The following is a 72,089-nucleotide window of genomic DNA, read 5'->3' as shown; positions in this document are numbered from 1 at the left end:
CCTGCATCAGAAGCGGATCATTCTTTCAGGATATCATGAAGAGACTATGTAATAGACTTGTACTAAGCTAATAAAGAAGCCAGCGTATCTACTCCTGCTGTCCAAGGTGTTTTGAATCGAATGTCTTTCACGAGCTTTTTCAATCAATGTGCCACTTATTATTGGTTCATAATTTCCTGCTAATACATGTTTATCAGTGTCACCACCAGACAGGTATCTAGAAACAATAGCCATTTGTTCGGCACTCCTACTAAGAAACCATGTCAGCTGACTTACAGATTTAAACAAATTCCGGATCTCAGCTAGCGCGTTACAAGTTGTTGCAACAACAAGATTCAAAACGTGGGCTCTGCCATGATGATAGATGATTGATTGATTGTTGCTTAACGTCCAGTGGCAAATATTTCATGCATATTCAGGACGAGAACAAATTAACAATAAATACAACAGGTAGGTTCTGTAATATATTAAGGGATTAAGGTCGGAGGAATTTAGACTGCCACTGGAAATGAGGGAATAGTGGATAGGGACAGAAATTTAGCCTTGCAACAGGTCACCTACGGACCCCTCAAAGAGCGTGGCACTCTCTATACACGAGGCATCGGATTTAACGTCCCCATTCTGACCGGACGTGGCTGCAAATTTGTACATCCCGCACAGCCAAACGGACGCCCCACTTTGACGAGGGTTTTACCGCCGGTCGGAGGAAGACCAATGGTGACCATACTTCTATTCCCCTGTCACCCTTGGGATAAGGAAAATAGATCATACTTTGCTAAACATTATTACTGTTTACAGTTTATCTCTAACTTTAAAAATATTTAAGATAATAATTAATCCAAAACTGCAAAATTTTCTTAAAATGACCAATTCAGGAGCAGCAACCCAACAACAGGTTGTCTGATTCGTCTAGAAGTCTCAGGACACACAGATCTTGACCTGATGAACATTTTAACCCCATGTCAGATTTGCTCTTAATGCTATAGTTTCAGAGATATAAGCCAAAAAACTGCATTTTACCCGTATGTTCTGTTTTTAGCCATGTCGGCCATGTTGGTTGGCAGGAAGGGTCATCAGACACTTGTTTTAAACTAGATACCCTAATGATGATTGTGGCAAAGTTTGGTAAAATTTGGCCCAGTAGTTTGAGAGGAGAAGATTTCTGTAAATTTTTAAAGTTAAGGACGATGACGGAAGCCAAGCGATGAGAAAATTGATACAAACATGTCTGAGGGGCTCCAAATCATGTTAAATACATCTCTATTGAGATCACAATGGTGCAAATGGCCCTTTTTCGGATTATGAATATAAAATCAGACGGGATAAGGAGTAATCATGAATTTTACCGAGATACGTCAGCTGTCAAAGATAAAAAAAATAAAATGGAATGCCGAACGACCGACCCTATTTTTTAAGGTGAGGTAGCAGGAATAACATATTTTTTGGACGATACAAAACCATATCAATTTTTAATGAAAACGTGTATGACATCCTATCATACAATACAATAGAAAACTATCATTATCATTGTTACTCGTCACTGCTTACTAATGATGCCACCAACTGAGCTTAAAACGATATCAATTCTTCCTGAAAACACGTATGGCATCCTACCATACATTGACCATACAACAGTAAACTATCATCATTGTTACATGTCACTGCTTACTAGTGATCCCACATTTGTAATGTCAGTTCTGCATATTGGGCAGGGCTGTCCTGTAGTCTTGACTCTTGAGGCACAAGGAAAACAAAATTTATGAGCACAAGGAACTAAAAATACATTTATGTCCATATCATAGCATATGCAACATTTATTCCTCGAATTTAAGCATACCTGAAAGTGGAAAAAAATATAGTGTCAATTTACAATATTTTTATTCTGTAAGTATCTATCATTTGTTTTAATGACATTTTATTCAGCACACAGAAATTTGGATGAGTTGTTTATATTTTCTGATTGTTGATTTTTTTTTTTGTGTAACAGTTGGATGTGAAAACCAACCTGGGTATGTTTCACTGGAAACTTGTTTGTACTTTTTTTGTGAATTATGTGTTTACATTAAGAAGTTGGGTGCTCATTGATATTGGCTTTGGTGCAGTTTCTATAGGACATCAAATTAGTACACACCCCTAGAGATATATTCTATTGATTTTTCAACAACCTTATACATTCTTCAATGCAAAGATAATATAATGGTCACTCAAGTAAATAAAAATAAGATGACAGAATAATAGATTTTTTTTGTCAGCATGCATATGTGGAAAAGGGGGGGGGGGGGGGAGAGGGGGTTAACCTAGTCATACTCTCAAAGTAAACTATCTAAATCTTAAATTAATAGCATGCATGGAACCTGACACTCTCCATACACTTTGCCCACTACACATATTTTTGAATATGAAACGAGTGACTGGTAAAAAATAATGTTTATCCAATTCTCAAACCAATGCATGTATATATCATAAACGTAGTCTTTTGTGCACTATTTTATCATTTCTTACGCAAAAAAATCGTATAATCTTCATTTTTTTTTGTCTCTGTCTGCTATGATTTAACAAATATGGCAGCTAATTAATTTCCGTGTGTTGAAGCCGTAGTTTACCGATTGTCACCTTATAGTAAACAATCAACAAAGAAGCATGGATATTGAGCATGTGTATAACATGTACAATCGGATAATAGTTTATTTCAATGACTGATCCATGCGTATTGCGATCACAAGTTTTTACGAGAAGGGTCACGCTTAGGTCACTTGCATACGGAAAATATTTCGGCGAATTGCTTCCTGGAAGCAAGCAATTAAAAAAAAGTAAACTTCTTCTAAATGTGGACAAATTTTTCTTTAAAAAAATTGTATGTACCATAAGTTTTATAATGAAAACTATCCATTTAGTTATAAAAAACATATGCATCATTTTTTTTTTTAATTTAAGGTTTCAAATGACTTTAAGTCATACATATATATAATAAATAGTTTCTCTGTATATTTTAATTACATACAAAATAATTTTCGTAACTTGCAGTAGCCTCAGCATGCTTAAAAACCTTCAAATTTCTTGCACATGAATGACGAAATAGGTGGAAATTAATGGTAAAAATAAGTCAAAATAAGCAGATGAATATACTGTTCCAAACAAATATTCGATTGATTTTTTTTATGTATGAATTTTCATTTTATTTAGGTTAAACTGTTATCAAAAACTGATTTATTTCGCATTGTATGCACATTTGGACTGATATTGTTCCACTCTTGAAATGTCTTTTATAATACTCACTTCTGGTGTTCCAGACTCATTCCAGCGAGATGTCCCTTGTCTACTTAAAACTGATGTGTTGCAAATTGTTGAAAGGGTGCACATGCTGTGCTGAACTGGAGGTGGCTGGGCAGTACTATTCAATGAGAAATTTGGGGTGCCCAAGGATTAACTAGCTCCATGCATTATCATAGCATTAGGTGAAGTATATTGAGGAGTATAACCCGTGGCAGATGTTGTCATTTTGTGGGTCCATCAATTCATCAGAGTCTGAAGAATAGACTGTCGTGTCTGGTATCTGCAAAAATAGCATGGATATATAACAAAACAGGCCTCAAAGTAGTATTTTCAAACCAGAGTTTTCTTGCTCCTACCCACAGAGAGTAATTTTTACAAACAGAGTTTAAGAGACTGGCCTGGATCAAAGAGTCTCCTTTTTATATATATACTTGGGTATCTAGTCTCTCAAACTCTGTAGGTTACAGGCCCATGTGCTCCTACCTTTAAAATTAAGGAACCAGTTCTCTAGACTCTTATAGTTGAGAAATCAATTAATTGCTACTGTGAATTCATTTATTTTCGTGGGCATCAATTTTCGTGGTTTGATGAAATTTTGTTAATTCGTGGATACAGGAACTCATGGTTTTGTGAATTATCACTTACAAAACTTTATAAATATATAAAATATATCTTTTTGTGTTGTATATATAAATTTGTGGTTTAGCTGCAAGCACGAAAACCACGAAAATTAGCATCCACTGATATATAACGAATTCACAATCATGACAATATTTCAAATCTGCGTGCATTTATCAAGCTTGAATCCATTGTCATAAGTTGTCTTTCAGAACTTTTTGTTCATTGTTTTTTTCAATGCTTTGCATAAGTAGCAGATGGTGATCGATGTATTGGTTTCACATACTTTTTACAAGAAATTTTCAAAGGCTATAATATATATAACATTGAGCAGTCCTATCTCTGTCATCCTAAAACCCATCATGAATGACCACCTTTTTATTAAGACTATTTTTTTTACTCAATCCATGACCTGAAAGGTATTACAGCCAAAATTGAACTATAACTTTATTTTAACTGAGGAAACAACATATATTTCATAAAACTAAAAATGACAAATTGACCAATTATCTCGTTATCAACTAAAACAAAAGGATGACCCCCTCTTGATCATTTTTTGCTCATTTTGCAGTTTTACATATAAGATAAGAAAAGATAACAAAAAGTATTACTGTATAATTTACATTGTCACAAACAAGATACTATAATTTGAAAATGATACCAGGACCCTTTTGTTACAATTCATAAATATCTAAGTTGGTCCTCTCCCTTACCACATGTTTTGTATTTGGTAATCATAAGTAAATTTAAATCTACTAACTTTTCTTTGGACAGAAGATAAATATGCGGCTTGCTCTGAGATAACACAAATGATATATCCCCGATCTCTATGCCTTTCACGTTGACGAATGCAGATTCCATATTTGATGCCATGCCTTTAACGCTTCTACCCCTCGTAAAAAAAGTCTTTCTCAGTAAGGTCATCAGTTGTTCCTCTTCAATGTTTCTACTGAGTACTACAGGACGGGGCCCTACATTCTTTTGCTTGTTGGTGTTCTTGACCATAACATACTTCCCATTCAAATAACAGTAATGCAACCACCTTATTTATGTGGTTACATTTTGACTGACAGTTCTCTGCAATGGAAAAAGATTTAATATGCAGTCATCAATAAATATATATTAAGGAATTAAAAGAAGAGGCTCCTAGGAGCTTGAAATTTTGAACTTAAATGCAATGTGGCTTAAAAAAGTATTGAAGAAGTTATGCTATTTTTCTTAGGATTGATTGATTGATTGTTGGTTGCTTAACGTCCAGTGGCAAATATTTCATGCATATTCAGGACGAGAACAAGTTCACAATAAATACAATAGGTAGGTTCTGTAATAGATTAAGGGGTTAAGGTCGGAGAAATTTAGACTGCCAGGGGAAATGAGGGTATATTGGATAGGGACAGAAATTTAGCCTTGCAACAGGTCACCTACGGACCCCTCAAAGAGTTGTTGCAAGGGTTCTTAACGTGCAAAGAGCGTGGCACTCTCTTTACACGAGGCATCGGATTTAACGTCCCCATTCTGACCGGACGTGGCTGCAAATTTGTACATCCCGCACAGCCAAACGGACGCCCCACTTTAGCACGGGTTTTACTGCCGGTCGGAGGAAGACCAATGGTGACCATACTTCTATTCCCCACTCACCCTTGGGGGTATTTTTCTTAGGAATAAATGGTCAAAAAGTCTTATGGAATAGATTAGGACGGACATATGAGAGTATCACATAATACCAGAATACCTCGCCACTTCGTATGTTGGGTAAAAAAAAGGATATGGTAGCAACCAGATCTTTGATGACAACAGGATAACCATTTGAAATATCATTAAAAGTGCAATAACTGCAAATCATTTATACAATGTAATTTGCACACGAGACTTGCACCTTTACATGTTTTAAGCTATTAACTCTAAGTATGATCTCTTATTTATTTTGGGATAAAAAAGATAAAATTGAATAAAAAAGACAATATATAAGATATCTTTAAGCCAAGGCTAACTTAAGTTTAGCCATCTCTTGTTTTCATGGTTTTTTAACAGAATTGTCTGAAGCGACAGACCTGAAATTTATAGACAACAAAAAATGTCAGTATGACAAAAAACAAAAAGAAATAGTATGCTTGTTTCGTAGATTTAAGAAAGGCATTATACTCTGTATGGAAAGATGCCCTTTTGTACAAACTTTACAATATAGGAGTAGGAAAGAAACTTTTTAACATAATAAAACATCAATATGATGACACTGGGACTTCAATTAAATACAAAAACTTTATTTAATATTTTCACTCATGATATAACAGAGGTCTTTTAAAAATGTATAACAGGTCTTTTAAAAATGACTTATGTAATCCTGTAAAAATCATAGACTCAAAACTAAGTTACCTGCTTGTGGCAGATGACTTATTAATATTATCAGAAACTAAAACAGGACTACAGAATGGTCTCAAAAATTTAGCTATATACTGTGATAAATGGAAGAAAGAATAAAATATTAAAATGACAAAATCCATGATATTTAATAGAACATGCTCTTAACTGGAACCCCCATTTATAAGTTTTAAAAACTTTTAGAAACAATTTACGTTTTCATTCAGGTGTTACTATAGGATATCTGATGTAGGAAATGTAGGCGAGAAAACGAATTAGGATAATTTTGTATATGCCATAATATAAGTGACATGATGTAAATATTTGAGAACTTTTGTGTCAGTCAATTTGATTCCGCGTTTTTGGATACGCATTTTGTCAAACATGGATGTAAAAGTTTCTGCACTTTAGAAAACATTGAATAAAAGCCAGAGCTGTAGCACGTGAAAATCTTCCAGAACACAAAACCGAGATGTTGAGAAAAGCTAATAGAAACCGTGGAAATTCAAACTTAAGAGTTGGTTATATTGTTTATTTATGTAAACACCAGCAGACACTATATCTGATGAAGTCCAACCGAATCTTTTCCAATCACAGGACAATGCTACACAAAATGACAAAAGCCACAATACTGTATTTTCCGTCGAAAAAATATTGCAAAAGATGAATCAAGGGTGAATGGAAAGACCGTGTGATTTGGGTTGGTTTTGAATCAAAGGACAGTTCGTGGATACATTTTGAAGATTTGAATTTAGAATGACAAAAGTACGTTACAGACATGCACAATACGATTCCATCTGTCAGACGCTAAATTCCGTAAATTGTACATTTTTTTCTTGTTTGTATCACTTTATATAGCATGTATTCAGTTTTATTTTTTTATGATAATTGTATTTCTTAACACATATTTCTGATTATAAAAAAGCTCCTATATCAATTTACTGTTTTTCCTATAGAGACAATGTTTACGGAGGTCAAAACAAGAGTTCAATGATTGAACTATTTTTAATAGTGCGCAGGTGTTGATAACAAAATGTTATACTGCATAGATCATGATAGATGTTGTGAAGGAATTTTGTTTGGCAAAGTGTATTATCTGGACTGGACTCAAGTTTATATTTTGATGACATGCAGAATGAAAACATACGATGCAATCTTTGATAACGCTACAATATTTGATGTTTAGTTAGTACTGGTTTAAAAGCAATTAAATGTGCCATGAAGACAATGTGTAATGTTTATTACAAATCATTTGCTATCAGAAGAATGACACCCAGTTTCAGAGGCTTGCTTTTATTTCCTGCTCATGTTTCAAAACGAAAAAGAATGATTTTGCGGACAACCAAAACATAGTGAAAGCAAAGCAATATATTTTCCTCTGGTATAAAATATCTGTATTTGGCAAAACTGTTCTGAATACAATGTGTGTTTTTTCTTCTTCTTCAGTTTTTGACATTTGAATTAAAAAGACAAGTTAGAAGGGCCATTCATACAACCTCCCCTTCCCCCTTTACAAAGCAGTGATTTTGTATCAATTTGACGGCAGAAAAAATGTGAACAACTAAGCATTCATTCGGAAACCATACCTATATTACACATCAATTTAAAGTGTAACAGCATGTACTAAAAGGTGGAGTGGAGTGGAGTGTAGCACTAGTACGTGTTGGAGTGCTGGAGTGTTGGAGTGGAGTCATGGAGTGAAAACATGGAGTTCAGTTGGTATACAGATGTAAGTCATGTACATTGTGAAATTTATAAATATTTGATTTCATGGTATTGATGAATGATGTATTTCAAGTTTGGTCATCTCAAGAATGCAAAAGAACTCCTCAGATCAGTCACTCCATCCTGCAGGTGTCTCAGAAACAGAATGACTTCATAATCGGTCAGGATCTTGACTGTGATGAATTTTTATGGAAATCTACTTCCAATTTTCCTCACTTGAGTTTCAAGTGGGTGTGCCTAGCATTTTACACATATTTTTTACGTTTAGGCAACATCAAGAAAAAAAAAAAGACAGATGTATGTGACATGATATCAAGTTCAAGTTTTCTTTGAAAAGAGGAATACTTATATACTTGGAAAATAACTACTGGTATTGACTCAAATATGTTATGAATGATTGTTGTTTTGATAGGAACTCTAATTCTTTGTATTATTTCATCTTTCAGATCGCTTTGGTTGAATGGAATAACGGAAACATATATTTGGGACAATTAGAAGATAAAAAGCTGATATTCACAAATATTGATTGATTGATTGTTGGTTGCTTAACGTCCAGTGGCAAATATTTCATGCATATTCAGGACGAGAACAAATTTACAATAAATACAATAGGTAGGTTCTGTAATAGAGGCGATTGGGGTCGGAGAAATTTAGAATGCCACGGGGAAATGAGGGTATATTGGATAGGGTCAGAAATTTCCAGCTATATTATAAAACAGATAAGATATCCAAACGATTGATACCAGATACATTATAGCGAAGTTTGTCTCTTGTGTAAAAAAAACCAAAATTTATTTTTACAGATGACCATAGAAAAAACATTGAACAAAATGTTCAGGGTTATGTTAGCAAACAAAATGACTTTTCTTGTTATTTTTAACTGGTTTTTTTTGCCATCATATATAATATTATAGACGTTTGTTTGCTCTCCTTGAATCTGGACTGAACTGTCTAAACATACATAACAACGGCATTGTGCAGCAGCTGAACACTGAAGAACTTATTGTCAATTATCATTCTATATCAACTGTTTTCTCTGTAACTGGACAAAGTGGTATAACTAAAAGTTTAAAGTCGGTATCAGGGTGGCTTCAATCTTTTGCTGATGTAGATAAAGGATAATATGAAACATTCCTTCAGAAATACCCTTTACAGTATACCACCATAAATGATGAACTTTCAGGAAGAAAAGTTTGCATGAGAGACTGTCATGCCATTTTATACTTGGACAACCTAGTTAGATTAAGTGTACATGCTGATCCAGACCCTGGCAAGAATCGAACAAGTCAAATTTGCTGATCACTATAAAAGGGCTACCTAAGGATTCCTGGGTTGTAGATACATGGCACAAGACTGCACAGGAGGTAATGACTGTCAATGTTTTGAAAGAAAACAACTAGAAAAAGACGACCACAACCTTCTTATCAACTGCACCAAAGATGAGCAGATTGCTTTGTACAGATTAAAATTTTGGTCCTGCCATGCAAATTTCAAACTTAAAGAAACTGACAGAAGACTTCTCACAATATTTGGACATCAGTTTACACAGTGCAGACAGAGAATCCCGTGACACAACTATTGATGATTCAAACAAATCCTTGCAGGCAATTTGCTGATGAAAGTGGAGATTAAGATAATGCTATGGAAAAAATGATGCATGATTTAGATATACAAGACCATTAAGAGCAGGTGGAGGATTTATGCCAAGAGTGTCAGATAATTATGAGTCTGACAACAAAAAAGATGAATATTTAGCAGAACTTTTACCAGAAGATGAATATTTGGGTGAACTTTTACGTGAAGATGAATTAATGGATGGCATCAAGCCGTTAAGACATTTCATTTGAGGAACGTGATATTTCCACAATCTCAAAACACCACTGAATGTAACAGAAATGGAAACTGCCCAGTCACCGTCAGTTGAAAAGAAACCAACAGATCAAAATAACATTTCAGCACTTTCAGATGAAACAAACTTGAAACTTAATGAACTTGATGAAATAAACTTGAAAATGAAAATTCATGGTCCCACCTCTCCTCTGAAAGCATACTACACCAGAAAAAGGACGAAATGACGATATAGCCCCAAAGAAATCCTTCTTGATATTTTGGTTAAACTGGGGTGAACTTTCTTCAAAGAAAGAGTACTTTTTGAATCTGACACAAAATTGCAAAGACCCTAATGACTGTTGAATAAAGTGTTTCGGCAATTCTTACCAGAGTTCCCAGTTCTCCATTAAAATAAGTTTAAAATCACTAATTTGTTCTCTGGATACATATATGCAGAAATACTTAACCTCGTGACATACATGAAAGATAGAGATAAAGAAGCTGTCTAGGTAGATTTGTTATCATCAAATATTGAAACAGCAGCCCGATATATAATCGACTAGCACTTGCGATACAGCTAGCATTTTCCTGAAATTTGTGTCCATATTCAAAAAGCAAAAAGTCAACAAATTAATACAAGACATCAAATCAACTGATCTAAATAACCTGTGTATGTGTTAACTATAGAATCAGTCATACCATTGATTGTTGGTTGCTTAACGTCCAGTGGCAAATGTTTCATGCATATTCAGGACGAGAACAAAATAACAATAAATACAATAGGTAGGTCCGATAATTGAGGTCAACTGGGTTACAGGTCGGGAAAATTTAGACTGCCACGGGAAATGAGGGTATATTTGATAGGGACAGACATTTTGCCTTGCAACAGGTCACCTACGGACCCCTCAAAGAGTTGTTGCAAGGGTTCTTAACGTGCAATGAGCGTGACATTCTCTTTACACGAGGCATCGGATTTAACGTCCCCATTCTGACCAGACGTGGCAGCAAATTTGAACATCCCGCACAGCCAAACGGACGCCCCACTTTAGCAAGGGGTTTACTGCCGGTCGGAGGAAGACCAATGGTGACCATACTACTATTCCCCAGTCACCCTTGGGGGATCAGTCATACCAAGAATGGCTATAGTGAATAATAATTTTCTAAAGAAAGAGCATATATGGTCGGTGGCTTCAGAAATGTTTTATGAATCCTTCCAGACTTATCTAAAACTACACCTTTTTTAAGATATAATTTGATTTTAGGTTAAGGATATACAGCGCCATGGTCCACCACAGTCTTTTCAAGAAGACGTTTTTGAAGAAAAAAACCATGGTTTAATTCGAAGTATGATATTTTTGCAGAACCAGAAAGCAATTCAAGAGACGACAGACTTAAATTTGCAAAACACTATGTTGCTAACCATATTATGACTGGAGGATTCTTTGAGGACTATGAGACTTGGTGAGTAATAAAATTTAAGGTAGAGGTAATTTAAGGAAGATGAAAGTCAAATTATTTATTAGTCCCCTACTGCTAAATTAAGAACTCAAATTCAAAACTAACTTGCAATTGATCTCTCTGAAAGGTGTCACGGTAAAAAATGTAAAGGGTTTGCAAAATATGGGAATAATATAGGATAAAGATATAATTGAATAATGCACAAAATGTTGGGACACTCTTGATTGATTGTTGCTTAACGTCCAGTGGCAAATATTTCATGCATGTTCAGGACCAGAACCAGTTAACAATAAATACAATAGGTTGGTCTTGTTATAGAGGCCATCCGACATGATGGTCGGGGAAATTTAGACTGCCACTGGAAAATGAGGGTATATCGGATAGGGACAGAAATTTTGCCTTGCAACAGGCCACCTACGGGCCCCTCACAGAGTTGTTGCAAGGGTTCTCAACGTACAAAGAGCGTGGCACTCTCTTTACAGGACGCATCGGATTTAAGGTCCCCATTCTGACCGGACGTGGCTGCAAACTTGATACATTCTGCACAGCCAAACGGACGCCCCACTTCGGCAAGCGTTTTACTGCAGGTCGGAAGAAGACCAAGTGACCATATTTCTATTCCCCAGTCACCCTTGGGGAGGGATACTCTTGAGATAGAAGATTTCACATCATAAATTTTGAATATTTTAAAAACCTCACAAAGAAATTCTGACAGAGGTAAAATTATCCAAGGTGAAAATCTGCATTCTGGCTAAATCAACCAAATTGTCATAATTGCCCTGAAATGACATTAAATACAGATTATGGGGAAATGGCATGCAAATCATTTTCAGTTTGAACCGTTCTTCTCAATTTGCGATGGTTTGGACACATTACTTTCGAACATTGTATCTCCTTCAATTGGTATATTACAGTTTTCTTACATATCACTGGGGTAAAGCTGATGACCGTAGTTCGATTCACGGTCATCCCAAGATGGCGGATGAAAAATTAGGTCAGTATCTGTATTGTCTGTTAAAGTGTTTCTATATTATTTTGTTTACAAAGCATACATTGGTATGATCTAAATTTATAAAAGATTCACACGGAAATCACAAATTACTACCGAGAAATGTGTGAGAAACAGGAAATTCGATTTGAAAATATCGCTTAGATGACCGTAAATCACACATCTAAGCGATGACCGTAAATCACAATCGAGATGACCATAACAGTACCAGCGATTCATATCAAGGGTGACCGTAATTTGTAAAGGATGACCGTAATTTATAAAAGATTACCGTAACTTTTAAAGGATAATCGTCAATTCTAAGAAATATCCGTGTTTGTATTAATACCTTTTTTGTATCAAATAATTAATCATGTTGGTATAAAACGTATTTATAAGAGAGTATTATCCTATAGGTAGATTGATTGATTGATTGATTGTTGGTTGCTTAACGTCCAGTGGCAAATATTTCATGCATATTCAGGACGAGAACAAATTAACAATAAATACAATAGGTAGGTTCTGTAATAGAGGCGTCCGGGATTAAGGTCGGAGAAATTTGGACTGCCACGGGAAATGAGGTATATTGGCAAAACACCGACCCAAGCCGCACAGCAATGCAAATTCACATTTAGTATTTATATCTGGAATTTGAGTATGATGGTATTGAAAGGCAATTTTATAATTATTTGGACAATAAACAATACGACATTTCACATTATTCAACCGGAACCATAACAAAAACACAAAAAAAAATACATGAATGTTGGATGTACAAAATACCGAGACACAAAAACACTTCATACAAGTAGAAAACACCAAGTTGAAAGGGTGGCATTTTTCTGTCTTTTAAAAACATTAACAGAATAGGCTGCGGTTATTTGTACCTGTTGTTGATAGTATTTCGATTTGGTACAGTCCCCATGTGTTCGGATCTGGAAATGTCCCATTCTCTGCTTTAAAGAAGGATTCTAGTTTGGGCCAGTAGGAAAACAAAGCCTGAAATAGATTACGAATCATTAAAGAATGTGAATAAACATGTATTGCAGTTGCAACTTCTGAATCATTGGTATTTTAACATGGTTTTGTAGTTTGCATTTGGTATATGAAGAAACGAAATAGATCGATCTGGCTATAACATCAATCCACTACATGAATAAACGCCAGGTCAGCAATTAAGCATAAAAAATAACCCAAAATTATATTTTTTAGGGCTTTGTGATACTCGTTTTTGTATGTACTTTTTATTTTATGTTTGCTTCTGATTGTGCGTCCTTTGTCTTTTGTCATTTTGATGTTCCCAGTTTTTTCTTCATTCACGGATTCCAACATTTTGGAATTCTTACTGTTTCTAATTCGAAAACAAAAATATAACATTAAATTTATTTGAATCTTACATTTCGTGTACTTTTTGACCAGTTTTTATGGACGGTGTCTACAGTTGTGTCCTCGGAGTCCAAAAACTCTACGACAGAAAATTCCATCACCATCTGAAGAAAAATCGTCTAATTAACATAACAACAAATCATTTCTATTTTCTTTTATCTATGGTATTCGTTTATTTAAACAACATGTAAATTAAAAAAGGAACAAACCGAGAAATATTTTAATTCCATTGCCCTTTTCAATTATGATTGCTTTCTGTCTCAAAATTCCTGGGGATACTATCTTTTGGATATTTGTCATCAAGTTTATTTTGGAAGAAGTTGGTGGATCTGTATACCCCTTGGCAAAAAAACCCGTCCTATTGACATTCATTCGTCAGCCTGCCACCTCGAGAACACCTGAAAAATTAATCGAGAATGTGGATTAATACACGGCAAAATGAACTTTGAATTGTCAGGAAGTTAAATGGTCGTTCCCTTAACCTATCTATTTATTATTTGGACAAATTTTTTTAAGGTAAATTTTACTGATCAATTTACTTTTGACTGATTTAATCCCACTCTTTCTGCTTTTTATTGTTGTCAATAGTGGAACAAAAGAATAGAACGTTATACGATTGTTCCACCTCGTCAATCAAAATTACTATTTCCTCATGTGTAAAGTTAGGCTGTCTCTCTTTTTTAATCTTCTCCATTTCTCCAACTTATTCTAATGAATACTTACACGCGCAGATGATAGTCTGCAATTCCTGTCACTGTGAAAGAAGAGTGCGCCATATTCCGGTGTAAACAAACTACGATTCACACCTCCTGTTTAGAGAGTTCCGTTTTACGATACACTTACGATGATACACAGTGCGTAACTTGCGATCAACTTAGTAGACCTTTCCGATGCCTTTGTGTCTAACCTGGTTTCCTATTTGTTGTAGTTTCAGCAATTATCCGTAAGCTTCCAATTGATCTTTCTTCTTGTTCACATAAAATTAATTTTGTATATACAATCCTGTAGACTTCTGGTAGATGAACAACTAAACTGTGGAAATGGCAACCATACAGTTTTCTAGTGGTTATTTTCACTGGTGTTCTTATAACAAATTTTGTTAATACTGATGGTGATGATGTCCGTATTGAATCATGTGACTGTAAGTTAATCCCACCCATCTCTATCTTGGTGTAAGTATTGATGGTCTTGTGGTATGTTCTAAGTGTGGAACTGGCATTGTTGATGTGAAGTGTCTCGCAACGAGGTTAATGCACATTGAAGGAAAATCAATTAATTGTGGCCATAATTTGTATCTGCCAAAAAACGCGCTTCTTGTCACCTATAACTTTTGCTAAAAGTATATGCCAATGTTTTTATTGTCAACAAACATACGTGTAAACAGTTTTATTGCATTGTCAAGTTTTGCAGGACGGTGAAAGTAGTCACGTGACCACTAATTTAAAAGAACATGAGCGATCACAAAAATGAAAAGTACAGGTTGAAGATAACACGTTCAAAAGCCACCCAAGGACTTCTAGACACTGCTAGGTTCACTTTAAAAGAAAACCGCTGTTACAAGTTCAATATTTACCTTTTTAATGGAAATCGTTTGATTTTTCCGAGTAACATGGCATAAAAAGGCACAAAAATACCCTCCCGAAGGCGCTAGTAAAATGATCCACAAATATTTTGATTTGAAACAGCACTTTTTATAAACTACAATATCTGCTGAATCTATACATGTCTGAAATTAAGTACTCATTGATCTTTTTAACCTGCACTTTTCGTATAAAAAGTAGTTGTTGCATTATTTTTATTTTCAGAGATAAAATACAAACGCACGAAAGACGAAGAAAAGCAAAGACGGAATTAACAGGTCAACAACTCAGAAACAGGGAATCGGGAGGCCGCAAACTTCAATTGTTATTATATTTTTATAATTATTATTACCTTCGATTTTTGTGTCAAAGTCATGTCTATATTCTTTCTTCCAAATTGGATTTTTTCTGAATAAACATGCTTTTAATATCAGATAATTCAGAAGTTTTAAGACCAATAGAGCCTGTAACAGGACAATCGTCCCAAAGTACAGTCATGTCAGTAAAGGTTAACCATTGGAACATAGCGGCTACTCTATTTATGATTGGCCTCCACAGAAAACATCAAACCCGGTTTGAAAAACCTTCTGAGAAAAAGAAGGATGCATGGCTTAAAATAAGTAAAGCTATGGCAGAGGAGAATTATATGTTTAATCCAGCACAATGTGAACAAAAATGGAAAAACCTTACAAAGGTATATAGAGACACAGTCAATCACAACAGAAAAACAGGAAATGAACGTAAGGAATGTGCGTTTTTTAAGAACTTGAAGAAAGGGTACCGTCCAAATGTAACACCCCTCTACACAATAGGGTCAAATGTAGAATTGTCCTCATCCAGTCAAGCAGACATAGAAATGAACCAAAAACAAAAAGAAGACAGTGCTGCAGATTTAGAAGTACCAGTTCCCAAAAATAAACTCCACTAACGAAGATGTGATGAAAATGGTATCCACAATTACGGATGGCCAACATGAATTAATGGATGTAATAAAGAAACAGCACGATGACAAGATGAAGCCATAGGGGGGAAAACTTGATTTACTAGAGAAAATGATGAATGCATTTGCAAACACAAACAGTTGAGTTTATTTCCTTTTGAGAAAAACTATATCTTGCCTCTACATGTGAACATAATTTCTAGTTTGCTGAATTATGTTTGTTATGCCAACAAGGCATAATTTCTAGTTACCCCCAAGGGTGACTGGGGAATAGAAGTATGGTCACCATTGGTCTTCCTCCGACCGGCAGTAAAACCCTTGCTAAAGTGGGGCGTCCATTTGGCTGTGCGGGATGTACAAATTTGCAGCCACGTCCGGTCAGAATGGGGACGTTAAATCCGATGCCTCGTGTAAAGAGAGTGCCAAGCTCTTTGCACGTTAAGAACCCTTGCAACAACTCTTGAGGGGTCCGTAGGTGACCTGTTGCAAGTCTAAATTCCTGTCCCTATCCAATATACGCTCATTTCCCGTGGCAGTCTAAATTTCTCCGACCTTAATCCCGGACGCCTCTATTATAGAACCTACCTTTTGTATTTATTGTTAATTTGTTCTCGTCCTGAATATCCATGAAATATTTGCCACTGGACGTTAAGCAACCAACAATCAATCAATCAATCATAATTTCTAGTTTGATGAATTGTGTTTTATTTATTTTAAATGTATAAAAGTTACTTTAATAAGAAACATGTAGTTTGTCCGTCCGTCCGTCATTCAGAAACATTTCTTGTGGACACTCTAGAATCAATATTAATCAATGTATTTTGACCAAACTTGATGTAGGGTTATTATTAATCAATATCTGAATTGCTATTGATTTTCAAGGTCGAAGGGTCACCCGTTTGAACTTTCAATTCAAAATCATCTTATATTTCTTTAGAACGCTCTAGAATCAACATTTATCAATGAATTTCGATCAAACTTAAAATATAGTTAGTCTTCATCAATATCTAGAACCCTATTGTTTTCCTAGGTCACAGGTTAAGGTCATCTGGTTAAATTTTCACTCTAATATCACATTACCATTTCTTGTGAACGCTCTAGAATCAACATATATCAATGAATTTTGTTCAAACTTCATTTACTCTTAGTCTTTATCAATCCGGAACTCTATTGAATTTTAAGGTCAAGGTCACCTGGTTAAGTAAAATTCAATTCAAAATTCAAGCTCACGGTTCAAGTTCAAACGAAGGTCATCATCAATGGTCTCGAAGTTATCTACCCACATTCCAAATACCAGGAGCCTATCGCAAGACGAGTTGCCAAATTTGTTGAGCATTATCTAACACCGAAAATGAATTTACAGAATGATAAATGAACCTTTTCAAAATGGTCTATAAAGCATAATGGATCAACAAATTTGTAAATATAGTTTGCACGAGCTTTTGCTGTTATGGATGGTAGGTATGAGTCTTTCATGCATACTGTTGTGTAATATAGTATAATGGACGTGACATTACTATGTAGACAGTACGGTAGTTAGATATACCGCGTAGCCCGGTTCCCGGAATGATCCATTGTAAACTACCTAACTCAGGATAAGATTTCAGATAGTTACCAGATAACGAGAGTTGGCGTATTGGCGGGAATAAGGACGCAACGAATAATATATTACCAGAGAGTATCATAGGATATTTGGTAAGTTAGTACAATTAGAGGCGTTGAATTGTATTAGTAGTATTAGTATTGAGTGATAATACTCGGAAATCACATCACTGGCGCTTGGCGAGCAGGGTTTCCTGTGTTAAAAAGACGAATTAATCGAGAAACAGAAGTGAGTACGTCACGTGTAATTGCGAAGTTCATATTGCTATATTTGGTATATTATGAAGTGTTTGAACACGGAGATAATATAAGCATAAAAACTTGCGTTAATTACAGTGTTTTCAAAATTTATTTTCGAAAATTGTTTCACGTTTTGCTAAAATTAGCCGTTTTGTGTAGAAATTAGTCAAATTAGCCGTTATCAGAGCAATTTGGATAAAATTAGCCATTTTCGGAAAAATTAGCCGTTTTTTGTGTGGTTAGCCACATAGCACATACACATTAATTTTTTTTTCTGGTTCAGCAACCAGTGATTAAATTGAATTGTATTTGTGTTATAATAATGACATAATGGCAGACTTAGCTTTTCAGAAGGAGCGTACAAAGATTAATAGCTGTACTTATGAAGAATTATTATTGTTACCTGGTGTTGGAAATGTCACAGCTGACAAGATTATCTCTTTGAGAGAGACATATGGTAATATTCAGTTTGAGCATCTTTCTGAAATACTAAGACTACGACTTACTGAAAGTTTGATGGATTTGATAGATTTTTCACCAGTTACACAGCTACAAGAATACAAATTACGGACTCAGTCAAGTTATGATTTACAAGACTATGTTGATTATGGTGAATTTAAAACATCTGGATTTCATTCGGAATATGCAAGACGAGAAGCAGAAATCAATGACTTTTCAGATTCTGACACACCTTCTGATGAATGTTTGCTTAAACCTGAGCCTGAGGAAGTCAAACGTGAGTTATCACGTCCCAGTTCAGCGATGAGCAAGCCTTTAAATTACACTTTGCAGTATGGGGACCACCAGTATTCAACAAAATTGTCAAGACCTGATGAAAGAAAACCATTACTACAAACCAAGTATGATGACCAGGATAAAGTTCAAGATTTTTCAATTGATCGACAGTTTAAGCCAGACAAAATTCATAGAACAGATGAATTAGGGTACACGAAACCAAGTATCAGATTAAATGTTGAGGAAAACATTGAAAAACGTGATTATTCACGTAACCAAAATACACAGCAGCAGACATCACAATTGGGATGGCAGCAAGGTCCCAATGAGCACATTGAAAAACGTGATTATTCACGTAACCAACATACACAACAGCAGACATCAAAATTGGGATGGCAGCAAGGACCCAACGAGCATGAACCTAGATCAGAAAGGCCAGTTCCAGTCCCAAGACGTCGTCAACAGGTAAAATCACATATACCTTCACCAGAAATCCGTCGCAGAATACCTTCACCAGAAATATTTAGGGAACCAGTATATTCCTTGAGAACACCAAATCCAACATACTCTTCTACAATAAACAGAAATATGTACCCTCCAAGACCATATTTAAGTTATGGGGAGTCGCCGCAATTAATGCCTCCAGCAAAGCCAAAATCAAAGAACCTAGAAATACCTAAAGGACTGAAGTATGATGGTTCCTCAAGTTGGAAAACTTTTTACACCAAGTTTCATAGGTATGCTGATCGTTTATCGTGGACTACCACGGAACGAAAAGACCAACTGTGTTGGTGTTTACATAATAAAGCAGGTGATTACTATGCAAATTTACTGGATAGAGACCAAGGTGTGGATTACTTTGAATTAATTCACAAATTAGAGAAAAGGTTCAATTTTCAAGACTTACCAGAGACGTTGCAAGTTCAGTTCATGAGTGCACGACAAAATACAAATGAGAAATTGGAAGATTGGGCAGACCGAGTTCTCTCGTTAGCCTGTAAAGCCTTTAGAAATCTTCCCGACAGTTATATGTATACACAAGCTATCTGGAAAATATGCCAGGGAAGCTCAGATAAAGAAGCTGGTCAACATGGAGCCACCGCCAGACCAACATCTGTTGAAGCAGCAATTGACCAGATAAAATGGTTCCAACATAACCACACAGCTATATTTGGTAAACCAACCGGTAGACGTGACCCAACACCAAATCAGGATGAACCAAGTGATTATGATAGCGACCTAGCTGTTCACGCCATTGGTAAGACAGACACAAAGTCTGAACTGTCTAAACAAATGGACACACTGCTAGAAAAGATGACTGCTATGGAAGCATTTCATAAGCAGGAAATTGGAGACATTAAACAGCAGCTTCAAAAACAACAGCAGGCAAAACAGTTTCCTGCTCAAAATAAAGTCCAGCCAGCAACAAAACCATTCAGCCAACAAAATCAAGGTTATCGCCAACAATGGCGTAACAGGGATAATAGGCAAGATAATCAGCGACAATCACCATTTAAAAGGCGCTGGGGACCTATACCACCTGAAAAATTAGCAAATATGGCTTGCTATTTCTGTCACCAGTTTGGACATATACAACGGGACTGTCCTGACTTACATTCATCAACAGGAAAAAATTACACAGACCATTTAAACCAGAAAGAGTCGGGCTAAAGGGCGGAACCCTGAGTCAGACCACACCTAACCGCCTAACGTTGAACACTATTTCAAACGAAAGAAACAAGACACCTGTTTCGGGGATTACCCCGTTGAAAACATGTGATATGTCAACATCCACAGATACTCTGTCTAATTCATCATTGCACACAACGGAGCCTGATAATGATTTACAGAAAGTAATTGACCTTCAGTTGCAAGATCCCGTACACTTAGGAGGAACTATTTGCCAGTTAGGCTCAGCATCTCTGCTTCGATTCACTTTAAAAGTGCATGGACAGCCTGTAATTTCGGTAGTAGATACCGCAGCAGAAGTTACAATAATTTCTGACAAAGTTTATGAATCTCTTAGCAAAAAACCACCCATGAAAAGAAAAGCAACAATGCATGCAGCAGGGCGTGGTATGCACATGGATGCGTTTGTAGTGGGACCAGTTGAATTACAAATTGGTGAAAGAACATATAGGACAGATATTTTTGTTGCGCCTATTGATAATGACATGCTATTAGGACTTGATTTTCTAGTCAAAGCAAAAGTAATTATAGACTGCAGAAAATTAATGTTTTTCATCAATGGAGAAGCACTACCTATGGTACATGGACATGTTGGACTGGTACCGCCTGTGAACATGATAGCAAGAGTAGCTAAAATTACCGTTCCACATAGAACAGTCATATCTCCTAATTCAGTCGTACAATTAGAGTCTGATTTGTCGGCGGAATTAACTGATTTTATAGTTGAACCTAATAAAGAGATAGATTTGTTGATCCCACGTGGTTATTACAACGCTAGTACTTTGCCATGTGTCAGTTTACTTAATGTAACGAACAACAAGATAGTTTTGCAAAAGGGAACTCTATTAGGCGAAGCAATTGAAGCTGACGTTGTTGAAACGGGGCCAGCCCCGTCAGTAGCAACAACTGGAATAGCCAGAGATAACAATACACTACCGGAACAGTTGCAGAACATATTGGATAAATCCAGTACACTTGCTGAAGACCAAAAGTCCAAAGTTGCAAATTTACTTCATGAATTTGCTGATGTTTTTGCACTAGATGATTTTGACTTGGGAACATTTAACCACATTGAACACGAGATTGATACAGGTGATGCGCGCCCTATCAAACAACGAATAAGACGAACACCCATGTGTTTTGCACACGAAGAAGAAAACCATTTAAAGAAAATGTTAGATGCAGGTATCATAGAACCATCTATGTCAGAATGGGCATCTGCCCCAGTACTTGTGCGCAAGCGCGATGGCAACGTGCGCTGGTGCATTGATTACCGGAAGTTGAATTCCGTGACGAAAAAAGATGTCTATCCGCTTCCCTTGATAGACGAATGTTTGGACACGTTAGCGGAAAACGAATGGTTTTCAAAATTGGACGCTAATAGTGCATATTATCAGATTAAAGTGAAAGAATCAGACAAGGAAAAGACCGCCTCCATCACTAAATATGGATTATTCCACTTTGTCCGAATGAGTTTTGGCCTTTGCAATGCCCCTGGAACATATTCACGAGTAATGAATCTCGTTCTCAGAGGTTTAACATGGAATGTTGTACTCGCCTTCCTGGACGATATTCTAGTAATGGGAAAGACATTTGAAGACCATTTACAGAATTTGAGATCAGTTTTTGAACGTTTCAGAGAGTATGGGCTAAAGTTGAAACCTAGGAAATGTGACTTCTTTAAAAAGGAAATTGACTTTTTAGGCAGAACAATCGATAGAGATGGTATGGCAATTGGCAGTGAATATGTTGAAGTTGTTAAAAACTGGAAAGAACCTACAACAACAAGAGAGGTTGAACAATTTCTTGGCTTTGCTAGTTATCATAGAACTTTCATCAAGAATTTTGCAGATTTATCCTACCCTTTGTATCAATTGACCGGTAAGAAACCGTACAAATGGGGGAGATTCAGAGCAAGAGGCTTTTGACAAACTTGTAGAGGCATTGACAACAACTCCGTTATTGGCATTACCCAACAGTAAAGATCCGTTTATTTTGGACACAGATGCTTCCAATTTCGCAATTGGCGCAGAATTAATACAAGTACAAGATGGTGTAGAGCGTCCCGTTGCCTACGGAAGTTTTTCATTAACCAAAGAGCAAAAACGATACTGCACGACACGGAAAGAATTGCTTGCAGTAGTGAAATTCACCAGACATTATAGACATTACCTTTTAGGAAGAGAGTTAATAGTCCGTACAGACCATAGTAGTTTAACGTGGTTATTGCACTTTTAAAGAGCCACAAGGACAACTAGCTCGATGGTTAGAGGAGCTAAGCCAGTATCACATGACAGTAAAGCACAGGCCAGGTAAAAGACACCAAAATGCGGACGCATTATCACGTCTGTCAGATTTAGCTTGTTCACAGAATAGATTAGCAGCTGGGAACGTGCTAAAACACAATCTACCCTGTGGAGCTTGCGATTATTGTACTCGTGCTCACCAAAGTTGGCTTGGTTTTCAAGAAGACGTAGATAACGTTATTCCCTTAGCTTCGCATCAGGACTGTAAAAGTTATGATCAAACACACAATACAGGACCACTTACAGTACTACCGAGTTCTTTGATTACTGAGAACAATTTACTGAAACAGGACATTGCACAACATACAAATGTAATTATAAAGGACAATGCTAGACCAGATAGTTCAATATCACAAGACGGGGACCAGAACGTGACAAGTCACGTGAATGAGAATTTAGGTACATCTCCGGTCCAGCCACAAGTATTTGGCAGTACCAATCAAGATAAAGTAAGCCAGAACCAAAATGTTTGTCACAGTTCAGTTGAAATAGTCACTACACCACTTGGTATGTCAGTTTACGCGACATATTTGGACCTTCCAAATGTAAATGCCATTACTGAGACAGGTATAGAAGCTAGTACTTATTCATCAGAGCAATTACGAGATTATCAGTCTAAAGACCCAGACTTGGAATTAATATTGGTATGGTTCAGGGACAAAACAGAACCATCAGAGGCTACAATATTCAGATGCAGTCCAATAGCCAAGAAATATTGGATAAACAAAGATATGTTCTATCTAGATGATAATGGAATATTGAGAAATTTGGACGAGAAAGACAGAACACCAAGACTTGTGGTACCAAGAGATCTTGTTGAACAAGTGATATCATTATGTCATGATATTCCTGCTGCAGGTCACCAAGGTATGAATAGAACCACATTGAGAATCAAGGCGAAATATCAATGGTATGGTATGACACAACGAATAAGAGACTTTGTCAAAACATGCAGTACATGCAATTTACACAAGAAGCCAAACAGGAAGGCTAAATGTCCGCTTACCCAGTTTCATGCAGGTGCACCAATGGAGCGTGTCCACTTAGATTTTCTAGGACCACTGCCAGAGACGAAATTTGGGAATGCCCATGTACTAGTTATGGTTGATCAGTTTTCCAAATGGATGGAATGTATTCCGTTACCAGCACAAACTGCAGAACATACGGCAAGATCTGCTGTGAACGAGTTTTTCTCTCGTTTTGGATTCCCATTTCAGGTTTTTACAGACCAAGGACGCAATTTTGAAAGCAAGCTTTTCAAATCCATCTGTGAAATCTTGCAAATGCACAAAGCAAGAACTACTCCGTACAGACCATCCTCAAACGGACAAGCAGAACGTTGCAACAGAACCTTAATGGACGCCGTCCGTTGCTTCGTTTCTAAACAACAGAACAATTGGGATGAACACTTGGCACAGTTGGCAGGAGCTGTTCGATCGTCAGTTAACAGAAGTACTGGTTTTACGCCAAACATGCTGATGCTTGGGAGAGAGGTTAACCAGCCTGTTGATTTATTGTACAGTGTACCTGGTGCTAAAACAGACGAGTCACAAGATGAGTATGTGATAAGACTCAGAGATGCCATAACATCTGCACATGAAATAGCGCGCAACACGCTAAAAACTACACAGAATACCATGAAACGTGATTATGATGTACGTATTCTAGAGAGAGAATACAAAATAGGAGATTTAGTTTATGTTTTAGACACTGCAAAAATTAAAGGTAGAGCGAAGAAATTGGACCCACCTTGGAAAGGTCCAGGACTTGTGTGTGCCAAATTATCTTCGTATGTGTACAAGATAAAATTACAAAAAACTGTACTGACAATAAATCATGACCGTTTAAAGCCATGTAAAGACAGAGAAGTACCACCCTGGTTAAAACAGTGCCAGCATCGGTTACAGGACGGTGAAGATGTGACCAAGGCGACTAACCCAGACTTACACTGTTTGTGCAGAAAACCAGATGATGGACTGTTTATGATACAGTGTGATTTTTGCGATGAGTGGTACCATGGAGCTTGTATAGATTTGACACCAGCACTGGCAGACACTATGGTAAAGTTTAGATGTCTACGGTGCCAGGACTCTGATACCGCAAGGTAACTTTATATATAAGACAGGATACTATGATGTACATATAGAGCAGATTCGTGTGTACATAGAGGATAAAGCAAATCAGTTGAAAATTTTGATTGGACATTACAGTGAAGATTGTGTGTAATATATATATCAAGGAATGATAGGCTAGTTATAAATTAACTCCGCAGAGCGACAACGGAGCAATATTGGAATTTTGATATATGTATGTTGTTAATATGTCAACATTGGAAAATATATATAACTATATTTTGGAGATTTATTTGTATCCCCGTGGTGCGACCAGACGGGGTGGACTAAAGGAAGATAGTGAATATTCGAATAGGAAGTAAACTCACTCCTTTCAAAGTGGGGGGGGGAGTGTTGTGTAATATAGTATAATGGACGTGACATTACTATGTAGACAGTACGGTAGTTAGATATACCGCGTAGCCCGGTTCCCGGAATGATCCATTGTAAACTACCTAACTCAGGATAAGATTTCAGATAGTTACCAGATAACGACAGTTGGCGTATTGGCGGGAATAAGGACGCAACGAATAATATATTACCAGAGAGTATCATAGGATATTTGGTAAGTTAGTACAATTAGAGGCGTTGAATTGTATTAGTAGTATTAGTATTGAGTGATAATACTCGGAAATCACATCAATACTTCAACGTTATAAGTTAATACAAATCTGACTAATGAATCAAATAAGCTTTAATGAAATTATTACAACTTTAAAATCCTCTTAAGATTAGTCTTTTAGTCTATAAGAGCTCGTCAGTCCGCCAGTCAGACGACGACATTGGTTTTTTTTCTCTAAAATTAAGACCTTTAAAGATGGAACGTATCTTGCTGACCGAACCTTAGCGAAGTGCTAACCACTAGGTGTCCTAGGAGGCATATGATATAGCAGTTTTAGTTTGTCGTTGACCTACTCCTGCTACATTAGCAACAGCAAAATTAATTACTTTCGTACTAGCAACGACCAAATAATTTACTAGAAGAAAACTATTTACTTTAGTACGAAAATTTGCCTGTGTGGCACTGTATGCCGACCATTCTCGTGGTCGTGAATCACGTGAGGTACTACGTTTGAAATTAACAAGCTATCGAAATTAAAACCTATGCATGAATCACTCGCACATTCACTTTAAAAATTATATAAACTAGTTTTTATTTAGGGGGACCCAATAATATTGCCGATGACGAGGTGTTACTATAGTTAGCACGAGCGTTTGCTCTTGTGGATGGTAGGTGTGAATCCATCCTACATTCTTCAACGTTTCAAGTTTAAACAGGTCTGACTATTTTTCAATATTTTTGACAATGATACACATGTACACATCATTCTGATAATAAAACTATATTGCTATATTATTAGGGAGCTACCATTTGATTTTTATGGGGGGGGGGTAGGGCTAGGATGAAATTTGAAAAAAAATAGGCAGGACAGGAGTTTTGAGTAAAAGAAGGCAGGATGAGCAACTTGGTAAAAAAAAGGCAGGATGACAATTTGTGTAAAAAAATTCAGGATAAACTAGTAATAAAAAAGGCAGGACCGAATAGAGAAAAAATAAAAAGGCAGGACAGAGATTACAACTAAAAAAAAAAAGCAGGACAAACTTTTTCATCCTAGCCCCCCCATTAAAAATCAAATGGTAGCTCCCTTATCATGCATATTCATGAGTAACCACCTCCAAATGGTTTTACAGAAATAATGTGGGTATACTCTTCACAATATACATATCTCTGCTTGAAGTAATGTGGCGGTGCAGTTAAATTATCGCCAGAGGTTTAACCTTGAAATTAAGAAGTGTTACAGCTTTGGGTACTAATAACGACCAAATTATTTTTTTATTTACCTGTGTCTTAAGACACGAAAACGTAACCCATCTAGATGAGTTACAAATCTTTCCCATTACTCAGAAAGAAGTATTTTATACCAATTAAAGGGCTCATGATGAGCAAAATTAATTATTTACAATGATGTTAATAATTGTAATAAAGTCACAAATAAGTTTGTCAACTCTAGTTGTGGTAACGTGACGCCTCCTATTCCAAGGATACACTTACCACATGTAGCTGTTTTACACAACATTGTGGTTTCGAAGCGGAGAAAAACAACCGACAAAATTAAATATAGTAAATATAGTATAAAATCTTCTTGAGAATTGATAATATCAAGTATTTCCCCCAACACATAGTGTGGTCAATGCCCACCAGAACAGGGAACATATCTTATGATTGAAAGGCCGGTTGGACAGTGGCGTACGCCCGAACCTCGGCGAGGGGTTTGCGGGTCCCCAGCGGGTACAGGGCAAGGGACCTCCCAGCAGGGGTCCGACGGAAGCTAACGATTTATTGAGAAAGAGATACTATTTCTGTCATTAAAACTCATCAATAGCAACATACTAGTACTTTAAAGTCTATTTTCTTGATTTTTTCATGTATAATTTATTCAGTGTGTTGATTTGGAATCTAATGGCCAATAGTGGTTACTATGAAATATGTTTAAAAGGAGATGTGGGGTAAAACAATCAATCGACCAAAGATCCAAACCTTTCGAAATATAAAAAAAGCAAGTCTACATTTTCAATGGTGTCGTTCTTTTGATTATTATGACTTAATCTAGTTTTCTCCCCTTTTATGCGCAAATTTCGTTTATGGACAAGTACATACAATAATAAATCTTCATAGATGGGCATGTGTGATATAAACATACTCAAAGGGTTCCGTGGAATCATGTGTTTCGCCTGGGATTGCTGCTGTCGGTTAAACTATAAAAAGTGAATCCATTTATCAGTCAAATACAGGATTTAAAAGAAATCAAACTTTTATTTAAATGTTTTTCTTGATCTTGGAAGATAAGCTTCTGTCCAAGTTTCATAACAATCTATGAAGGTTTACAAATGTAGCAGGTGAAAAATATTTAATTCAAGACCGTCTGCTAATTGCCCCAAAAAATGGTAAAATACTGAAATTTGCTGACTGTTGTAAAAGTTTTGAAATCATTTAAAAATAAAGGAATATATCTCCCCCATGCAAAGCTTTGATTCTTTGTCCGGAATTAGCTATACTTTATGTACGTTTTATTTTGATCAGCTCTTCCAATGTTTTTATTAGGTTTTGGATTTTCAAATATTTCGGCCTCGAGCATCACTGATGAGACATTAATTGTCGAAATGGGCATCTGGTGCAAAAAAAAAAAATCGTACAGTTGGTGTTACCATTTTCACATAAAATTCGATGAAGTTTTGACAAAGTAATTGATGCGTAACAAACAGTATCTACTTGTTAACTAATAATAACAATGTTCTTTTCAGTAAAATGCGGAAAAATTAAAAGTAAATTTTCATTATTATGCTCTGGATACTCTTTTGATCATAAAAAAAGTTTCTGCCTATATTCTGTAAAATTTCATAAAGGTTTTACAAATTCATTGATGCTTTAAAAAGATTTAACCACGGGCTGAACATAAATATTGACGACACCAACGCCGATTACGGAATGTCTAGCAGGCTCGACAAAACTGCATATCGTATCTCAGCAGATAATGAATTGCTTTAAACTATAGGAAAGGGAGGATAATTCACAGTAGATTCAGATTTTGACAGAAAACGAACAAATAAATAATGTGATACCATTTGATTAAAAATATTTTTTCTCCAATTAAAATTCATGTGCAAGACCGGGCGTTTTGACGTAAACGTAGCTACGCGCCTGTTGGAGGAAGGAGTTGGTTAGAGTAGGTGTAGTAACGGTGTTTCCTACCATTACTAAGAAGCAGGGTGTTGCTCCTATAAGAATGCGTTAGATACGGGGGAAAAGTCTGTTCATCTGCGAGCTGCAATTCTGCTGTTTTAGTCGTTCTTCTAGCAATGTAATCTTCAACAGTAGATTACCCCCAAGGGTGGCTGGGGAATAGAAGTATGGTCACCATTGGTCTTCCTCCGACCGGCGGTAAAACTCTCGCCAAAGTGGGGCGTCCGTTTGGCTGTGCGGGACGTACAAATTTGCAGCCACGTCCGGTCAGATTGGGGACGTTAAATCCGATGCCTCGTGTAAATAGAGTGCCACGCTCTTTGCACGCTAAGAACCCTTGCAACAACTCTTTGAGAGGCCCGTAGGTGACCTGTTACAAGGCTAAATTTCTGTCCCTATCCAATATACCCTCATTTCCCGTGGCAGTCTAAATTTCTCCGATCTCAATCCCAGACGCATCTACTACAGAACCAACCTATTTATTGTTAATTTGATCTCGTCCTGAATATGCATGAAATATTTGCCATACGCAATCAATCAATCAATCAACAGTAGATTGGTTCTGAGTTACTGTATACAGCTCAGCAGTCTTTTGCCATTTAGTTCTGGGATCTGGTTGGAATCTTGCTTGAAATGATTCTTTCAATAGATCATAATCTCCTTTAATATCATCATCCAAACTAATGTACCACCTCATTGCACTGTCCTCTAGATATAACGGTAAAGTAGTTCTGGCCTTTGCTTCATTCAGTCGTTTACGAAAAAGGGGCTAAAAATAAGCATTTTTCTAGTTTCCAGACAATAACTTGTGTTCAAGTGTATGGATCTCTCTGAAATTGTACTGCAAGGTACCATACCACAAAAGGAAGGCTGGGATTGATTTTGGGGTTAATTGCCTCAAAATATTAGGAATTAGGGGCCAAAAAGGGGCAAAAAACAAGCATTTTTCTTGTTTCAGGACAGTGTATGGATCTTTATGAAATTGTACTAAAAGGTTCCATGTCTCAAAGGTAAAGCTGGGTTTGAGTTTGGGGGTAATTGCCCTAAACGTTTAGGAATTTGGGGTCAAAAAGGGGCAAAAAAACAAGCATTTTTACAGTTTCCAGACAATAACTTGTGTTCAGGTGTATGGATCTCTCTGAAATTGTACTGCAAGGTACCATACCACAAAGGGAAGGCTGGGATGAGTATGGGGGTGATGAATCATAAGGGGGTTCAAAAAATTAGGGGGGGGGAGATTTTTTTTTCTTTTTTTTTTTTTTTTTTCCTTTTTCCCTCTTTTATTTTCCTTTTTAAGTTGGTTATTTTTTATTTATATATAAAAGCTAATAATAATGATATGGTTTGATTCTTGGGGTTATTTGATATGGTGAATCTAACCGTGTATGTATTTAGATTTTGGATATTGGAACATAATAGGTAAATTAAAATTTTTTAAGTTCTTAGACAACATTCATTCTGTGTCAGAAACCTATGCTGTGTCAAATATTTAATCACAATCCAAATTCAGAGCTGTATCAAGCTTGAATGTTGTGTCCATACTTGCCCCAACTGTTCAGGGTTGGACCTCTGCAGTCGTATCAAGCTGCGCCCAGCGGAGCATTTTATTTAATGAAGTTGAAGTCCGATCAACTTGAAACTTAGTACACATGTTCCTTGTTATATGATATTACTACTTTAAATTATTTATATGTTCTGTACTTTCTAAAAGCTAAAGCGTTTAGTAAATGATTTTCTTCTATTCCTGTCAGCAGGTCAATAATGGTATAGGTTAGTGTTACCAACATAAATGCTCAAAGGGTATTGTACACATAAGGGTATTGTACAGATGTATTTTATAAAATGACTGTCGGGTGTGTACCCTTATTATTCATTGTAAGGTACTCTATCAGGCAATTACCCTTACTTATTAGTGTCAAACTACATTAGAGTTGTAAATCACTCTTGATAATTTTTAACCTAATTAGTAAGTACACCAAATGTTCGGTCATTTTTGTTACTATTCATCTACCAAATTTAACAGAAGTGTGTATACCTGTGACAAATATCTTACTGTTACTGGTATTTTTTTTCAGTATCAGAATATATTCTTTAAATAAAATGTCAATTAAGTAAGACACTTGCTTCTCATTTTTATCTGCAACAATTTCGGTATCTGCCAAAATATTTAACTGAAATTTTAGAATCCACCAAAATAAAAACCACCAAAAATTTTCTTATACTTTGTTGCCACTTTATCGAGAAATTTTACACCCGTGAAAATAACCTGCTATTCTTACTAATTATTTTTTTTGAGAGCTGTTCCAAATTTCACTGTGTGGTAAAAAAAAAAATTAAAATGCATTTCATATAATTTTTTGTTATTATGGGTGGTTTGGATCTGAACAATTTACCCTAGAATGTTTAATTCTGGAATTGCCCTGAGCAAAAATAGTATGACAGAAAAATATATTCATGTAGCATTTTCTAATTTAACACTTTTTTACCCCAAAAAGATTCAGAGTTACATTTTAATGTATATTTACTTGAGTTTTGGTTGGTTTATAACAAAATAATAGAATATTACCCAACATCACCAAATGGTGCTGTTTCTGGTATATAGTCATTCAAACCATTGTCATTGGTTTCATTAACATGCAGTTCTCTGAAATAGAAAAAAAATATGTAATATGGAGCATAGTTTCCTATATGAAGATTGGAGAATTTATGTCTCAAGTTTGTTGACAAATGAACCTCAAGCACATTCTTTTCTCTACGAAAACCAACTTATATAAATGTATGTTCAACATGTGAATCTGTGAGCTGCTGCTCACTTGTGACTGCTCACTTGTGATACCACAACTAAAAGTAAACATTAAACAGAATGAGTAGGTGTCAGATAACACTGAAATCATACAACACAGTATATCTCACTCATTGTAATAATCCTTAATATCAAATTTCAAAAAGCTTTGTAAAGTAGCTCATGAGAAAAATTTTCACAATATTTTTTAACTTGGCTATTATGTGTATCACACTGTTTATCAATCTCTATATTTTTTTAATGATGATATTAAATGTTTTACAACCTTTTTTTATAAACTCAAAACAATAAAGTTCAAAAGTATGGAAACAAGGGAAAAGCATTAATTAATTCAACATTTCATCGTATTCAGAGAATAAATATTCTTTGGCAGTGACGCTCTAAATTGCTTAAGTCAAAGTTATATACATTTCATGTTGTTATTTTACACTACTGTCTCAGATTGGGGTGAAGGTTGGTGTGCCTGTGGAAATAGTTAGGAGCCTTTTGTTCAGTGGTTGTTGTTTGCTGATGTGGTTCATAGTTGTTTTTGTTTCTTGTTTTGTATATAGATTAGGTTTTCCTGTTTGAATTGTTTTACACTGATTATTAAGGGGCCTTTAAAGCTTGCTATTCAGGTAAGCCAAGACTCCATGTTGAGGGCCATACTGACCTGGCTAGAATAGCTGAGTTAGTTACGATTGCTTAATGGTAATGATGTAATCTTACAGAAATAGGAAATATTTAGTTTAAATATCATTACAATCAACATGAACAAGGAATTGTAAACAACTCTTGACAAGAATTTTTCATACTTGATATGAACCTATTTGACACCAAAATAAAAGAAGAATTTGTCCATAGGACACATATGATGGCATGCTTTCATAATATTTAAAAGAACATAAATCAAGAAATTTACATATACAGTATTAATTATGACTGTAAGAACATACCTTGTTATGTCAATGATTTGTTGAGACCTGTTTGTTTGATTTGGAATTGATATGGAATGGGTATTCATCTGATCTACCATTAGTGGTGCTGATGTTCTAAATAAAACTGTTGCGATATCCTGCTGCAACCACTTCCTATTACAAATTGAGAAATTACAAGAAACCAATAACAAACTTTTTTTAAAACAGCATACTATTGGGTTGTTTTTTTTTGCCTGTATAGGTATCAACTACAAAATTGTTTTACTAGTGTGACAATCTAAATGTCATACTCTCAAACTAGGCAGTTGACTTAGTACCTGGAATAATATTCAAAATTATCATTCAATTTATTGTTATTAATTTCATATATGAATTATCTAAAGTATATCTCCCTCATCCTAAAATTTGTTATATATGTGGCAAAAGATTTGTCCCTATGTTCTATTTTAGCCATGTCAGCCATGTTGGTTGGTAGGTGGGGTCATCAGACATATTTTTTTCAAACTTAATACCCAAAAGATGATTGTGGCCAAGATTGGTTTAATTTGTCTCAGTTATTTCAGAGAAGATTTTGTAAAAGTTTACAAAATAATGTTAAAAATCGACTATAAAGGCAACAAATCCCTAAGGGGTCAATTGACTATTTTGGTCTTGTTGACTTATTTGTAGATCTTACTTTGCTGAACATTATTTTGTTGAAAGTTTATCCCTATCCATAATAATATTCAAGATAACAACCAAAAGCTGCAAAATTTTCTTAAAATTACCAATTCAGGGGCAGCAACCCAACAATGGGTTGTCTGAATCATTTGAAAATTTGAGGGCAGATAGATCTGACCTGATGAATATTACTACCACATGTTAGATATGCTCAAAAACTGCATTTATTAAGAAGAAAAGATTTACCTGTAAAATATGACCTAATAATAATCTTGCTAAATTAACACTTACCGGGGTGTTTCATCTGTTACATCAATGATGCTTGATTGATTTAACTCAGCATTATTTTCCTGCTCCTACAAAATTAGAATTACTCGTGTAGTGTAAATCAAAGTAAACACTATTTTAACCACCAAGGGTGACTTATTCAAAAATTTGTTGATATATTTCTTTTAAATCAATGTTTATCAATTTTGGTTAAAATAAATAAAAATAGTTCTGTATTTTTTTTTATTCCTTTGCTTGTCAATAAAGGCTTTAAAATTCAAACCTACCATATACATGATATATATCAAAACTATAAAGTGTTTGTGATGACTGTCAATAACTTTCCGTTTTTTCTGCCAATGAGCAAAGATTGAAATACAGCAGCCAACAGGTCAACCCATCCTTTGGGTCAAGAAAGCCAAAAACATACCAGTGTACTTAATAAGTTATAATTTTCATTTGACCAGTAAACTGCAGAAAGCCATTCCTTTTACTTTCCGAATTGTTTGGAATCTGCTATTGATTGACTTTATCATGTTGATACCTGTGTTCCACTCCTGATAGCTGTACTTCTTCTAGGCCTTCTTGGTGTTGACAGTCTTCTCCTTCTTGGTGTTGATAATGTACTTCTTGTACCTGCTGAGTTATTTTGGGATACCTAAAAGAGATTCATCATTCAATCACCAATATACTAGCAATTTTTTTTTACAAGGTTCTATAAGTTAACTTTGCGAAAAATGCTAAATATACCTGTCCCTAGTATTAGGAGCTTGTAATTTTAGTGATTGTTACAAGTTTTTTATAGTATTAATAAAAAATAAACCAAATTTAACAGTGTAAGTCATTTATTAAGAAGAAAAGATTTACCTGTAAAATATGAACTCATAATAATCTTGCTAAATTAACACTTACCGGGGGTGTTTCTTCTGTTTCATCAATGATGCTTGATTGATTTAACTCAGCATTATTTTCCTGCTCCTACAAAAGTAGAATTACTTGTGTAGTGTAAATCAAAAGTAAACACTATTTGTCTGACTACTTTAACCACCCAAGGCGACTTATTCCAAAATTTGGTGGTATATTATAATGCTGCCTCCCTGGTGTTAAGAGTTGGCCACCAGAGATCCCAGATTACATAGAAAAGGGATTTCTTAACTGGTATTATTTATTTCTGTAGCATGTCAGGCCTGATGTCTAATTAGAATACCGTCGAACCAATACACTTTAAAGCTTCATTTAACCTATGTTCTACAGGTCTATCTATTTTATATATGATTGAGAAATAAAAGTCATAGCATATAACAGTTTTGATTATTTATTTGACAATTAAAACCGCTGAGAGAATAGCTGTACAGGCTCTGTCACTGGTCTGGTTGGGTCCACGGCATATTTGGTCTATCTTATTTAATCTTTATATTAATCATATATATAACTATCCAGTCACCTCTCTGTTAACTTTGACTAGTTTAGAAACTACAGGTAGCGTATAGCTTGAACAGGCTTACAAATATGCATTAAAAGGCCACATATAAAAGCATGTAGCCTTAATTTAACAACATCTATTTCAAATAACTATCAGTATAAAACTACTTGCTATTATGGTCACAAAGACAACTATTCCATTAATACTTAAAATATTGGTACAATTTACATCCTAAATTGTCACCAAGTATTTACACCCAAATTAGTCACGGACTATTTACACCTTGAAAAGTCACCAACTATTTACACCTAGCAAAGTCACAGACTACTTACAATGATACAAATCACCAACTATTTACACTTAAAATTCTCACCCAACCATTAAATGTCACCAACTTGCATCTATAATAAATCATTGTTAATATAGGTGCAATTTCCTTACTTTTCCTATCATATTTAAATTCTAAGACATTTTAAATATTGCACTCTGTAACTTCCAAACAACAAATAATCACTGCCCTCCGTAGTTGATCTTTTTAGATTTATTCCACAAACAGCCAATCACAGATGCTTTTACATATGTTGAACCAATCAGCAGCCTTCTTTCTGTTAAGGGAAATTCCCGAAATGTTAACTCAAAATGTAAACACTGGAAGTTTTGTGTAAATAAAGATGTTTTCCAGCTTAATTTCAATAAGAAACAACATATTTATTCACCCTGACGGTTTTTACACAGTCATACAGAATAACTTAAGAATACATTTAAAAGGTTAATATTTCAAATAAACAACAGAACTAAAGGTAAAAGTACTCCGTGGACAAACTTGCAAATTTGTCACCGTGAATAAATTCCAGTCATAACATTGATCACTTGAAACACGATAGAATTCAATCATGACAATTAATATTAGCACAATCAGCATATCAAATAGACTCATTTTCATAGCATATAATCTCACAGACCTATCGGTATTATCATTTATACTTCATAACAACACAGCAAGATGTGTTCAAAAAGGGGGGTTCATGGCATAACACCATTTCTTTTAAATCAATTTTTATTAATCATCGTCAAGATAAATAAACTAGAGGCTCTCAAGAGCCTGTGTCGCTCACCTTGGTCTATATGCATATTCAACAGGGACACTCTCCAACATTGTAGACGAGAATAGAATAAATGACAAAAATCTCTGTTTTTTTTTGTATCTTATATTGCTGATCACTGAAGTCTGTTTAGTTTCTCTCTATCTTCATGATCTTATTTAGCTTTTGCTCTATACACAAAAGAGGGTAAAAAAACTCCTATAAAGAGTAACAGTCTACTTATTATATCAGCAAAATTTGACTTGTTAGTAGGTCTCGTCTTGCTTATCATTTTTGATTATTTAAGTTTCTATCTATCTATTATAATTAATATCATACAAGGAAAAACGCCAGAAAAATGGTAAAAATCATAACTAAAGGGCAATAACTCCAATAAGGAGTCGTTGGACAATTTCTGCAATTTGTCTTCATTGTAGATTTTGTCTTGCTGATCATTTTTGTATATTTAAGTTTCTTTCTATCTATTATAAGTTTTAAGATATAAGACAAAAACGAAAAAAAAAATTGTACAAATCGGCATCAAAGGGAAATAACTCTAATAAGGACAACTGATGATTTCAACCATAAGACTTATTTGAAGAACTTGTCCTTCTGATCATTTTTGCAATTTAAAGTTTCTCCCTATCTTTTATAGTTTTCAAGATATGATAATAGGTATAACTTGAAAAAAGTGGTAAAATTTGTCATTGAAGGGCAATAACTCCTACAAGAAATTGTCTAACAGTTTTGACGTATATGGATAATTGGTAGAGCTCAACATTCTGAACAATTTTACTCTCTTCAGATTTCGTCTTTTTATAACGGTTATCAGAGTAATAGACAAAACTTGCATTTTACCCCATATGTTCTATTTTTTGCCATGTCGGCCATCTTTGTTGGCAGGCAGGGTCATCGGACACAGTTTTTTAAACTGAATACCCTAATGATGATTGTGGCTAAGTTTGATTCTATTTGGCCCAGTAGTTTCAGAGAAGATTTTTGTAAAAGATTACAAAAATTTACGAAAATTGTAAAAAATTGACTATAAAGGGCAATAACTCCTTTAGGGGTCAATTGACAATTTTGGTCATGTTGACTTATTTGTAGATCTTACTTTGCTGTACATTATTCCTGTTTACAGTTTATCTCTATCTATAATAATATTCAAGATAATAGCTAAAAGCTGCAAAATTTTCTTAAAATTACCAATTCAGGGGCAGCAACCCAACAACGTGTTGCCTGATTGCTCTGAAAATTTCAAGGCAGATAGTTCTTGACCTAATGAACAATTTTTATCCCGTCAAATTTGCTCTAAATGCTTTGGTTTCAGAGATATGAGCCATAAACTGCATTTTACCCTATGTACTATTTTTTAGGCATGTCGGCCATCTTGGTTCGCGGGCAGGGGCATCTGACACATTTTTTAAACAAGATACCCTAATGATGATTGTGGACAAGTTTGGTTAAATTTGTCCTAGTAGTTTCAGAGGAGAAGATTTTTGTAAAAGATTACAAAAATTTACGAAAAATGGTTTAAAATTTACTATAAAGGGCAATAACTCCTTAAAGGGTCAACTGACCATTTTGGTCAAGTTGACTTATTTGTAGATATTACTTCGCTGAACATTATTCCTGTTTACAGTTTATCTCTATCTATAATAATATTCAAGATAATAACCAAAAACGGCAAAATTCCTTAAAATTACCAATTCAGGGGCAGCAACCCAACAACGGGTTGTCCCATTCATCTGAAAATTTCAGGGCAGATAGATCTTGACCTGATAAACAATTTTACCCCAGTCGGATTTGCTCTAAATGCTTTGGTTTCAGAGATATAAGCCAACATCTACATTTTACCCCTATGTTCTATTTTTAGCCATGGCGGCCATCTTGGTTAGTTGGCCTGGTCACCGGACACATTTTTTTAAACTAGATACCCCAATGATGATTGTGGCCAAGTAGTTTCAGAGGAGAAGATTTTTGTAAAAGTTAACGGACGACGGACGCCAAGTGATGAGAAAAGCTCACTTGGCCCTTTGGGCCAGGTGAGCTAAAAATTGTTCTGTTAAAAAATTGTCAATAAAGGCTTTACTTTTATAATTTGTGACTTGGATGGAGAGTTGTCTCTTTGGCCCTCATACAACATCTTCTGAGTATCTATTAACAATTCTAACCTGCCATATATATAAAAAAATATAAAGTGTGTTTGTGATGACTGTCAATAACTTTCCGCTTTTTCTGCCAATGAGCAGATAGCATGCTCTGCTGGGCGCAGCTTGATACGACCGCAGAGGTAGAACCCTGAACAGTTGGGGCAAGTATGGACACAACAATCAAGCTTGATACAGCACTGAATTTGGATAGTGATTAAATATTTGACACAGCATAGGTTTCTGACACAGAATGAATGTGGTCTAAGAACATAAATTTTTTTAATTTACCTATTCAAACCATATCATTATTATTTGCTTTTATATATAAATCAGAAATAAACAATTTAAAATGGAAAATTTTCAAGAAAAAAAAATGAAAAAAAAATCCCTCGCCCATTTTTTTTTAACCCCTTATGATTCATCACCCCCAAACTCAATCCCAGCCTTCCCTTTGTGGTATGGTACCTTGCAGTACAATTTCAGAGAGATCCATACACTTGAACACAAGTTATTGTCTGGAAACTAGAAAAATGACTGTTTTTTGGCCCCTTTTTGGCCCCAAATTCCTAAACATATAGGGCAATTACCCCCAAGCTCAATCCCAGCTTTCCCTTTGTGATATGGAACCTTGTAGTACAATTTCATAAAGATCCATACACTTACGCACAAGTTATTGTCCTGAAACTAGAAAAATGCTTGTTTTTTGCCCCTTTTTGGCCCCTAATTCCTAAAAGTTTGAGGCAATTACCCCCAAAATCAATCCAAGCCTTCCCTTTGTGGTATGGTACCTTGCAGTACAATTTCAGAGAGATCAATACTCTTGAACACAATTAATTGTCTGGAAACTAGAAAAGTGCTTATTTTTGGCCCCTTTTTGGCCACTTATTCCTAAACGTTTTGGGCGATTACCCCCAAACTCAATTCCAGCTTTCCCTTTGTGATATGGAACCTTGTAGTACAATTTCAGAAAGCTCCATACACTTACACACAAGTTATTGTCATGAAACTAGAAAAATGCTTGTTTTTTGCCCCTTTTTTGGCTCCTAATTCCTAAAATTTTGAGGCAATTACCCCCAAAATCAACCCCAGCATTCCCTTTATGATATGGAACCTTGTGGTACAATGTCAGAGAGATCCATACACTTACACACAAGTTATTGTCATGAAACTAGAAAAATGCTTGTTTTTTGCCCCTAATTCCTAAAATTTTGAGGCAATTACCCCCAAAATCAACCCCAGCATTCCCTTTATGATATGGAACCTTGTGGTACAATGTCAGAGAGATCCATACACTAACACACAAGTTATGTCTGGAAGTTACAAAAATGCTTATTTTTTGCCCCTAATTCCTTACCTGTTGGTACCTTAACCCCCAAAATCAATCCCAACCTTCCTTATGTGGTATTGAACCTTATGGTAAAATTTCATATAGATCCATTAACTTAAACTAAAGTTAGAGTGCGAAAACCAATGTGTCTTCGGACGACGACGACAACGTCATACCAATATACGACCACAAAATTTGTTTGCGATCGTATAAAAATAGGGATTGAAATACAACAGCCAACAGGTCAACCCATCATTCATGTCCTTTGGGTCAAGAAAGCCAAAAACATACCAGAGTACTTAAGAAGTTATAATTTTCATTTGACCAGTAAACTGCAGAAAGACATTCCTTTTACTTTCCAAATTGTTTGGAATCTGCTATTGAATGACTTCATCATGTTTATACCTGTGTTCCACTCCTGATTGCTGTACTTCTTCTAGGCCTTCTTGGTGTTGACAGTCTTCTCCTTCTTGATGTTGATAGTGTGCTTCTTGTACCTGCTGTGTTATTTTGGGATACCTAAAAGAGATTTACAATTCAATTACCAGTATACTAGTCAGTATACTAGTCATTCAAAGTTATTCTTGTAACAATGTTCTTTAAGAAAACTTTTCAAAAAGAAATGAATTGAAAACCAGAAATATATTCCCATACAAAAGTATTATTTTGATGGTCTATTCACTTTAACACTGTTTAATGCGAATATATCCTGTCTCTGCATTCACATACCTGTGGTGAATCTTGGTTATTCACAGCATTTGGTGCTCCAGCCACAGTACTCAAATCCTAGAAAAAAATTATAAAAAAAATTGAACAAGGCCTGTCAGAAGGCATTTATCAGTTTTTTGTTAACATTTATCAGGATAATGATCAAAATTGACAACACTTTAAGGCAGGGGACACATGTAGACCATACTTAACAAAATTTTAAGTGCCACTGTGGTGTTGTCAATTTTTGTTTATAATTTAAGTTTTGCATTCATTTGTATTATTTGACAACCAAACATACCAAGGTACCCACTGCATGGACTCTACCGAAAGGATTCACACAGGCCTAATCCGCATTGGCTGACCAGAAAGAGTTTAATTCATTTGGATAGTGCAATATTTCAAGAACTATAACTCAGTGGAACAGTAAAAGTGAAAAAAAACTTATTCCCTATTTTGTCCCAAGTAACAACATTTATAAGCATTATGTATTTAACTTTGAAAACAAATTTGTTGAATGGTTCCTAAGTTATCTTATAGATAGTCAGCTTCAGCCTACCATACAGCACCACATTTATTACATGTCAATTGAATGTAACCTCAAAGTTGCATCAAACTTGATGTCAAGAAATACAAACTGGTGATACACCTGCCATGCTTAAGAGAAGCTGCACCTAGAGCAAATGATACACCTGTATTGATCATATATCAATTGCTGCTGATAAATAAAATTGGAAAAGAAGGCATTAAAATTTGTCTTTAATTCAAAATAGTAAAATCCTGTAACTCCAGAATAACAAATAAATAAAAAAGGAGCTTCTTTATAACAATCCTGACAATAATGTAAAGTTTCAAGGAAATCAATCTATGAATACCTGAATACTGTACTAAATTTAATGTGCAAAATGTGAAAAATTGCCTTTTTTCAAATAATTAAAGTCCCATAACTCTGAAATGATATAACTAAATAGAAAGACACTTTTCTTCAGCCAATCCTATTGCTGTTTTAATATAACATAAGAAATAATACATCCCCTCTCAGACGGTCATATAAAAACTCTAGTTTCTTGATATTTTCACGTTTTCTCTGCATTATTTAGATGGTCAGATAGTGTATTGCAATTTTTTTCTCTTTATATTCCAGCAATAAAATGTTTGAATATACATTACCAGCCTCTGTCTTACTGGTACAGTAATTGGTGAAAGCATATCTTCATCAGTCAAATCCTAAAAAATATAGTCATGCATATGATCATGATGATTCATATTTTATATTCTAGGGAAAATATAAAAAAAATATAAAGTGGTAAAATATAAAAAAAATATAAATTACTTATCTTGAAAGGATTGTTACCAACAATTATACTATTTTACACATTTACCTTATCTTAATTCAAGTTCCAGTTTATTAAAAAAAATTAATATAAAGAAGTTTCATTTACACATGTATACCATGAATAAAACAATTTTATCCTTTAATACTTTTCATATTTTTATTTCTTATGCTTAATCCTGTCAATAACAAACAAACAAACAAAAACTAGTCATTACTGGCATTAGAACTCTGTTATTGGTATATTGGATAATATTTGGAAACACTGAAGTTTCTTCTGTTTTGGTATTATTTATAAATACTTATAACCAATTATAAGAAATATCAAACAAGGAATACATCATGCATACCAAGCTGACAAAAATAAGTAAAACCAAAAATAACATATACATGTATACTAAAAGAAAGAAAAAGTGTGGTGAATGTGAGAGGAAAATATTTCAGATGGATTTGATACAATAAAAGACATTCAGTTTGTCTTGTAGACCTTTCACTTCTCAATATTTATTCAAAATTACTATAAATAACAACAACAGAACATTTTATAATTGAGTTTGCTTCATCTCTCTTAATACTTGCTATATAATCAATGTAGTCATATCTTTTGGTTTGGCAGAGATTAACAAAATCATTTATATTTATAATGATGCACATATCCATACGTTTTGTTGGTTATTAAAGAAATGATATCAATCACTGACCACATGACAAATACTTTTTACTTTTTAAAAGTCATAGAATTGGATATAAATGTCATTTTATACATTGAATGAAGCACAGAAGCATGGGTGCATGGTTCAGAAGATGTACAGAAAACTGGTTACCTTTTGTTGATTGCTTCAGTATACCCACCGACAATTTTTCAAGTTGATTGCTGTGTTTGAATCAGTGAAAAACTCTTAAACTATAATATGGATACCAGATAATGGTAAAAGCTACATTTTGTATCTAAATATTTGCAGGTGAAAAAGGGTGCATTATATAGAACAAAGAAAACATTCAATAGCTACAATGTATTAATAAAACAACTCTTAATCCAAAGGAGAAGACACTTTTTCTTCAACTGGCTAAGTACAGTACCACATCTATTACATTTCAAGTGTCTTCACCTGTGGGTCAAAAGTGTTCCAGCAGGATGACAATAAGCATTTATATTTTTTCTGTTTTTCTGCTTCTACATGTTCTATCTAGAATTTTGTTGTATAATAATCTAGTAATTAAAACTATTTAAATGTTTTGATATTAACTTTATGTTAGAACATAAAACAAGAAAATATAAGTATATTCCACACCACCATGACCACCCTTCACCTTTGGGAAATTGTAGCCAGAACACTTGACATTTAAAAAAATAAATAGCGCTTATATTCCATTACTTAAAAAATATATATATACAGTTTACCATTGTTATCTTGAGGTTTTCCTGACTTGAGAATTCATTTTTAGTTGATAGATTTAGCTTGACTCGAAGAATACATGAAGTTTTGCAGAATAGGGCCAACTCTTGTCCCACTTATTGAAAGGTTAAAATAAATCCAGCAGGGTAGAAGTCTGGGATTGATGTTTTGAACTGAGATACATGTATATTATGTTATCACCTTTGTCATGTTTATACAATTGAATATATTTTTTTTTCTCATGCTGTTTTTATACATTTCATGTTGCTTTTATCAAGAATGATATGTATTGCTTCAAAATATTTGCATACAAAAGTTACATTAATAACATGCTAAAACACATTTTGAGTAAAATTACATAGAACTAAATTTTTCTCAGATATGTCAGATATAGAACTATAAATAGACCAAAGTTTGGGACCACACTTTTTCAAGTCAACCAAGATCAAGACAAAAAGAGTTAACTGTATATATATTTATATATAACTGTATATATATTTATATATTCAATATGGTTTTACTTACACTTTAATCTGTAACAAAGCACAACACCTTTTTTGGTTATTTCATCCATAATTAAAGAACCTTAGTGAGCGCGCTCACATACCCCACGTCCCCACATTGTCATTGGAGGAATAAAATAAGTGTAAGAAAAAAAAAATTGAATCATAATTTCCTGTCAATATGCACATCTACATAGTATGTCCTTATTATCTACAAAGTTATATGAAATTCTGTTATGTGGTTTCAGAGGAGTTGCGATGACAAACTGTTGCAGAAGTACATGGAAGCAAATAAGTTCAAAGGGGAGTAACTCCTAGAAAAAAAATTGAATCGTAATTTCCTGTCGATATGCACATCTACATAGTATGTCTTTATTATCTAAAAAGGTTTCATGAAATTCTGTTGTGTGGTTTCAGAGGAGTTGCGATGACAAACTGTTGCAGTAGTACATTAAAGCAAATAAGGTCAAAGGGGCGCAACTCCTAGGAAAAAAATTGAATCGTAATTTCCTGTCGAAATGCACATCTACATAGTATGTCCTTATTATCTACAAAGTTTCATGAAATTCTGTGGTGTGGTTTCAGAGGAGTTGCGATGACAAACTGTTGCAGTAGTACATTGAAGCAAATAAGTTCAAAGGGGCGTAACTCCTAGAAAAAAAATGAATCGTAATTTCCTGTCGATATGCACAACTACATAGTATGTCCTTATTATCTAAAAAGGTTTCATGAAATTCTGTTGTGTGGTTTGAGAGGAGTTGCGATGACAAGAAACAAGACTGACGGACAGACGGATCAAAAACATTATACCCTCCGCAACTTCGTTGCGTGGGTTCGTTGCGGAGGGTAATAATAAAGAGGGAGGAATTTTGGTTTTTTCTATGATTAGGGTTTAAATAACAATAATTTAAGAAACTAATCTGTACTCAATTTCAGTTTTTTTTTATAGATGATATTATTGATATTATTATTATGATATCAAAAACTTATACTGTTTTTGAGTCACTGGTCCTTGAGGACCAAAATTTTGATTCTTCAAAATTTTTCTAATTAAATTGTATAACAAAAATTAACATAAATAAACAGGATGGAACAAATTTTCAGACTATAACCATGAGGAACGTAAGGTGGAACTTGATATTATTTGGTCTAATAGGTACATTGAAAATTTTTTAAACAGTTTACAATGACATATAATGCCAAGTGAAGGCAAACGCACACATGACCTTTTTGGTCTAGTAAGGTAAAAAATACAAGATTTAATGTTTTGTATTGATATAAATATAAACTACATTTGAACTGGAATAAATTGATTGTCCTGATTAGTATGTTCTTTTGTTTGTGTGTTGATGAAAAACCCTATTTGGGATTTTCTATAAAAAAAAAATCTTTGATTTAACTTTTAACTTAATATCATTATACTAGACTTGTTCTTACATTATTTCTATGACCCAACCTTGATCTTCTTTGTGGTATAGCATCCTGTCAAAAGAAACCAAATGATAAACAACATATTTACCAAAGTTTGCAATCTAAATTTGTACATGTATAATAAAAATATGAGTAGTCCAGTAATATTGTTTACAAATAATTTCAACATTTTTTTTTCATTACTGTGTACTGCAGTTAAAGACAACTTTTTTTTTATCTCTTATTGTTCTGTATTAGACACAATATATAGATGCAGGTTGTTTTGTGTCCTAGATATTTCATATTTGTTTACATTAATATGAGCTCACAAAATTATACATCCGCCCCTTGCAAAAATAAAAAAGATTAGGAAACAAGAATGTGTCCATTGTACATGGATGCCCAACTCACACTTTTATTTTCAATATTCAGTGGACCGTGAAATAGGAGTAAAACTCTCAATTAACATTAAAATTAAAAATATCATGCGGAACATATATACTTAGTTTCAAGTTGCTTGGACTTTAAACTTTATAAATACATTGACTAAAAAAATTACTGAAGTGTGCGCTATCATTTTCTATGTTCAGTGGACTGTGAAATATGGGTCAAAACTCTCATTTGGCATCATATCATAGGGAACATGTGTCCTAAGTTTCAAGTTGATTGGAATTCAACTTCATCAAAAAGAACAAAAAATATAATCTGAAGAAGGACAGATGGACAAATGAACGAAGACACAGAGACCGAAACACACTATAAAAATGAAATAGACAGTGCCTAATGTCACTTTATAATTAAAAATAAAATAAAATTTTAATAAAATATCAAAGAAGAATTGTGGATACAAAATATCCCCCCCTCCCTTTACAAATTAAGAGGTGGTTTGATAAATCCATTTTTCTTTTCTATTTTAAACTATAAATAGATAGAAGTTTGTTTTATCTTTATAAATAGATAGAAGGATACTTTATTTTATTTTCTAACTCGTAGAAAGTCATACCCACCAAATGGGGGTTAGGCAAACTGCTTCCTGACTCGTCACTGCTCTCTTCAGGAGAACTCTGGCCTATCTGAAAAGTTAAATGAGAAGTTAAATAGCATGCACAAGTGTATCTGTAAAATAAAAGCAGAAAAAAAAAAAGCAATGTAAATTTCATGATACCAATCCTAGTGTGTCAGCTCAGCTATGAAAGTGATACAATAAAAATAGAGCTTTTACTTTACTGCTCTCTGATGATTAATTCTTCCATAAAACACATTTTTAGAATACTAAATATACTACTTTTAAAGTGTTATCAAGCCTTATATGAAGGCTTTGGTAAGCAATACTATATATATAATGTTTAGCATATATCATTTAGTTACATGTACATGTATATGATGTGTTGCATACCATTTATAGTGACCTTGAAAGGACAAAGTGTCACCTTTAATTGTAACCCCATGTGCCATATACATGATATATGTAAAATGGTAAAGAAGCAATACAAGTTTTTGATGTCTTGAAATGTTGCTTTTATAACATGGGGAAAAATATATTGAACATGGGTTTTCTCTAAACTTCATGCACTAGTTTTTGATATTTTACTGGTAAAAATCACCTTTTCTGCTGGTAAAATATACAGGTTTGACCTGCCTATTTTGGATTTCACATCCTTTGTTGAAGTGACTTGCAATTCTTTAAGCTCACATATATTGATGGTATTTCTCACTGCTTTCATATATTTGAAAGCACATGTGAACTTAAAGATGGACATGACTTTTTCTGTCAGTTTATTTATTGTTGCAGGTCTTTCAATCTTAATAGGACGATAACCTGAAATAGATATTGATGTTGTGAAAGCAGGCATAATCTTTTTATTTGGTTAGAACTCAATTTTTACAAGGTGATTTCAATAATAATAAGCCTTCAGAAAGTACACGTATATCTTTTTTTAATTTTGCATTATATAAAGAATGATGCACACACAAGAGGCTCTCAAGAACCTGAATCGCTCACCTGATTTGTTAAAGCTTAATTCATTCACCAATCATGATTTATATTTTTGAGTAATAATGTATATCAGTGTTTGCCTAAAACATGCATCTTTTTTTTGGGGGGGGGGGGGGGGGGGGGGGGGGGTGGGGGGTGGGGCTGGGGTCATTGTTCTTAACATGTTCATGCAGATAGATCAATACTATTTTTCTCATTTACCCAAAGGAACATTCATTTAAAGTTTGAAGGTATTTGGCCCAGTAGTTTCAGAGGAGAAGATTTTTGAAATAGTAAGACAGAAAATTACTAATTTAGTGGCAGCAACCCAACAATGGTTTGTTTGATTTGTTTGAAAATTTCAGGGCTGGTAGATCTTGACCTGTTCAACATTTTTACCCCATGTCAGATTTGCTCTAAATGCTTTACTTTTTGAGATATAAGCCAAAAACTGCATTTGACCCCTATGTTCTATTTTTAGTCATGTGGCCATGTTTGTTGATGGATCAAAATTTCGGATACAATTTATAAACTAGATACCCTAAGGAACATTCATTTAACGTTTGAAGGTATTTGGCCCAGTAGTTTCAGAGGAGAAGATTTTTGAAATAATTTACGACGACAGACGACGACGGCGGACGCAAAGTGATGGCATTAGCTTGCATGGGGCCCTTCAGGCCCGGTGAGCTAAAAACAAGCTGTAATTCAGTGGTTGTCGTTTGTCATGTTTGTTGTTGTGTTATTTTTTTTTTCTTTCATTTTTTGTACATTAATTAAGCCGTTAATTTTCTCGTTTAAATTTGTCATTTCTGGGCCTTTTATAGCTGACTATGCAGTTTTGGCTTTGCTTATTGATGAAGACCATACGGTGACCTATTCTGTCATCAAAATCACTCACAAAATTTGATCTGCAAAACCATCATTTTAATTTATTATTTAAGGGAAATTCCTGTAAATAAGTCAATGACATTTCACATGTTTTTATTTTAGCACAAGCAATTTGGCAAATATCATTTCCATGGAGATATTTTTACCACAACCCCTCAGTCACCCAATCATGGTTCATTGACTTTGGAATTTTTTCATGGCTTATTTGTTAAAGTCTAGGGTTAGGTTATAAAGGAAACCAATGATGTTACATCATTAAAATCTAGTATTAAATTGTGAAATCTTGTATTAATTATAAAAAAAGAAGATATGGTATGATTGCCAATGAGACAACTCTCCACAAGAGACCAAATGACACAGAAATTAACAACTATAGGTCACCATACAGCATGTACAGTATCAAGTTGTGAAATCTAGTATTAAGTTGTGAAATCTAGTATTAAGTTGTGTAAGCATTTGTATATTTTGTTTCCTTAAAATTAATTTGGGGCAGGCCTCACATTGTCAGTCAAATTTTTCCATAGTTTACATGTTATGTGTTGTTTTTTTATTTCAAACAATTGCATTAAACTTTCAAAGTTGCATACAGTCAAATGTGTCAACAGTTTATTTTTATAATTACACAGTTATTTACCTAATTGCTTTTCATTCATTGCTTTCACAATGGTAGGATTAATAGTTTGATACTCTGGGCTGTCCAAACATGTCACTTTGAAGGAGTACATAGGTTTTTTCTTTTTCCTGGATGACCCTGCTCTTAGTCTGATTCATGACTTCGTCTGAAGTGTTGAAATCTGAAATATCATTTACGATAAAATAAAAATATATTTTACATTATTTTATTTTCATTTTAGTTGCAAACTCTGTCTGACTGACAAACTGTCAGACATACAATTAATCAGTCAAACAGAAGTTTTTAGATTTAGTTGCAAATATACATGTAGTAGAAAAGATCAAGTTTCTATTTCGGTCAGACAAACTCTGAAACAGTTCGGCACCAACTGGTATCCAATTACATTTATCTACATTCAATGATTCATGACATTCTTACATGTGTACATTGTAAATGTACACGACTCATGACTGCATGTGTAACCTATAGATGCTGTCTGCTCTATGGTCGGGTTGCTGTCTCTTTGACACATTCCCCATTTCCATTCTCAATTTTAATCACAGGGGCTTGTCTAATAATGGGTCATACGGATCACTTGAACTTGGTTACCACAATACTGGAATACCGAAGATAACAGTTGACAAAATATAATATATAAAGAAAGACTTAAATATCATTTCTTTTTTTAAATTCATATTTATGAACCCTTCTGTAGGCCTGTGTATCAATATTTTTTTTAAGTAAACCATATACACATTATTTATAAATAAACATTAGCAGTTTAGCACCATTGTAATAAAACGTTAACTAGGTAAAAACTTTAAACATCAGTCAATATTATACTTTACTATAGTAAACACCATAAAAAATAACACCCTTTTCCCGCAGTAACTGCATGTAAGCAGAATAGCTGTTATCCAATAGGGAATATCATTCAACGTCGTAAAAATTACCCCATATTTCAAGCGGACAACTGACCCTAGGCAAAATACTTGTGTGGGAATGAGCGTGTAGGCAAAATAACTGCATTGGCTGAAGTTTGCAAGATATTTTTCCAAAAATAACTAAAATGATAGCAAATCAGGATCAGCAAATTATCAGTTCAGTTCAGTACAATAATAATAATACAGTACCGGACTTCATAAAAATTAACGTCCAAAATTATTAAATCTAACAGACCTCAATAATTCTTTTCTCGATTTAATAATTGTGGATATAAACTTTTGACATAATTGTATTGTTTGGGTAACATACAATAACAACACAAGATGATGACACTGACATGACTGACACGTGTAAGAAAAGCTGTATCTAAACACTTAATATTGTATGGAAATAGTTATCTAAAACTCGTCTGACCAACTAGACAAGTCCCTTTGATACATGTTACAACACCACATCAATAAAATAATAACAGGGACGTGTATATATAAAAATAAAAGAAATATTGTTTTGACGTAAATTTTGATTATCAAAAATCTTTTACCGGACCTTATCCAGACAAGAAATCATCGTCATCTTGATTTTCGACAACTTGTGGTCTTGCTGCTTCTGTATAAAATCTTTGTGCCCTGTTTATCAACATTTGCAGACGGGCTGCGGACGATTCAGCCATATTCATACTTTACCGCCAATATCAAGAAAAATCCGGAGGCTGTCCGAATAGTTAGATGACGACTGGATATTTTTAGAAAATACTTTGTTAGAAACATTTTGATTGGCCGACAAAAGTACAAAACTTACGGTGTGGAATGAAAAACTTACGGTATGGAATTGAAAACCAACGCGTTGGCCGTGGGTTGCTACCCGTGTCGGTGGTTGACGAGATCCTTGCGGATGAGGGCTGTAGCCAGACTCCTTACGGTCAGAAAATACCCGGACGGACAAGACTATAGTTCAATAAGCTGCATTGGCTCCAATATCATCTAAACGGGTGGTCGGATGGACCCGGTTCGATCAATCGGCTGGTCATGTCGAGCCCTTCAGTTAATTTTCAACAATAAGCTTTCTTGTAACAATTTTCATGATATACACATGTGTTTTAAATAAAGCTATTTATATTTCGGATAACTGAAGAAGGCGATGGCTCATGGGTCAATCAAGTGGTACGCTTTCTATTTCGCTTGATGGATACGCTCTGCTTGAGTATACCATTCTTGGAACATCTGGTGCTTTCCGCAGTGGATCTTGGGTGCTAATTTTGGGGACCAGCTACGTTATACATGTTATACTTGGAGCTCGTTTTCAGCATTAGCACTTGACCCCGGCTCGCCACGGAAACACAGCATCGCCCTTGTAGGCACTCCGAGGTGGGTGGATGACAAGAATGGTGAATCTTTCTCATTTCCTATGGCACAACAAAACCAACCCTCTAAATCAGCTTTAATACATAAAAAAAGAAAATGTGATGATTCAGTGCCCTGTCAGGAAGATGACAGTTGGCCCAGATTTATTGTAATAAAAGGAACAGATGAAAAACCAATTTCCAAAATATCTCCCTTTGTGATTCACAAACAAATTCAAAGCGTTGCTGGTACTGTAAAAAAAGTTTCAAAAATGAGATCAGGCAATTTGTTGGTTGAATGTTCCAACAAAAGTCAATCAACAAATTTGCTTACACTGACAACAATTACAAACTTTCCTGTTTCTGCCTCTCCTCACAACAGTTTGAACAGCTGTAAGGGGATCATTCGAGACAGAAGTCAATACCTTGATGACCTTACCGTGGAAGAAATCTGTGAGGAACTTTCAAGCCAAGGTGTAACTGATGTTGTTAGATTTCAAATAAAAAAGAATGGAAATATAATCAAATTAAATACATATCTTTTGACATTTAGAACTCCAACTCCTCCTCCATCTATTACTTTAGGTTGCTTCGGAATCAGAGTTGACAGGTTTATCCCTAACCCAATTCGATGCTTCACTTGTCAAAAGTTTGGTCATGGAAGCAAACAATGTCGTGGTACGCAGAGATGCTTCAAGTGTTCTGACGAAGGACACGAGGGAACAACCTGTAGCTCTGAATCTTCTAAATGCGTAAACTGTGGTGAATCCCATTTTTCATCATCTAGGGACTGCCCTGTTTACCTTAAAGAAAAAAATATTATCAAAATTAAAACAGAAAGAAACATCAGTTACCCAGAAGCTAAACAGATAGCTTCTGTTTCGAATGATCTTGTTTCGAACAGACCATCGTACGCCAGCAAAGTTGTCCGCTCATTCAGTCACGAGCATACACAAACTCGCATGACCTGGCCAATTGATGCTGAGACATTTACAATGCTGCCTGTTGAAACAGAACCTAACGATAAAATATTAATTCCAAGAAAACCAACACCTTCTAAAACCAGTACTCAGTCAACTCAATCTTCCTTACAGAGCTCAATGTCATCATCTAAAAAAAATGAAAAAAAGAAATCAAATAAAAAAGATACAGTTAAATCAGACAGTTGGGGCGGTGAATCTGTCTGGGATCTTCCCAGTGACATTGATGATTCTTCCATCTCCAATAGTCCTCCTTCATCTGCATCTAATAAAACTAGTTTATCTTCTGCATCTAGTACAAAGTCTTCTAAAGCCCCGTCTCCTCTTCGTTCTCCAGAACAGAAGGATGTCCCAAAGAAGCCAGCAAATACATCCTCTCAGAAGTCTTCTGATTTGAGGTCGCGGGGTAGGGGTCGAGGCGGAGCAAAACCAGCTGCGCATGGTCCTGGAGATAGACGACTCTCCTCACACAACAGATTTTCAACACTTAATGACGAATCAGAAATGGAAATCGAAAGTGTTCCGCCACCCGAAAGATTACAATCTCAGGGTAAGCGAAATAAGAATGCTGGCAAACTCGATAGCATTCGCCCGTCTATTAACAAAACATGACTAATATCATCCAATGGAATTGCCGAGGTCTTAAAATAAATCTTCTCGAGTTAACGCTTCTAGTTCAGTCTTTTTTACCTACTGCATTTTGTCTTCAAGAAACTCATTTAAAAGAAAGTGACAATGTATCTTTAAAAGGATACAACATGTATAGCACATTTTCTAAGGTAGATGAACGTGCTGCAGGCGGATCATCCATTTTTGTGAATGACAACGTCATTCATAGCACAGTCCAATTCACCACGGATCTGCAGGCAGTTGCAATTCGTTTATCATTAGATAAAACAATTACATTATGTTCTATATATATTCCACCCAATTCAATTATCGATAAAGCTAAACTCAAAAACCTCACTGATCAATTACCCTCACCATTTATACTTATGGGCGACTTCAATGCACACAACCCCTTGTGGGGAAGCAAGTCTCATAATATCAAAGGTAAGATCATTGAGGACTTTGTCTCTCAAGAAGGATTATGCATTTTTAATGATGGATCTAATACTTATCTTCATCCTGGAAACGGGTCTTATTCTGCTATTGATATCACTATTTGCGATCCCTCTCTTCTTCTGGATTATTCATGGCGTGTTCATGATGATCTATGTGGAAGTGATCACTTTCCAATAGTACTTGAACATCTTTTTACTTCTGCCCAACAGAGAGTACCACGTTTGAAACTTGACAAGGCGGATTGGTCCTTGTTTGAGAATCTCTGTCAAGCGGAACTTCAGTCAAAGATGTTTGAGACTGTACAAGATCCAATTTTAACTTTTAATACAGTTTTAACGTCAATTGCTGACAGAACTATTCCTAAGACCTCGGCAAATCCGAAACATCCCAGCAAACCATGGTTTGATGATGCTTGTGATCAAGCAATAGGTGACCGTAAAAAATCTGAAAGACGGTTCAACCAACAACCAACGACAGAAAACTTGAGTAATTTCCGTGTTTTTCGCGCTAAGGCACGGCGGACTTGCAGGCAAGCACGACGAACGTCTTGGAAGAAATTTGTCTCGGAGATAACATCTCGCACTCCGATGACAAAAGTATGGAACATGATACAAAAGATAAAAGGTAAAAATTCTAAAGCCACAGTTAAACATTTAAAAAATGGCAATGATTTATTAACATCTGAAAAGGATATTGCCAACAAGCTTGGTGAAACTTTTGCGAAATCTTCTTCTTCTAACAACTACAGGGAAGATTTAAAAAAAGTTAAAAAACAAAAAGAAAAAATTAAATTAAACTTTAAATCAAAAAATGGTGAAAATTATAATAAACTCTTTTCTCTTGAAGAACTTAAAACATCTCTATCAAAAGCCCATGATACAGCTTGTGGGCCTGATAATATTCACTACCAACTGTTAAAACACTTGCCAGATTCCTCGCTGGAAGCTCTTTTGCAGCTTATGAATAACATCTGGGAATCTGGTGATTTACCATCAATCTGGAAGCTTGCAACCGTCGTGCCTATTCCAAAACCAAGTAAAGATCACACGGATCCTATTAATTATCGGCCAATTGCTCTTACCAGTTGTGTCTGTAAAACACTAGAACGGATGGTTAATGATCGCCTTGTTTGGTTCCTGGAATCCAATGGGCTTTTAGCCAATATCCAGTGTGGATTCCGCCAAGGTCGCAGTACTCTTGACCATCTTGTTCGATTCGAATCATTTGTCCGTAATGGTTTTGCGAAAAATGAACATGTAGTGTCGGTCTTTTTCGATCTAGAAAAAGCCTATGATACTACATGGAAGTATGGTATTTTAAAAGATCTGTTTGATATGGGGTTGAAAGGCAATATGCCAAATTTTATTTCGAATTTTTTATCTAACAGACAATTTAATGTTAGAGTAAATTCAACCATGTCTGATCTGTATGATCAAGAGATGGGTGTCCCTCAGGGCAGTATTTTGTCTGTTACATTATTTAGTCTTAAAATCAACAGCCTTGTTGAAGTTTTAAAAAGTAATATTGAAGGTTCATTGTATGTTGATGACTTTTTAATATGTTATAGAAGCAAAAATATGAATAACATAGAAAGACAATTACAGTTATGTCTTGGAAGAATTGAAAAATGGGCCTCGGAAAATGGGTTTAAATTTTCCATTTCAAAAACGGTCGGGATGCATTTTTGTAACAAAAGGAAATTGCATCTTGATCCAGAACTCACTTTGTACGGCAACCCAATTAAAATGGTTGATGAAACCAAATTTCTTGGGTTAATTTTCGATAAAAAGTTAACCTTTCTACCCCATATCAAAATGTTAAAATCGAAATGTTTAAAAGCATTAGATATTTTAAAAGTTGTCGGCAGCACCGACTGGGGTGCTGATCGAAACATTTTACTTAATTTATATAGATCTCTAGTTAGATCTAAACTAGATTATGGCTCTATAGTGTATGGCTATGCAAGGAAGTCCTACATACAGATTCTCGATGCTGTGCATCATCAGGGTTTGCGTCTCTGTCTTGGCGCATTTAAAACCTCACCAGTTGAGAGTCTGTATGTAGAGGCTGATGAGCACTCACTCTCTAACAGACGTTTGAAGCTTGGACTTCAATATGCTGTCAAACTAAAAGCCAACTCAGATAATCCTGCCTACAGCTGTGTTTTTAATCCAATTTATGAAGATATTTTTGCAAAACATGAAAATAAAATTCCTCCATTAGGTATACGTTTAAAACCACATTTAGCTTCTTTTGATTTAAAATCTGTTGCTCAAGTTGAAACTTGCAAATGTCCTCCATGGGAACTTCCCAAACCAAAAATGATATTTGATCTCCGTGAACACAATAAAAATAAAACAAATCCTCTTTTAATTCAGCAACACTATGCTGAAATCAAAGCCAATTATTCAGATTTTTCAACTGTCTATACTGATGGATCAAAAGATGGTGACAGAGTTGCATCTGCTGCTGTCTTCAGGGACAGAGCTGCAACTCTCCGTTTGCCATCTGATGCATCGATCTTTACTGCTGAAGCAGAAGCAATAATTTTGGCTTTGAAATTTATTGCTTCTTCAGATAAATCCAAATTTATTATATGTTCTGATTCACTTTCATGCTTACAAGCTATACAAAATACTAAAATTAAAAACCCAACAATTCTCAAAATTTTATATGTAATGAGGAATTTAAAAATTCTTCTTAAAGAAATATTATTTCTATGGGTGCCGAGTCATGTTGGAATCCTTGGAAACACAGCTGTAGACCTTGAGGCAAAGAATGCCCTGGGTGACCCTTTATCTAACTGTGATATACCATATACCGATTTTAAATCTAATATTAGAGAATATGTTTTTAATATATTGAAAAATGAATGGAGTAAAAAAGATGGTAATAAATTACATGAAATTAAACCTAATTTATGTAAACCTTTCAATAATTTTATGTGCAGAAAAGATCAGTGTGTTATTTCTAGATGTCGTATTGGTCATACTAGAATAACACACGAATATCTTTTAAAAAATGAAGTAGAACCACAATGTATACCTTGCAACTGCAAGTATACTATTAAACATGTTTTAATCAATTGTATTGACTTTGCTGATATTCGTAAGAAGCATTTCAATGTCAATAATATGTATGATTTATTTAATAATGTTTCATTTACAAATATTGTTTCATTTTTAAAAGAAGTTGGAATATATTCTAAAATATAAAAATGTTATTATATTTAAAACGTTTTAAAATTTTTATCACGTTATCTTAATGTTCATTTTTATTTGTAAATAATCAATTTGCTTTAATCTAGAATTTTAGTTTATTGAAGGACCTTTTGTCTGATTTTAAGAATATGCTTTAAATTGTAAAAAATATTCGAATTAGCTCTCGCCGCGATATAGCCTTGTTGTGCTAATGCGGCGTAAAGCAACCAACAATCAATCAATCAATCAATCAATTTTTTTTTCTGATACAATTTTTTTTTCTTACACTTATTTTATTTCTCCAATGACAATGTGGGGTCGTGGGGTATGTCAGCGCCCTCACTAAGGTTCTTTCATTAGATGTAAATTTAAATCGGTAACATTTTCTTGATAATTGTATTAGATGTAACCATAAATCGGTCACTTTCTGTACTGATCATTTAACTATATTTCACATTAAATTTAAACATTTTTTTAATAAATTCGATTACAATTTTATAGATAAATGTATTAGATGTAACCTTTAATTGGTCACTTTTGAAAGATAGTTTTATATATGACCTAAAATCGGTAACGTTTTCTAAATAGTTTTAGTACATGTAAACCTTAAATCGGCTACTTTCTGTATTAATCATTTTACTATATTTCACGTTAAATTGTAACATTTTTTCTGGATAATTGTGTAAGTTGTAAACTAGAACCTATTACTTTTTTAGATAATTGTATAAGATGTGACCTTAAATCGGTCACTTTTCTAGATAATTAATAAGATGGAAATTTAAATCTGTCACTTTTTTAGATAATTAATAAGATGGAAATTTAAATCTGTCACTTTTTAAAGATCATAGTCTTAGATGTGACCTTCAATTGATCAATTCTTAAATGTTAATTATATTATATTTTACAATAAATACGACCAACTGTAAAACATTATTGTAACGGATGTAATCTAAAATGGGTCACTTTTTTTGATAATTTTATAAGATGTAACCTATAATCAAGTCACTTTTTCTAGATAACTGTATTAGATATGACGTTAAATCGTTCACTTTTCTACATAATTTTATAAGATGTAACCTTAAATCGGCCACTTTCTCAATTTATAATTTGACATTAAATTCGAACTTTTTTATAAATAATTTTAAAAGATGTTACCTCAAATTGTTTACTTCTTAATTGTTAATTTTATTATAATTTACAATTACTTTGCATCTTGTAAAGGATAATTGTATCAGATGTAACCTATAATCGGTCACTTTTTCTTGGAAATTTTATTATATGTCACCTTAAATAAGCCACTTTCTTTATTGATAATTTTACTATATTTCGACAACTTTTTAAAGATAATTGTATTAGATGTGACCTTAAATCAGTCACTTTTCTAGATAGTTAATTTGATGTGACCTTAAATCGGTCACATTTCAATATAATTCTATTAGATATCACCTCAAATAAGCAGTTTCTGTATTGATAATTTTACTATAATTTAGAATAAATTCGACTACTTTTTTTTAGACAATTGTAGTAGATGTAACCTTTAATCGGTCACTTTTGAAAGTTAATTGTATTTTATGTGACCTCAAATCGATAAATTTTTCATAATTTTAGCAGAAGTAATTATAAATCAGCCACTTTCTGTATTGATCATTTTACTATATTTCAAGTTAAATTTGAACATTTTTTATTGAATTCGATTACTCTTTATAGATAATTATATTAGATGTAACCTTTAATCGGTCACTTTTGAAATATAATTGTATTTTATGTGACCTTAAATCGGTAACTTTTTATAAATAATTTTAGTAGATGTAACTTTAAATCGGCCACTTTCTGTATTGATCATTATACTATATTTTTTATGTTAATTTGAACATTTTTTCTAGATCATTGTGATAGATGTAAACTAAAACCTATCACTTTTTCTAGATAATGGTATTAGATGTGACCTTAAATCTATCACTTTTCTAGATAATTTATTATACCCCACGCAACGAGTTGCGGAGGGTATAATGTTTTTGACCGGTCCGTCTGTCCGTCCGTCTGTCCGTCCGTCAGTCCTGTTTCTTGTCATCGCAATTCCTCTCAAACCACACAACAGAATTTCACGAAACTTTTTTAGATAATAAGGACATACTATGTAGTTGTGCATATCGACAGGAAATTACGATTCAATTCTTTTTCTAGGAGTTACGCCCCTTTGAACATATTTGACCAATATACTACTGCAACCTTTTGTCATCGCAACTCCTCTCAAACCACACAACAGAATTTCATGAAACCTTTTCAGATAATAAGGACATACTACGTAGATGTGCATATCGACAGGAAATTACAATTCAATTCTTTTTCCAGGAGTTACGCCCCTTTGAACTTATTTGCCCAATATACTACTGCAACCTTTTGTCATCGCAACTCCTCTCAAACCACACAACAGAATTTCATGAAACCTTTTCAGATAAGGACATACTACGTAGATGTGCATATCGACAGGAAATTGCGATTCAATTTTTTTTCCAGGAGTTACGCCCCTTTGAACTTATTTGTCCAATATACTACTGCAACCTTTTGTCATCGCAACTCCTCTCAAACCACACAACAGAATTTCATAAAACTGTGTAGATAATAAGGACATACTATATAGATGTGCATATTGCCAGGAAATTAGGATTCAATTTTTTTTTCTGATACAATTTTTTTTTCTTACACTTATTTTATTTCTCCAATGACAATGTGGGGTCGTGGGGTATGTCAGCGCCCTCACTAAGGTTCTTTCATTAGATGTAAATTTAAATCGGTAACATTTTCTTGATAATTGTATTAGATGTAACCTTAAATCGGTCACTTTCTGTACTGATCATTTAACTATATTTCACATTAAATTTAAACATTTTTTTAATAAATTCGATTACAATTTTATAGATAAATGTATTAGATGTAACCTTTGATTGGTCACTTTTGAAAGATAGTTTTATATATGACCTAAAATCGGTAACTTTTTCTAAATAGTTTTAGTACATGTAAACCTTAAATCGGCTACTTTCTGTATTAATCATTTTGCTATATTTCACGTTAAATTGTAACATTTTTTCTGGATAATTGTGTAAGTTGTAAACTAGAACCTATCACTTTTTTAGATAATTGTATAAAATGTGACCTTAAATCGGTCACTTTTCTAGATAATTAATAAGATGGAAATTTAAATCTGTCACTTTTTTAGATAATTAATAAGATGGAAATTTAAATCTGTCACTTTTTAAAGATCATAGTCTTAGATGTGACCTTCAATCGATCAATTCTTAAATGTTAATTATATTATATTTTACAATAAATACGACCAACTGTAAAACATTATTGTAACAGATGTAATCTAAAATGGGTCACTTTTTTTGATAATTTTTTAAGATGTAACCTATAATCAAGTCACTTTTTCTAGATAACAGTATTAGATATGACGTTAAATCGTTCACTTTTCTACATAATTTTATAAGATGTAACCATAAATCGGCCACTTTCTCAATTTATAATTTTACATTAAATTCGAACTTTTTTATAAATAATTTTAAAAGATGTTACCTTAAATTGTTTACTTCTTAATTGTTAATTTTATTATAATTTACAATTACTTTGCATCTTGTAAAGGATAATTGTTTCAGATGTAACCTATAATCGGTCACTTTTTCTTGGAAATTTTATTATATGTCACCTTAAATAAGCCACTTTCTTTATTGATAATTTTACTATATTTCGACAAGTTTTTATGGATAATTGTATTAGATGTGACCTTAAATCAGTCACTTTTCTAGATAATTAATTTGATGTGACCTTAAATCGGTCACATTTCAACATAATTCTATAAGATATCACCTCAAATAAGCAATTTCTGTATTGATAATTTTACTATAATTTAGAATAAATTCGACTACTTTTTTTTAGACAATTATAGTAGATGTAACCTTTAATCGGTCACTTTTGAAAGTTAATTGTATTTTATGTGACCTAAAATCGATAAATTTTTCATAATAATTTTAGAAGTAATAATAAATCAGCCACTTTCTGTATTGATCATTTTACTATATTTCAAGTTAAATTTGAACATTTTTTATCAAATCGATTACTCTTTATAGATTATTATATTAGATGTAACCTTTAATCGGTCACTTTTGAAATATAATTGTATTTTATGTGACCTTAAATCGGTAACTTTTTATAAATAATTTTAGTAGATGTCACTTTAAATCGGCCACTTTCTGTATTGATCATTATACTATATTTTTTATGTTAATTTGAAAATTTTTTCTAGTGCATTGTGATAGATGTAAACTAAAACCTATCACTTTTTCTAGAAAATGGTATTAGATGTGACCTTAAATCTATCACTTTTCTAGATAATTTATTATACCCCACGCAACGAGTTGCGGAGGGTATAATGTTTTTGACCCGTCCGTCCGTCCGTCCGTCTGTCCGTCTGTCTGTCCTGTTTCTTGTCATCGCAACTTCTCTCAAACCACACAACAGAATTTCACGAAACCTTTTTAGATGATAAGGACATACTATGTAGTTGTGCATATCGACAGGAATTTACGATTCAATTCTTTTTCTAGGAGTTACGCCCCTTTGAACGTATATACTTTAATGTACTACTGCAACAGTTTGTCATCGCAACTCCTCTCAAACCACACAACAGAATTTCATGAAACCTTTTAAGAAAATAAGGACATACTACGTAGATGTGCATATCGACAGGAAATTACGATTCAATTCTTTTTCCAGGAGTTACACCCCTTTGAACTTATTTGCCCAATATACTGCTGCAACCTTTTGTCATCGCAACTCCTCTCAAACCACACAACAGAATTTCATGAAACCTTTTCAGATAAGGACATACTACGTAGATGTGCATATCGACAGGAAATTACGATTCAATTTTTTTTCCAGGAGTTACGCCCCTTTGAACTTATTTGTCCAATATACTACTGCAACCTTTTGTCATCGCAACTCCTCTCAAACCACACAACAGAATTTCATTAAACTGTGTAGATAATAAGGACATACTATGTAGATGTGCATATTGACAGGAAATTAGGATTCATTTTTTTTTCTGATACAATTTTTTTTCCTGATACAATTTTTTTTCTAACACTTATTTTATTTCTCCAATGTGGGGTCATGGGGTATGTGAACGCGCTCACTAAGGTTCTTTCATTAGATGTAAATTTAAATCGGTAACATTTTCTAGATAATTGTATTAGATGTAACCTTAAATCGGCCACTTTCTGTATTGACAATTTTACTACATTTTGCATTAAATTCAAACATTTTTTATAGCTAATTGTATTAGATGTGACCTTAAATCGATCAATTCTTAAATGTTAATTTAATTTTCTTTTACAATAAATACGACCACTTGTAAAAGATTATTGTATCAGATGTAACCTTAAATCGGCCACTTTCTGAATTGATAATTTAACATGAAATTCGAACAAATTTTATAAATAATTTTATAGGATGTAACCTTCAATCGTTTACATCTTAATTGTTAATTTTATCATATTTTACAATAACTTCGCAAATTGTAAAGGCTTATTGTATCAGATGTAACCTAAAATCGGTCACTTTGTCTTGAAAATTTTATTAGATGTAACCTTAAATAGGCCACTTTCTGTAATGATCATTTTACTATATTTCACGTCATATGAACATTTTTTCTAGATAATTGTTTTAAATGTAAGCTAGAACCTATAACTTTTTCTAGATAATTGTATTAGTTGTGACCTTAAATCGGTAACTTTTTCTACATAATTAATTAGATATAAATTGAAATCGGTCATTTTTCTAGATATTGTATTAGATGTAACCTTTAATCGGCCACTTTCTGTACTGATCATTTTGCTATATTTCACATTAAATTTAAACATTTTTTTAATAAATTCGATAACTGTTTATAGATAATTGTATTAATTGTAACCTTTAATTGGTCACTTTTGAACGATAAATTGTATTTTATATGACCTAAAATCGGTAACTTTTTCTAAATAATTTTAGTAGATGTAACCTTAAATCGCCTACTTTCTGTATTGATCATTTTACTATATTTCACGTTAAATTGTAACATTTTTTCTGGATAATTGTGTAAGTTGAAAACTAGAACCTATCACTTTTTTAGATAATTGTATTAGATATGACCTTAAATCGGTCACTTTTCTAGATAATTAATAAGATAGAAATTTAAATCTGTCACTTTTTATAGATCATTGTCTTAGATGCGACCTTAAATCGACCAATTCTTAAATGTTAATTATATCATATTTTACAATAAATACGACCAACTGTAAAAGATTATTGTAACATATGTAACCTAAAATGGGTCACTTTTTTTGATAATTTTATAAGATTTAACCTATAATTAAGTCACTTTTTCTAGATAACTGTTTTAGATATGACGTTAAATCGGTCACTTTTTCTAGATAATTTTATAAGATGTAACCATAAATCGGCCACTTTCTGAATTTATAATTTTACATTAAATTCGAACTTTTTTATAAACAATTTTCAAAGATGTTACATTAAATTGTAAACTTAATTGTTAATTTTATTATAATTTACAATTACTTTGCATCTTGTAAAGGATAATTGTATCAGATGTAACCTATAATCGGTCACTTTTTCTTGGAAATTTTATAAGATGTCACCTTAAATTAGCCACTTTCTTTATTGATAATTTTACTATATTTCGACAACTTTTTATAGATAATTGTATTAGATGTGACCTTAAATCAGTCACTTTTCTAGATAACTAATTAGATGTGAATTTAAATCGGTCACATTTCAAGATAATTCTATTAGATGCCACCTTAAATAGGCAGTTTCTGTATTGATAATTTTACTATAATTTACAATAAATTCAACTACTTTTTTTTATAGCTAATTGTATTAGATGTGACCTTAAATCGATCAATTCTTAAATGTTAATTAAATTATATTTTACAACAAATACGACCACTTGTAAAAGATTATTGTATCTGATGTAACCATAGATCGGCCACTTTCTGAATATATAATTTTACATGAAATTCGAACATTTTTATAACTAACTTAATAAGATGTCACCTTCAATCGTTTACATCTTAATTGTCAGTGATATTGTTGTCTTTTTTCAAAACTACCTGTACCGTTTTTTATTGGGAAAAATGCATATTTTTTATTAAAATTGGGAAATTTGTATATTTTATTCTAAACACATCGCCGATTTTTTGCTGACCTTTGCTGTCTTTTTTGCAATGTTTTTTCATGTATCATTTGGTTGTCAGACATTTTCAACCTGAAAGGTACTTTTCGGAGAGGGGAAAGAAACAGAAGCAATGATGGTACTTAATGCATTGAAAACCACATGTGTTACAAACACCATGATGATTCTGATCAGAAAACCGGATCTTAAAAGTGCTTTCTAATATCAAAATACATGAATACGATATTTACAAACAATACTACCCATCACTGTTTGTGGAAAATGTAAAACAGTTTGGGAGGAATTTTAAGCCATTTTTTTTAGTAATTGGGAATTTTATCTAGGGGAAAAAGCCGAATTTCGGCTGTAATTTGAGGCAAACAATATCACTGATTGTTAATTTTATCATTTTTTACAATAACTTCGCAAATTGTAAAGGCTTATTGCATCAGATGTAACCTATAATCGGTCACTTTGTCATAAAAATTTTATTAGATGTAACCTTAAATCGGCCGCTTTCTTTAATGAACATTTTACTATATTTCACGTCAAATTTGAACATTTTTTCTAGATAATTGTTTTAAATGTAAACTACAGCCTATAACTTTTTCTAGATAATTGTAATAGTTGTAACCTTAAATCTGTCACTTTTTCTAGATAAGTAGTTAGATGTAAATTCAAATTGGTCATTTTTCTAGATATTGTTTTAGATGTAACCTTTAATCGGCCACTTTCTGTACTGATCATTTCACTATATTTCACATTAAATTTAAACATTTTTTTAATAAATTCGATTACAGTTTATAGATAAATGTATTAGATGTAACCTTTAATTGGTCACTTTTGAAAGATAGGGGTGGATATCTCAACCATTTACAAGATAGTAGAACATTGGGGGTGGGGGAACCCCTGGGGACTGACTGTATACGTCATCCAAATGTTCGAGACATGACAAATAGGAATATATATGGTCAAGGGTTGGGGATCTCAACCATTTACAAGATATTAGAACTTTCTCAAATGGCAGGGGGTCGGGATGACCCCTGGGGACTAACCCTGTATATTATTCAAACCATCTTCGCATGACAAACCAGAATATATATGGTTTAGGGGTGGGGATCTTGACCACTTACAAGATATTAGAACTTTCTTAAACGGCAGGGGGTGGGGATGACCCCTGGGGACTAACCCTGTATTTCATTTGATGTGCTTTATCATGACAAACCAGAATATATATGGTTTAGGGGTGGGGCCCCGACCATTTACAAGATATTAGAACTTTCTCAAATGGCAGGGGGTCGGGATGACACCTGGGGACTAACCCTGTATATCAATCAAACCATCTTAGCATGACAAACCAGAATATATATGGTTTAGGGGTCGGGATCTTGACCACTTACAAGATATTAGAACTTTCTTAAATGGCAGGGGGTGGGGGTGACCCCTTGGGACCAACCCTGCATTTCATTTGATGTGCTTTATCATGACAAACCAGAATATATATGGTTTAGGGGTGGGGATCTCGACCATTTACAAGATATTAGAACTTTCTCAAATGGCAGGGGTTGGGGATGACCCCTGGGGACTAACCCTGTATATCATTCAAACCATCTTAGCATCACAAACCAGAATCTATATGGTTTAGGGGTGGGGATCTTGACCACTTAGAAAATATTAGAACTTTCTTAAATGGCATGGGGTGGGTGTGACCCCTGGGGACTAACCCTGTATTACATTTGATGTGCTTTATCATGACAAACAAGAATAAATATGGTTTAGGGGTGGGGATCTCGACCATTTACAAGATATTAGAACTTTCTCAAATGGCAGGGGGTCGGGATGACCCCTGGGGACTAACCCTGTATATCATTCAAACCATCTTAGCATGACAAACCAAAATATATATGGTTTAGGGGTGGGGATCTCGACCATTTACAAGGTATTAGAACTTTCTTAAATGGCAGGGGGTGGGGGTGACCCCTGGGGACTAACCCTGTATTTCATTTAATGGGCTTTATCATTTAGAACATTTTCAACTAAAAAGATTGTGTCTATCACAAACTGTTTTCAATTTATAATCATTTGAAAATTAAAAAAAATAAAATCCCGTAGGGTTCTATAGTAAAACCCTCTTTTCTTTTTGCCCCTCAAAGTACCCCTTTATAAACCCCATTGCACAAACAAAACCCTGATTGCACCACTAGACATGTTAGTCTAACATATTGTGAAACCCTAAGTTAATCTGGCAAGCGGTTTTGGAGAACGGGTGCGGACAAGTTCAAATTTAAAAGCGGCGGAAGAGGAAGAAGAAGAAGAATAATAATAAGAACTGAGCAAAAACAATAAGTCTTCCCAAACTTCGTTTGGGAGACTTAAAAATGTAATCAAAACAGCTGGGGTGCAAAAAAAGTCTTCTGGCCCGAGAACAGTTATTTCGTAGTGCATTTCTTTTAGACAATAAAGTCAAATTAAAAAAATCGTGCATACTCTATATCAAAAAGATTTTTACAGTGTAGTGTACTTCTATTGGGACAAATAATATCAAAATTATAGAAAAGCCTACCAGCTGTAACTCAAAATATTGACAATTCTATGTTAAGGGGGTCTAAAATTCAGTTTGACAGCTTCAGACATACTAGTTTTTAACCTTTTTTAACTGGGCTAAATCACTTCTTAACAAAGATTCAGCACCCAAATTTTTTTAACATGTAATTTCATCCCCTACTTAATATTTCATGCATAAAATATTAAGAAATAAATTTGGAAAGCGTATGAAAAAAAATTGCAAGTTATACACTATCCACACTAGGGACTATATTTATAGACAACGAAAATTAACTGTGTCATCGGACCTTCTTTTTTACTTTCTAATTGAATAATTCTATAAAAAAAATTACAAAATGGTTTGTTATGTCTGTTAAATAATGAATATACGTCAACTAAACAGCACCCTAACGAACAGATGTGTAGTATCATCATATGAATGTCAATAAGACAACTCTCTATCCAAGACCTAATGTCTTTAATGTATGCAACTTTAAGTTATTTCATTCTTTATTTTATTAAGATAACTAATATTACATTAGTGTTCTCCATTACAAATCATATATAAATAGTATGACCATTAACGCGGGGCATTGGCTTACACCGCATAGTATTCTATAAAGACGACAGGGACTCAAAACAACCAGTGTAAAACAATTCAAACGAGAAAAATAACAACCTGATTTAAATACAAAACAATAAACGAACAGCAAATATGAAATATACCAACAAAACGATTACCACTAAATTCCGGATATACTAACTACTGCAATGTAACCATTACACTTTTTTGACAACTATCGTACTTTAAATAAAAATAAGAAGATGTGGTATGAACTATCCATCCAACCCCAAATGTCGTTCATGTATGCATCTAATAATCATACGGCCGTCAACGTAAAGCCTTGACCCATGCCGCATAACAAGCTATATAAGGTTATACAATGACCAGTGTAAAACATTTCAAAAAAGAAAGATTACGGCTTGATAAATAAATACAACAATAAACGAAAAAGTAATAGGAACTCAGCAACAAACGAAAACCATTGCCTGAACCACATTCCCGTTACACATCGGACTTTAGCGTGTCACATCATCGCACTTTAGCGTGTTATCTGATCGCACTTAAAAACAAACAACCATCGCACTTTAGCGTAACCATCGTACTTTAGCGTGACCATCGCACTTTAGAGTCCTACATATATATTTATAGAAGTCTATAAAAAGGACCAACCAGCAAATTTTCTATGGACCGGATCGTCTAGAATAGACGATACTGCGCAGATAAGGAAAAAATTGTATAAGTGTAAAGATTTGCACAACGGTACTAATATAAGATGGTAATATACGACGATGATGTTATAAAATCGTGTTGACAAGTATTTCGGCTTAACAAATAGCCTTCGTCAGTGCCAATAAATTTAACAATCCTAATTGTATGTTAAAAATACCTCAATAATACAGGTAAATTTTTCTCTATTGATTTAATCCCAAATCTTGAACATCATAATATAAAACATAACAAACAGCTTCGGTGTCATTCGTGAGCATTGGAAAGCAGTTGAAAAGAATTACAAACTATCCAAGATTTTTCCCGAGCCCCCCATGATAGCTTTTAGGCAACCCAATAGTCTGCGGAACCTGCTGGTACGGGCTGAAGTGTCTGATCCGAGAAGTACATCTGGAGAATGTCGTTCGTGTGATGAAAAATGCTGCATGCAGATGCATTACCCATCAACTTTTCACAGTAAGGCAACCGAAAATAACTATAAGATATTTTGCAATGTGAACTGCAAAAGTATGAATGTTATTTACATTCTAGAATGTTCGGTTTGTGGCCTCCAATATGTTGGTGAGTCAAAGCAGCCTTTCCACAAACGCCTCAATGGCCATAGGAGTGAATATCTAAGAAGTCACTTCTCCCAGTTAGTCAGCATTTCAGAAAGTCGGGTCATAAACTTGATGACTTAAACCGCATGAAAATCCTAGTGATTGAACAGAACATTGAAACCTATGTAGTTTGTATTTAAGAATTAATGCGAATTAAGTTTTGTTTAAAAAAAAAACACATGCCAAACAAGAAGAACCTAAATAAGGTTTTATTACACTCAGTACGGATGTGGTTTTCAGGTAAAAGACAATCTTTGTTTTAACAAGACTCAGACTCAAATTAGATAATTTAACTATATCGATTTGATAAATCATAATCATGTAAGGCTGTAAAAATCTGTTTCTATATATCTTTACCTTATTGTAGCTGTTGTTAAGTCAGTTAAAAAAGTTTTTTAAACAGTTTAAATTAAAAAAAAGTAGAGGTCATTTGGTCAAGTATGGTTTAGACTGCTCGAGTATTGTCCAGACCTTTTGTCGAGTATTGTCCAAACCTTTGGTCGAGTATGGTTCAGACTGAAAACAATAGGCCGCGAACTGGTCAAATATTGGTCGATTACAGGTCGAGAAGTGGTTAAGACTGTTTCAGACTGGTCGAGTAATAGTTCAGACTATTTTCAATTGCGGAGATAAGGGTTAAGTACAAATCAGTACACTCTCGTATGGTTAAGACTGGGGTCGAGTAATATCAAGTAAAATTCAGTCAATTCAGACTGATCGAGTAACAATCAGTACAGTCAAGTAAAGAAATAGGCCATTTCAGACTTTTACTGGTTTGTAGTGATCTCAAAAATTATAATAATTGTATAGAAACTTAAATAAGCAAAAGTGATCAGCAAATCAATAACTAAAACTAATGAAATTGTCCAAAGGCTCCATATTGGAGTTATTGCCCATTAATAACGATTTTCACCATTTGTTTTGCATTTTGCCTATATGATAAAAATTAATATAGATAAATAGACACGTTAAAAAAAACAGCAAGACAAGATCTACTAACAAGTCAAGTTTTGCTGATATAGTTAGTAGACTGTCACCCTTTAGAGGAGGGATTGCCCTCTTTTGTGTTGTAAGCAAAAACTTAAGAAGATAGAGAAAACTACAGACTAAATGATCAGCAATACAAAATCAACAAAACAGAGATTTATGTCATGAATTTTATTCTCGTCTATGATATTGGAGAATGTCATTTGTTGAATATGCACATAGACCAAGGTTATGTTTTGTGTTCTTTGAGCACTGCTTCATTGACGTTTGTGTCACATTCTTTTTAATATCTGTGCCGTTAGGGTTGTCTCATTGACGTATATGCCACAATGTTTTAATTGTTTGGGTCGTAGTACTATTGTGTTATTGACGTTTTACTTTGGATTTCTGTCCTTTGCCCCCATTTTGGTTTAGATGTGAAATACTAAAGGACATAACTTTGTTGGATTTAATACCAATTGTACCGACCTATCATTTGTAGTTTGAGAGATTTATGAAGATTGATTGATTGTTGGTTGCTTAACGTCAAGTGACAAAAATTAATAGTGAAGTGGCAAATATCTCCTTCATATTGAGGACGAAACAAATAAACAATTGGTGTAATAAGAACAAGTAATTCTACGGGGATAAATTGGAGATGGGGTTATGATTGACAAATGAAAGAAGTGACACATTAAAATTCAAAATTTGTTTTATTTTATGAAACATCCGTATAGAATCTATTTATATCGGGAAAGAATATTATTAAGGACATAGATACTATTAAATTTAAATAATAATCTTTATTGCAAAAAGTAAAATTCTTGACTGTTTAAAAGTCAGACATTTCATGTTCATAAGAAACATACAACACATCAAAACAAGTTCTAAAAGAGTCAAGTTTATAGTATATACATAAAACAATTTTTGCGGGTTTTAAAAAGATGTTTTGAAATATCTAACCATCCAGTGGAAGTAAACCAAGAACAAAATGTCTTTGGCCTAAGCAAAATTTCACAAAAATTTGATGATAATCTGTTTTGTTGTCGCACATAAAATATTAATCGGCGATCATATAATACATACAATTATGAAAAATGCATTTAGTTAAAATCGGAAAACCGAATATCTTATATTGAACTATAGTTGTCATTCTATAAAATAAATCTCAACTGAATAAGTAAAATCTGTCTCCAGTAGACAAACACATACCATCCATTTTGAATAATTTGATGCAAAATAAAATCCGAATCCAAATAAACTAATGCAGCTTCATTCATGTGAAGTTAAAAAGAAAAGCTTCTCGGTCAATATGATTACAAACAAGCAGAATATTTTCTTTTTTGTCAAAATAAATTCCACTCGGCCAGTTCAGTCCATCTGATTTAGTGAGAAATTCTTTGTTATGTTGCCCATCGTTAGATACTACTACTACAGTATGGGTTTTATAATTAGTCACATAAACATTTCCATCATTATCTGTTGTCACACGACTTAAATCCTGATATATATCCTTTGTAAAATTCCACATTAGTATTCCATCTAACGAGCAGCAGTATATCGATGAGCTGTCTATACAGACCAACCTGTCTCTGTCTACTATAAAGTCGTAAATACGTCTTGAAGGTAAATCTATAGTACGCTTTGCTTCACCTGTCAAGTCCATCACATATATTATACCCCTACCAAAAACAACGTACAGGTTATTATCATTATATGATATTCCGCGGCAGTTAATACAGGTGTTGATTGTACTGGTGACAGAACATGTAGATATGTTTATTATCAGTATGGTTCTGTCATCTACACATGATACTGCTACAGTATTACTATCTACGTTTGTTATAAATTCTGGTGTATATTTCAGAGGAATGCGTTGGATGTCAGTACCGTCTTCATTACAAATTATAAGTGTGCTATTCGCACAGTCGGTAAACACTAACGTATTGCCGATTTTAAGACAGTTAAAAATGATCACTTTTTTACAAAAGAAATGCTGTTTGATTTGTAACCGTTGACGCAAATTTACAGACACAGGAAGGTTGTATTTGACAGGTGTTTGAATATGGACGAATGCTTTTTCTGTAGTTGGCATAATTTCTGAAATAAATAATGAAGTAACGAATTGACTATTTAAACAAATGATTGGTTTAAATTCAAAAGCAGTTAATCGCTAAACAGGATTAAATGTTGTTACACATTTTTGTCTTGCAAACATTCTTTGTGGATTATTGAATTTTTACACAACCTCAAATTTTATCTCAGATGTTATCGATTTCTTTGCGTGTTATTGTCATTTTTAAGTTTTGAACCCATTAAAGCTTTTGATCGAGCAAAGCATGATCAGACCGCAGCATTTTATCCAAGGAAAGTACAAAAAAAGTGCGTGCGTAAACGAGACCGAGAAACAGAAATGTTTTGAGCATAGTCATCATATTACCACCTCCTCCAAACTATCACGACATAAATGTTATATCTGGCTATTAGTGGATACACGTGTTTTACCCACTTGAATATGTATCGTTGAAACATTTATGTAATGTATTTATATTTGCTTAAATCCATGTTATTTTGACTCTGTTGTGTCATTGATAATAATACAACATCTTACTTTATGTGTGCTGATAATCACATATGGAACATTCATTTATTGGAAAAAATGTTAACGTCGGGTTCAGTTTTACTGTATTGCTGCTCGGTACGAGGCACACAACAACTAACATAAAAATAATAGACACAAAGCACTAAAATAAGAGTACCCGCAGTTAAATAAAGCTAGTTCAAAGCTAATTACAACTAATCTATAAATCATCACAGACTAAAGGATCAACCAGTAGACTTTCAACATATTTAGTGTTAGGACGTCATAAACAGTCTGAGAAACGCATAACCTAGTGCAATGCTAAAATACAAATTAACAGTATGTCGACAGGATGTAGGATAATGAGATCTCATAACTGTACATAAATGCAATGCCTCGTGTAAAGAGGGTGTCGTGCTCTATGCACGTTTAGAACCCTTGCAACAACTCTTTAAGTGGTCCGTAGATGTCCCTATCCAATATACCATAATTTCCAATGGCAGTCCAAATGTTCTCTACCTTCTATTTAAAAAAACAACGGTAGACACTATCTATTAACCAAGCTCTGTTCTTTGCCTGTTTATAAATTACATCAAGGTTTTGAGGAATGCAACACAATTCTATATTGCAGTCCTAAGTATGAAATCGTCCAAATTATAATTTCATATTGTAATTCTAAATTGTTTCCCAAAATTGATCGCCCTGAAGATCACAAAAAACATTTTATTAAAATTAAATATGTCAATAAAGGTTTTGATTTTGTAAATATTGCCGGTATTTTTAATGATCATTCTGTTAAAGAACAAATTCCTTGCTATTTTAATAATACTGAACTCCCTCTTATTTGTTATGTTTACAAATAATCTACCCGGAAATATGTGTTTAATTACAGCGAAGTTAGTAAAGATGTTAATATCAGTGACAATACACCTACCTCATGCAATTGCAGTAAATCCTAATACATTTATGGCCCCAGTTCCCATGTTATAACAGGAGACCTTAACATCGTTCGTGACCGAGAGTTGAAATCATTCCTCAGTGAATGACCTAAATATCGTCCCCCGTCAATTATTAATTGGAATGAGTGTCGTAACATCCACGACTCTTTGCGTACTTACTGCTCTTAATGGATAAAACGAGAAAAAGCTGACAAGAAATCATTAGATTCTTTTTTGTATTCGTTAATGAACATAGTTTATATACGTATTCAACATTTTAAAGATCATTTTACTCCTAATATATTTTTGTCCCGGCTGATAAGGCTGATAACAATATCATTATTGCTTGACGTAAATTTTACATTGATTTTCTACA

At 34.0% G+C, this 72,089-nt stretch overlaps 2 long non-coding RNA genes across 2 annotated transcripts; both read right to left on the bottom strand.

Moving 5' to 3' along the window:
* Positions 1-33,209: 33,209 nt before the first annotated feature.
* Positions 33,210-39,732, bottom strand: LOC127732326 (uncharacterized). The gene is made up of 4 exons (XR_007996186.1): positions 39,619-39,732; positions 34,141-34,206; positions 33,773-33,886; positions 33,210-33,317 (listed from the first exon to the last, which is right to left on the bottom strand). It is a non-coding gene; the product is annotated as an uncharacterized LOC127732326 (long non-coding RNA).
* A 4,766-nt stretch (positions 39,733-44,498) lies between these two features.
* On the bottom strand, positions 44,499-46,377 carry LOC127732322 (uncharacterized). Its single transcript, XR_007996182.1, has 3 exons — positions 46,169-46,377; positions 45,572-45,637; positions 44,499-44,636 (listed from the first exon to the last, which is right to left on the bottom strand). It is a non-coding gene; the product is annotated as an uncharacterized LOC127732322 (long non-coding RNA).
* Between the last annotated feature and the right edge of the window lie 25,712 nt (positions 46,378-72,089).

Source organism: Mytilus californianus, unplaced genomic scaffold (assembly GCF_021869535.1).
Source record: "Mytilus californianus isolate M0D057914Y unplaced genomic scaffold, xbMytCali1.0.p SCAF_23, whole genome shotgun sequence".
NCBI lineage: Eukaryota > Metazoa > Mollusca > Bivalvia > Mytilida > Mytilidae > Mytilus > Mytilus californianus.
This window is presented reverse-complemented; position numbering and strand designations above follow the sequence as displayed.